At 40.8% G+C, this 72,089-nt stretch overlaps 2 protein-coding genes across 6 annotated transcripts; one reads left to right on the top strand and one right to left on the bottom strand.

Annotated features, from left to right (window-relative positions):
* The first annotated feature begins 21,217 nt into the window (after nt 1–21,217).
* Nucleotides 21,218–27,964, top strand: LOC103937153 (YTH domain-containing protein ECT3-like). Of its 4 annotated transcripts, none has more exons than XM_048571622.1 (9): nt 21,218–21,481; nt 21,618–21,704; nt 22,673–22,710; nt 22,816–22,990; nt 23,393–23,466; nt 23,561–23,926; nt 25,321–25,854; nt 26,299–26,511; nt 27,071–27,964. In XM_048571622.1, exons 1-9 carry the CDS (start codon nt 21,439–21,441, stop codon nt 27,485–27,487), a joined length of 1,947 nt encoding a protein of 648 aa, XP_048427579.1. In that variant the 5' UTR covers nt 21,218–21,438; the 3' UTR covers nt 27,488–27,964. The 4 variants fall into 4 exon arrangements, with proteins under 4 accessions (XP_048427579.1, XP_048427583.1, XP_048427585.1 ...); XM_048571626.1 differs by lacking the exon at nt 21,618–21,704 and adding an exon at nt 22,184–22,410 and having other exon boundaries at nt 21,220–21,481; XM_048571628.1 differs by lacking the exon at nt 21,618–21,704 and adding an exon at nt 22,180–22,410 and having other exon boundaries at nt 21,220–21,481.
* A 245-nt stretch (nt 27,965–28,209) lies between these two features.
* Nucleotides 28,210–35,337, bottom strand: LOC103937152 (glycogen synthase). 2 transcript variants are annotated; one of them, XM_009347061.3, is made up of 15 exons: nt 35,104–35,337; nt 34,497–34,973; nt 34,301–34,399; nt 34,127–34,179; nt 33,563–33,620; nt 33,270–33,352; nt 32,059–32,136; nt 31,100–31,179; nt 30,801–30,982; nt 30,281–30,355; nt 29,738–29,778; nt 29,465–29,570; nt 29,072–29,154; nt 28,864–28,937; nt 28,210–28,510 (listed from the first exon to the last, which is right to left on the bottom strand). In XM_009347061.3, exons 1-15 carry the CDS (start codon nt 35,299–35,301, stop codon nt 28,401–28,403), a joined length of 1,797 nt encoding a protein of 598 aa, XP_009345336.1. In that variant the 5' UTR covers nt 35,302–35,337; the 3' UTR covers nt 28,210–28,400. The 2 variants fall into 2 exon arrangements, with proteins under 2 accessions (XP_009345336.1, XP_009345338.1); XM_009347063.3 differs by lacking the exons at nt 29,465–29,570; nt 29,738–29,778.
* Between the last annotated feature and the right edge of the window lie 36,752 nt (nt 35,338–72,089).

Genomic DNA, 72,089 nt, shown 5'->3' with positions numbered 1-72,089 from the left:
AAGTGGCCGTGAACATTTATTTTACTAACTTACAAATCCAATTCAGGAAGATCTGTAAGTCGGATTCCTGATCCGTAAATTCCTATGATCTTTAAATATTACGTATTATAATGTATCCAATTTTGGTGACGATCCAACGGTCGGATCATCGATTCACATTTTTATCAAGTAACGTATCATAACGAATTTAGGTTCCAACGATCAATCTACGTCATTCAAATGACAAAACCGAATTCAAAACATTCGACATAGCCTAAAAATAGCATTGGCGGCTCACTGGCCACGCGCCGCCGCAGGTGGCGGTCGGCCGCCCCGACTCGCCGGAAAATCCAACTATTTCCAAAAATTACCAAAATTTACAGAAATAAAGATCTCAGTGAGTAGAGTAAACTTTATACCTGTGGCCAAGGCCACATTGGCTTGGAAGTACCTCAATTTCACCAAAACCGTGCGGAACCCTAGGTTGTGGGTGTGTTCAATCCGACTCCAAAACAACTCCGTCGTCCCAACCATTGCTTGGGCTTTGTTCTAGGCCTCAAGAGGATGCTATGGGTGGTAGAAATTGAAAGAAATTGCTTCGGGATTGGGTGATTTGAAGCCAAAACCTCCGCTCCCCTTCTTGCGAATTTCTCTATTTTCAAGGCCAAATCTCTCCAAATTTGAGATGGAATGGATAGAGGGAAGGTTATGGAAGAGTTCTCAAGAGGTTTATGAAAGCAATTCGTTGGAAAAATGGGTGAAAATCGTCGAAAATGGAGGTGTTGCCAACCGGGTTGAAAACGGGTTGCGGGTCAAGGAACCCTACTTCCCCTCCTTCTCTTTCTCCCTCCTTTCCCTCCTATTCTCTCCTCTGGTTGGTTAGTGTCCTCATCTCTCTTCTCCCCTCTTTCCCGATTGGGCAAATCGCCCAATCTCTTCTTCTTTCTTTTCTTTTTTTTTTTTTTTTCTTTTCTGTTCTTTCTTTCCTCCATTTCTGATTGGGCTTCACCTTGAATAACCAATTTCTGAATGGGGATTTAATTTAATTAACGCTAAACCTTGAATAACCAATTTCGAACGTCTGTAACTATACCGTTATAATCCGGACTCGCAAACGGCTTTCGCCTATATGTTCGTACCAACGAGTACAACGAGGATATGCTAAAAGAATAAGTCCCACATCTCTCAAGTCGATGGTCGACGGAAGTCAAAGTCCTTGCCTCTAGGGCAATTTCGTAAATTCACGCTTTTAAAATAAAATAAAAACGTAAAATTTGGAACGGGTTGTCACAGTTAATTTGTGCAGTTAACAATTAATTTGAGGCATTGTCATTCATGGTTTATAGGAATAATAATTGGAAATCGATTTGTATGCATATGTGTCAGGTGTGGAGAAGGACCCTCTAGCTAGCCTTTCACCCCTTAACTCACCTTAATTTCATGCAACCTTTACTTAGTTATGCAACTTATTAGTTTAAGTCAATTTTCGTCCAAACAAACCCCCCTTTAAATGACCTTCTCACAGTGCATACACTCACTCACATATATTTCTGGGTTATGTATTTCACTCCAATGATCACAGTAAAACATGACATCATATGCTTGCTTATCAACCTAACTCGATGTTAATTTCAAGTAATGTCTTGGATCAAAAGGTCTTTTATCGGGTTGTAATGTAGTTGACGATTAACTGGCTACAAAAGAAAAGGATATGAAAAATACAAAAATCTAAGAAACTTGTAGAGCACTCCCATTTTTTCCTCTTAGAGAGAAATTCAAATAACTTGAAAGCAATTCGAACATAAGCACAAATTAACATCGAGTTAGGTTGATAAGGTTTTCCTCCCAATAGTCACGTGACTATTGGGAGGATAAGGGCAAAGCTAATATGAATGCAATTCTTCTCTATGTTATCATCCGGCATAATATGCAATTCTTCTCAAATGATAAAAATGTATCACGTCATCCAATTGTACAAGTAACAACTCTTAATATGCCACTTAACAAATGATTTAATAATTAAAGCAAGAGATCAATGACAATGAAAACATTCTCCAAATTCACTTGACAAGCAATTAAAGAATTTTAATATGATTTTTTCCATCTCATTAATCTTGCCACAAAACACAATGAACATGCAGTTCCTTTCATTTAAATCAAACATATCAGGAAGATGTCATTCTTGGGGTAAAATAGGTAGAATAATTTGCGCTCATCAAATAATCCCAAACTTACATATTGCTAGTCCTCCAGCAAAAGAAAGAAACACATGAAAAAGTAATAGCATGGAAACGTTAGTGTGGATGCAAAATAATAACACCTAAGATTAAGGCCAAAAGCCTCACGTGCCCATGATGAATGGAGAGGCCTTTGGCCGAATAATCTCTGATGCCAAAGTTAGAATTTGAAAGAGAATGTGTTTAGGAATTTGTGGGTAGAGAATGGCCCAGCATTTTATTGGAAGAATGAGGCTATTTATAAGGGAGTGACCGGCCCTATTTGGAGAATAGGGGCTAGCCACATATGGTCAAATTGTGAGTGTAATTGCACATATTATGTGAAATAATATTTTGCAATTAACTTAGCAATTAATCCCAAATTGAATAGGAAAATTGGGAGTTACCTTTTGAGTGAGGATTTGATGAAGAGTGATGAGAGGGTTTTGAATAAATACCATTTTGATCACCTTTGACTCTTCCTTGATTGAGCCGTTATTGTCTGTTGCATGCATGTGGGAATCTCGGTGTGCCTCGAGGGTAATTTTGTCATTTTCACCCAAAAGTACATGTGTCACCTCCATAATTTTCTTGATTATTTTTGGCTCTACAAATGCCTCCACACCAGTTGAGCTGCTCGCATGAAAGGGCAGCAAGTGTAGAGATCTTCTCTTACTTTAAGAAACATAGGATTGTTTCCTTTTTTGATGTAGATTCCCACATTAATTGGAAATTAGATCCTTATAGGAAAGGGAAATAAATTACTTCTAAAGTCTATTTAAGTCTACCTTAAGTAGATGATTAAATCAACTTTAGAAAGCAATTTATTCTACCTTAGAAGAGAGAGAAAGCTAGAGGATATTTGTTCCCCCTCCCCTAGCAATCGTCTACACTTGCCCATGTACAAGACCATCTTTCGTTGCTTTCTTCGTCTTCTCGCCGCACCAAGGTAAGAAAATATTAATTTTTCTTGTCTTCTTAATTTTTTGGGAGCCTCGGGGCTTGAAATTTGGGTCAACGGGGGATGAGGATGTGTCAAAAATGGTTGGGAAACCATAACGTGGCTGCTATTGTGGGTGACTAAGTGCGGCAGTGGCTGGCTAGGCCAAGTATGGCTTGGCTTGGGCCGAGTTAATGGGGCGGTGGATCGGTCCAAAGAGGCGTGGGCCTCTTTCCTTGTTAGGCTTAGGCTCATATGTAGGTGAGAGAGAAAGAGGGAGGCGCGGGGGCGCTAGCCCCCCTCATTTTGGATTGGGCCGTAAGGCCTTTGGGCTGAGAAAGTGACTGGCGTGTTGGGCCAAGAGGGAGAAATGGAAGGCAGCGCGGGGTGGGCTCTCTTGGCTGTTACCTTTGGGCCATGAGGCCTGATCCCTTTTTTCTTCGTTCTTTGTTTTTTTTTTTTTTTTTTTTTTGTAGCCGTCTAGCGATTCTTCTTTGCGTCCTTGTAGAATTTCTTCAAGCATGTCTTTTTCAAGCCATAAAAGTGATGATGGTGTGCCGCCGTTGTATCGTCAAGGCAAGTCTTTGAGTAAAGTGGGCTACTTCAAGGCTGGTCACTTCAAAATTAGCTCCGATGAGTTGTTAAGAGATTTTCTTGAAGCATATAGGCACGTAATTTTGTCAGGGGTGAGCGTGAAGCATGCTAAGGAATGTAGCAGCTATGAGCCATATAGTGGGGCTTAAAGAGCCATCAAGTTTCACCCTTACTACTTCTTGTTAGGATTTACTTTTCCCATGCCGCGTTTCTTCTAAGAAGTGCTTTGCTCCATGAAGTGTGCCCCCGCTCAATGTTCTCCTAATGCGGTCCATGTGATGGTGGTATCCCTTAATCTAAGCCAATTCTTTGACTTGGATCTGACTGTCAACGAATTTTGGTACTTCTTTGACATATGCCACATTGATGGAGTTGGACAGCTGTGATCCTGCCGTAGGATCTTCAATCACTTGAGCTAGGGAGATCAAGACTGAGCCAATGAGACTTCAGAGATAAGTGGAGAGTGAGAGTCTGACTCTTCCCTTGAGCTGTGTGTCCCAACGATTTTCATTACTAGTAAGTAGATTGTTTAGTCTCTAGGCTGCTTTATGCTTTTGCTAAGCTACCATCTGATTTGTTGAATCTCCTCATTTGCTTATGTAGATTTGGAATTTGGCTCAACTCCCAAAACCACTCCAGATATGAAGAAAGTGCATGTTGCTTTGGGTATCCCTGCTGAGTACTGTGAATAGTGTTGGCTAGTTAGTTCTCTTCGCTGAGAAAAAGGTGGGCTGCCTTTGAGAGAGGAGATAAAACGGATCAAGGCAGAGGGATTACCTCGTACGATCGTTGTCGTGGAGCCTACTGTGACTAAAGGTAGAAAGATGAGATCTTCCTCACCTGCTCAAGAGATACCGGCTGAGAATAAACCGAAGACTTCCTTCGCTACTCGTGAGGGTCCGCTTACTGCCGATAGGCTTATGATTGACTTAACTTCTTCAAAGGGAAGAAAAACGGGGCTACTAGATCTAAGCCGGTGACGCCTGCCATGCCAAAGATGGCTAGTACGAGTACTAATAGGATTGCCCAACATAGAGGTTCCATCATGCCCCTAGTGCCGAAATATGTGCCAAGACATCCGTTAGGAGCTAAGTCTGGTTCACTTTTGCAATGGCTTGCTACTATGAAAAGCGATAAGGTAGACTCTATTGCTAAAGTTGCGTCAAGGCCCACTCTCTTTGCTGCTGAGAAAGAAGAGACTGCTCACGTGGGCAGTTATGAGAAATCCACCTAGCCTGCTTCTAGGGAGGTTACTGAGATTTATGCACTCTTGAAGCCAGATTTGCTTGAAGACATGGATGCGTGTGCCAAGCTTGTTAATGGCATAAAATGACACACCCCAACTGAGATCAGGGCATGCTGGCCGTCACGTGGAAGTGACGTAACCATGTGCACAGTGCGGAAGCTAAGAAATAATAATAAAAGTACAAATAATTACCAACCTAGCTATACACAAAGTAGATAATAAACATGTGCAAGCGTAAGTATGATAAATAAAATTTCAGAGCATAAAAGACCTAATGCAGTCTGGGAACAAACACTAAATAAACACACCCAAAGGTGGTCCTACACTGGTGATAATCTGTCAGATATGCCTTGAATTCCTCTGGGGACACCAACAGAGCTATCCAACCTAGAACCTGGAGGGGCGCAAAACAGAAAGCGTGAGTGGGCAAAAACAAAGCTTTTCAAAATCATTTCAATAACAAAAGTTCTAACCCCTCACCGTAAAACCTGTATACTTCCCAGAAAAATAGAATATATACACATAATATAGAAAACATGCTTAGAAAATATGCCATGTCGTATGCCTCTAAATAGAATACAAGTACTCAGGTAATGTCAATCACTGCCATGTAATCTGTCAACAGGAGTCACCTAACGTGGCCTGTACGGCTGAATCTAGAGCTCAAATCTCCAACTCACTAACTACACCTGCACACGAGTTGGAACCACCTAAAGTGGTCTGTACGATAGGACTAGGTGTAAATAAGTACGCTCAAGTGCTACGATCACGTGAAGACTAGGCGAATAATCGCGGGTCACCTACGAGTCGGAACCACCTAAAGTGATCTGTACGACAAGACTGTGCACCTAACTTGGATCCAAGATGAGCGTGTGGTGCAGGAGGTGAACATCACGTGAAGGACTGTGCCCAACTCTGGACGGGAGCACTAACACCAGAGGTGTAGGTTATGAGCTCTCTATGCATCTCATATCACTACTAAACACAAATATAAACCATAACTTACCTGGCACTTACCTGTGTGTCCGCAGTACCAAACACATATGTATATGCAACTACTAATGCATAATTAAATAGGCAAATGCAATGCATGGCATTTAAAACATATAAACATTTCATTTCATTTTCTGGGAAAATCATAAGTATATAGGTTTATACGGAAAACCAAAAGCCCACTCACTGGTATGTAGAAGGGTCGTAGCCCCCTTGTCTCGAGTGACTGCGCTCATCCTCGGGATAGGTTTCACCTATATGCGAAACAACTATAAAAACGTTAATTTTAAAGCACATAACCAACATTACGAAATAACTTCTCATACAATGCTCAAATGGGGTGTATAAATACACCAACATGATCTACTCAACGTCACGAACATCTCCATATTTTTAAAATAATTTTCTGACACCGCACGCGCCCCATGTGCCGACCAAGCCACACCCACACGCGGGCACTTGCCTGGCACACTGACGGCGTCAGTTAACGCCGTCAGGAATATTCTGTCAACTCTGACAGATTCCGTTAACGTCGTTAGGAATATTCCGTCCAAACTGACGGAATATTCCGTTGTCTTCTCCAGCCAAACTCTGGTGCCGTCGCCATCGCTGGAAAACCGGGAAAACTTCCAAACTTCATATCTCACTTGCACCCAAATTTCACGAAATTGGTACCAAAATGAAGCTTACAACTAGAGGAACAAATCCTTACCACTTTCAAGAACTAAAACCAACGAAATCTCACCGGGAAAACTCCACCAAAAATGGCCAAACCTGCAACTCATGATCTTGACGTCCAAAACCTTCAAACAAACCACCTAGCCTCCTAAGGACCTCACCAAGCTTCCTACAAGCCTAAAAATCCCAAAAACACAAGATTTTACGTGTGCATGAACAGTGATTAAATCAGGGATCTCGAGTTCGACTTGAAAACGAAGGTATCCTTACCTAAAATGGGTATGGTTGAACTCCTAACAACCTCATGAGCACAAATGTATAGTTTGTTTCCTCGATCTACCACAATTTCGAGTGGTTTGACCATGTCCGTACAAGGAAGAAAGGAAAGTGAGAGAGAGACAGTGATACGGGACAGGGAAAGCAGAGGAAAATGAGTGTGGTTGTGTGTGTGGTCCAAAATTAGTCAACCAAACCCCAAAATGACCACACAACGAAACAAACACACTAGGGGCAAAACTATCATTTTACCCCTACGGTACGAAAAGCCCGGAACGGGCTATCACATTAAAGGGTTGTTTGCCTAAATTCCTTTGTGAAGCATGCGACCGAATATAGGAGGATTGCTCTACTTACTATGATGCAGAAAACATCGATTCTGGCAGCCGAGTCCATGCTTCTTGACCAAGAGGATGCCAAGGCTGCTAAGGAGGTGGCAAAGACTATGGTAATTGAAGCTTATTCTTCTGCCACGAAGATCAATAAGTTTAAGTTTGAGCTCGTCGCTTTGAAGGGGTTTAATATCTCTACCCCCACTTCTCTGTAGCTTGAGACCGCTCGCTAAGAGATAGTTGACTTGAAGACTAGGCTTAATGCGATCCAAGTTAGGTATGAAAGTGCAGAGAACGAGATTGGATGTTACATACCTCAGATTCAAGATCTTAAGTGTGCCATTTCTAAGCTTCGTTTCGCTGCTTATGTAAAAGATAAAGAGTTGATTGCTGCTTATAATCAAGTGATCCACTTCAAGAAAATTGTCAATAGGCTTGAACCCCAAGTGTTGGAACTCCAAGGTGCACTGAAGATCAACAAAAATCTAAATAAGGAAGTGGATGAGCTGCAGCACGTCTGTGTTGGTCTGCTTGAGAAGAACGAGCAGTTGAATGGTGAGAAGGCTGGGCTCGAGGCTTCACTTGTTTAGAGTCAGGCCGATTTCTACAAGCTGGGTTACGTAGATCATCTCTTTGGTAGGTTGTCTGACTTTGAGTTTGCTGGGAAAGACTTCGAGACTTTCTCTATTTCTCTGGAAGACTTGCTTGCCTTTACTTTTGAGGCTTCCATTGGCGAAGTAGTCGAAGAAGTTAGTGCCCAGGCTAAGGCAGTCGAGGGTGAAGTGCTGGATAATGTCGCTGCTGAGAGCGTCACTGCTGCTAAAGGTGTGGCGACCGACTAGTCGTGGGATGTCCAAGCTGCTGAAGAGTAGTCTTTTAGGTAGCCTTTAGGATTTTCTTTGTTTTCCTTGTTGGTTTTTGCTTTGCTTGAACTCCTTTAGCCTTTGCTATTTGTTTATCAATTTTGCTAGAAAATTTAATAAACTTGCTTCCTTCACTTTTCTTCATCTTTGCTTTTTTTGTTTACGCCCAACCTTTGACCTTTAGACCAGCGGCAGGCATGCTGCTTTTCTATAAGCAGACAGGCCCATGTAGCCTATGCAGCTATAGGTGTTGGTGTAGAACTTTTGCAAAGTTGTTAGCCATAAGGTCGGTAGCTAGACGCCTTACTTACAGAAACAGACAAGTCAGCATGACCACTTGGTTGTTAACCTTGGCTGTCTTCAATCCTTTGAGTTGTATGGCCTGCATCACAACATACTAAAGATTTTTGGGTTATGAAATTCGCTAACCTTTTTTATCAAAAGTACGCGGTTGTATAGAATTTCGCAAGCAAAGGTCTGAAAGAACTCCTTGCCTTTTGTGTAAATAATTTCGTGGGTTGCGTAGCAAGTATCATAACACTTTAAGAATTAGCGTAGATCTGAACGATCATGTCGTGCTTGGTAGAGGTGAAGCTTATCGATTGTGTAGCATGTCAATAGTGGATAGAGCTTCGTATATACACACTAACTTGCTTAACCTTTCACAAAAATGTGTGGTTGTATAAGTTTAGCGTGGCTTATTGCTCGAAAGGCAAGTCGTATGCAGTCTTTTGGAAACCGTAGGCTACCTTAGTGCACTCGGTAGCAATTTTAAGGTTCCAAGGCAGCCATCCATAAGGCTTACTGCTTAATGTGCCTCATATGTCTCTGAGGCCCAGTTCTCCACGGATTAAGCCAAGAGACACAAAATCCTTTAGTTAGCTAAGCCTTAAAAAAGACCATTGTGGCAACTTCTAGGAATCCCAATGCAAGCCATCGTGCACCTAGTTACACCAGGGCAGCCCAACTCATCCACGTTTGGGTATTCAAAGTGTAAAGTTCATCCTCCAGCATTGGAGAGCAAACCTGTGTAAGTTTCGAGGAATTGGTTTACCCTCTCGCACTGGAAAGCATGGTTGGTCCCCAAGGGCGCGATCTTCTTTTCAAGTTCAGCAGTGATCAGTTGTTGTAAGCATGTAGCTAAGCCAAGTTGTAAATTACTTCTGAATTCCTCATTGAAAAACAAGTGAAATGTATGAAAACTTAGCTGTGAGGTAGGAACTGCATATTAATTGGATAGTCCTCGGCTTGCGATGTGGTGCCCGTCGAGCTGCTTGAGTCTTCGGGCTTTGATGTAGCAAGAGGTCACACATGGTACTTCCTTAGATTGTAGGCGTTCCACTGCTTTTCGATCTCTTTGTTGTTCATGGTGGCGAGGGTGTGACTACCATTGCCACCTACTCTGCTGATCTTGTATGGACCTTCCCAGATGGGATCCATCTTTTTAGAGCCTTCCCTACGGCAGTGATGAAGCTTGTTCTTAGGACTAGATCTCCAGCCTGGAACTACCGGATCTTAGCCCTTTTGTTGTACATGGAGAGGAGCTGCTGCTAGTAGGTTGCAATGCGGGTGATGACCTTCTCGTGTTTCTCCTCTGCCAGATCTAAGTTTGTGGCCATCTTTTTTCTGTTCTGCTTGATGCTTGGCAGTATAGTGTTATCACTTAGCACGATGACATTGGGAGGAATGATTGCCTTTGAACCAAATGCCAAAGAGAAAGGAGTATCACCGGTTGCTTGTCGTTTGGTTGTGCGATACACCTATAGACATCCGGGAAGTTCATTTGGCCATTTTCCTTTCTTGTCGAAGAGGGATTTCTTGAGGCAATCTAGAATCGTCTTGTTGGATGCTTCGACCTGCCCATTGCCTTGGGGATACCTTGGTGTTGACATGTGTTGCTTGATGCCATATTTCTAGAATAACTTCGCCAAATATTTGCCTACGAATTGTAGGCCATTGTTTGTGACCATGGATTGAGGGATGCCAAATGAGCAAATGATGCTCCTCTATATGAAGCGCTCTATGTCCGTCTGAGTTGTGGTTGTCATGGGCTCTACTTCCACCTATTTGGTGAAGTAGTCAATTGCCACGATTATCATGCTCTATGGCTAGGGCATGCTCGGTTGTCTCTAGGGCATCGTTGGGTCGCTCTGTTACGTCACCTAGGCTAGGCATGAATTCTACTATGAAGTAGACTTGGGCTTTTATTGATGTGCGGGGTCGATAAACAGAGTCATATTGGCCAAGTTCCAACGCCCATTTCATTACTCGTTAAGAAGTGTCTGGACCATGTAGGATTGATCGTAGAAGATACTGAGTCATGACAATGATTGTGTAAGCTTGAAAATATGGTATGAGCTTCCGAGACGCAACAGCTAGCGCCAAAATTAATTTCTCAATCTTTGGATATCTGGTTTCCACATCGAGAAGAGCTTTAGAAGTGTAGAATACCAGCAGTTGGGCCCCCAGCTCTTCTCGTATGAAGGCAAAGCTCATTGCTACTTCCGAGACTGCCAAGTAAATGTATAAGTCATCCACTGCTTCCGGCTTGGATAGTAATGGAGGTGATGTGAGATACTTCTTCAGGTCTTGGAAAGCTCTTTCACACTCATTATCCCATTTGTCTTTTTATGCCCTCTTAATTGCTTTGCAAAAAGGCTTGCATCAATCGGTGGACCGCGAGAAGAAGAAGTTGAGCGCGGCTGCTCGTCCAGTCAAGCTTTGGATCTTGTTCAAGGTAATTGGAGATTTCATCTCTAAGATTGCTCAGATTTGCTTGGGATGCTCTTCAATTCCTCGTTGGGTTACTAGGTACCCTAAGAATCTGCCTTAAGATACTCCGAATGTGCATTTGGCAGGATTGAGCTTCATCTTATACTTTCTAAGGATGTCGAAAGTTTTCGCCAAGTTGCCAATGTTGGTAAATGGCTCCCATGTTCTTGAGGCCAAAAGGCATGACCTTGTACCAGTAGGTGCCTCACTCGATCACGAACGCAGTTTTCTCCTTATTGGGCTCATGCATGGCTGTTTAGTTATAGTCGGAGTATGCGTCCAAGAAACTGAGCAGGTGGTTCCGGAAGTTGAATCTACTAGTAGATCGATTTGGGGAACTGGATATGGACCATTTGGGCATGTTCTGTTGAGGTCAGTGTAGTCTATACAAACCCTCCATATGCCCATCTCTTTATTCATTAATAGCACGGCGTTGGCAAGCCATGTTGAGTTTGCTACCTCTTTTATGAATCCAGCCTCCAATAGCTTGTCGATTTCTGCTTCGAAGATCGCCACTTATTCTAGTGCGAAATCTCTTCTTTTTTGGATCACCGGCTTGGCATCGAGGTTGATGTGCAGCTTGTGGCAAGTTATCTTGAGGTGGATGTTGGGCATGTCAAAAGCTGACCATGCAAAGAGGTCACGATTTTCCCTCAGGAAAGCCATGAGTTCCTGCTTTTCCTTCGAGCTCAAACGTAAGCCGATTCTAGTAATCTCTACAGGGGTAAATGTTTCTTTTTTCACTCCTTCAGTACTTGCAAAGTACATTGTAAAGATGTGGCCTGGTTAAACTTGATTTCTCCAACTCCTCCTCCCAAGATGCGGAATCGGATTTTTTGTTACTTGACGAAGGTTACGACGTCTAGCTTTATTAGCCAAGGTCGCCCTAGAATCCCATTGTAGGGAGACAAGTCGCTTACTATCGTGAACATCTACTTTGAGACAACTAGCGGTGTTTTCACGTCAAGTGTAATGTTGCCAATAGCGGTCGAGGTGTGTCCATTGAATCTGGTGAGTACCTTCGTTTGGTGTATGATTGTGCTTTCTAGGCCCATCTTCTGAATTATTGAGAGCTAAAGTAGGTTAACTACACTTCCATTATCAACCATCATTTGGTCAACTATAGCATGGGCTAGTTGGATAGATACCACTAGTGCGTCATCATGTGGGAAATCGACGCCTTCAGCATCCTGCTCGGTGAAGCCAACAATGGGTCCAGGTTGGACGTTGACTGCCTAGACCTGTGAGACTAGTAGAGCCTGTTGGATCTTCTTTTTCTTGGAGTTCTTGGTGGCCCCCAAGTGCTCGGATTCAGCAAAATGCCATTGATCCAAATTATCTTGGTTGGTGGCTCTTCATCGGCGTCTACGTTTCTCCTAGGATATGCAGCTGGCTTGTCTAAGTATCTGTCAACCTTGCCTTTTTTCATTAGCTTCTCTAGGTAGTTTTTCCAAGTATAGCAATCGTAAGTTGTGTGACCGGGACCTCGATGGAATGCGCAGTACTTGGTGTGGTCCAACTTGGAGGTATCTCCCTTTAATTGTTTTGGCAGCTTGAACCATGGCTCACTCTTAATGTCGCGGAGGATTTGGTGGATCGGGATCAAGAATTTAGAGTAGTTATTGGGTGTCGTGCCTTCTTTAGTAGTGGGTCAATTACTATGCTTAGCCTTCTGCTTGCTTTTGTTATTGTTCTGCTTCCCTTCCTCCTTCTTTTGAGCTAATGCTGATTCTCTTTGAGGCTGCCTGGGTGCCTTGTCTGCTCGCCGAGTCTCGTCCCAAAGTGCATGCTTCTCTGCCAAAGCGAAAGAGTCTGCCAGAGTTAGATCTTCTTTTATGATCAATTTTCCAAACAGCGAGTGGTCTGCTAGGAGTTCTTTCTGGAAGGCTGTACTAGTTATCAAGTCATCGCATCCGACTATCTTTGCCTTCTCTGCTTTGAACCTCTTCACATAGTCACAAAGCGACTTCCTTGGGTTCTTCTTGACGTTGAACAAATGGTCGGACTTCTTCTTAATTGAGTGGTAGGATGAATACTCTTTGGTGAAAACCAAAGAAAGCTCATCGAAACTCCGGATGGATTATGACGGTAAGGTGTGGAACTAATTTTGCACCTCGCCTTGTAAAGTGGTGGTGAATATCTTACACATGAAAGCGTCGTTGTTCCGATAAAGGGCCATTGTGCTTCAGTAGTGCTTTAGGTATCTCTCTAGGTCTCCATCCCTTTTGAAGAATGTGAAATGAGGCATGCTGAATTTGCGTAGAGGCTCTACCTACTCGATCTCATCTGTGAAGGGTGAGTTGCTTATGTTGGTCATGTCCCATCATAGTGCCTTGTTAGTGACCTCGTTGCGTTGGAAATCACATAATCACTCAGTCATGAGCTTCCCTACTTCTTCCTAAATTTTCCTTTGTTAGGGTAGATGAGCTCTCAGCTACCCCCGGTCGTGACCTGTTGGTCTAGGCTAATCTTCCAAGTGTTCAGCTCGTTTATGCCGCGGCTGCGGTGCATATGGTACGTTCCTAATAGGCGAGCGAATTTCTCACAGGCTGCTGGTTGAACTTGAGCCGAATTGAGTGACTGCTTCTCTGCTGCTTACTTCAATATGAGGTGAAGGATGCTCCTTGCGAGCTTAGCCGCAAATGAACACTTCACCTGGAAGGTTGCTCATGTCGATTATAGAAGTGTGGCCCTAACCGTGAATGTATGCTCATCCGTGGGCCTAACCGAGAATGCACGCTCCTCCGCATGCTAAGATGAGAGTATAAACTATCTCAAGGTTCTAGTCGAAAGTGTACACTGCCTGAACGCTCAGTCCGTGGCTGGTCGAGGGGCTAATTACAGGGACGTGCTAAAAAGGTTTGTCGCCTACCCTTGTCCTACTTCGGGACACCTCATCTGGGGCACGCTGCATCTCAGTACACTACAGGAACTGATTCACCAAGGTCGTCTGCTACGCAAGGGCATTTGTCAACTCTATGACTTGTTGAGACAAGTGTTGTTCGCCATTTGGGTTGGAAGAGCTTGGACGATATATGACTTGTTGAGACAAGTGTTGTTCGCCATTTGGGTTGGAAGAGTTTGGACGATATATGTTTCCTTGTAGTGGAAGTGTAATGGACTCTGGGTTAGAAGAGCTTAGACCGGTTTGGGCTACTATGAGGGCCACAAAAGTGGGCTGGATCTCGGATTGGGCCGCATGAGCGGGTCAGGTCACAAGAGCCGGTCTGGCCACTGGCGTGGGTTGTCCCGTGTGTGGGGTGCGTGGGCGCTAGGCTTGGTCTCGGCTTGGGAGCGGGCTAGGCTCGCACTCACCTTCGGCTTGCGAGTGCTGGGTCGCTTCTCCTGTTGCAGCTGCTTTGTTCAGGGCCTACTCAAGTTGGGCCGTGCTAACTCCCTTGTGGTGTAGGCCTGGGCTTGCTACTGCAAGATAGCGCAGGTCTGGGCTTGCGGCTGCATGGTGACGCCTTCACCGTGGGCTTAGGCTTCGCCAAAGGCCGCTGCAGTGGTTGCTACCGTGGTGGCTACCACGATGGTGGCCCGTGGGGGTGGTGCCGCTCCACTTGTCGTTGCATTAAGCCTTGTGGATCATCATGGTCCAAATCCTTGAACGTAGGAAGTTCTGTTCATTATGGTTTTTGAATTTCTAGTCATTGTACTTTTCTTTTACATTTATTCAAAGAACTTTATAAAAAAATTCCAGGAATAAGAACGTACAAAAAATCTACAAATGAACAAGAAATTAGAAACTTTGAATGCGAGAGTCTTCTTCGAGCGTGTGAATCAGGACTCTCAATGAAGGCACCAATTTGTGGATGCAAATGTCCGCTGCCTTCTCCTTTGATGAAAATGCACTTGCAAAATAATAACATCTAAGATTAAGGCCAAAAGCCTCATGCGCCCATGATGAATGAGGGGCTTTGGCTACAGAATCTCCGATGCCAAAGTTAGAATTTGAAATAGAATATGTTTAGGAATTTGTGGGAAGAGAATGGCCCAGCATTTTAGCGGGATAATGAGGCTATTTATAGGGGAGTGACTGGCCCTATTTGGAGAATAGGGGTCGGCCACATGTGGTCAAATTGTAAGTGTAATTGCAAGATATTATGTGAAATAATATCTTGCAAATAACTGAGCAATTAATCCCAAATTGAATAGGAAAATTGGGAGTTACATTTTAAGTGAGGATTTGACGAGGAGTGATGAGAGGGTTTTGAATAAATACCACTTTGATCACCTTTGACTCTTCCTTGATTGAAGCTTATTGTCTGTTGTATGCACGTAGGAATCCCGATGTGCCTCGAGGGTAATTTTGTCCTTTTAACCCAAAAGTACACGTGTCACCTCCATTATTTTCTTGATTATTTTTGGCTCCACATTTAGTTTCAATCAGTCATCTTTTTTTGTTCTTTTGCAAGCCTAGAGAAGGAGACCCAACACCCCTTCCTTGTGTTGATAACATTTCCTTCCTTTTTTATGTGAGGCCTAACACCTTGACAAAAGTTGATAGGCACAGAGCCTCCTTTATTCACTAGGCCCACAGAGCCTTATTTCTTATCTATGCTGCACTTGCCTTTTTTTTTCAATCCCCACACCCTAGCTTCTTAACACACCCTTTGTTGATGCTTCCCGCACCCCCTATCTTTTCCCTTTCATTTTTTTGCAGCCTTTGTAGCCTCCTTACTCTCCATAGCCACACCTTCATGCTTACTCAATTTTTCTTCATAGCCACAAACATCTCTTTCAATACATGAAGTCATTCCCTGTTCTCCCTCAAACTAGTCTCATAGTTTTTCAATTCCACCAATCTCAAAGGAATCGTTCTGCCCAAATCAGAGGTAGTAAGAGGGTCTTGATTTTGTGACAAGGAGCGAAAGGGTCATGAATTTTGACGACGTCGGGGTGCTTCTAAAGGCGATGCAGGGCGAAGGTTTCTCAAAGGATGCGAGCTCTTTGGCAGCATCAGTTTAGGTCTTGATTAGATGGTGATGGGGATGGGTGTTGAAGCTACAGATGTGCATGTGGTGGTTGGAGTGGAAGTGAGTTGCTGACTCTTCCCATTTTGAAGTTCAAAGGTTATAGAGGTTGAAGCTACGTTGATCTGCCGAAGGTTGTAAATGGCGATGTAATGTTGCTTCGATTTGTGGGTTTGAAATTCATCTCGCATATTCGGGAGGCAATAGTTTAAATTTGGAGTTGTAGTTTGTTGCTTGGATATGTATGCTTAAAAAATGTTGCATTATTGTTTTTGTTAATGAGCTAACTCAAACAGGGCAGGCCAAGACTTAGCTTTCATTGCTGCTTTTGTTGACGAGGACTATATAGCTAAATAATAATATTGTGGTTTTGAATAATAATGATGATGATGGGTACTGTAGTTGAATTTTTTTTGTTTTTTAATAATCTTTTTAGCTTATTGTTAAGGCTTCAAGTTTGTTGTTGAAGTGTTTTTTTTTTCTTATCTATATAGCTTGAGTGACCTAATGTGGGAAAAACTACATAAATAGGTTTTGCTTTCACACTCTTAAGCAAGTGTATGGGAGGCTTTGTTGAGTTTGGTAGTAGGCAAAGGTGTGTGAAGCTTCACACTTGCTTCGACCTTTCATAAACATGTGAAGCTTCCCCCTTCATGGTTGTTTAAAGCTCCACCCTCATAACATGTGAGGCTCCCCTCTTCATTAGTGTGTGAAGCTTCACCCACCCTTCGTAAACATGTGAAGCATCCCCTCTTCATGGGTGTGTGAAGCTCCACCCTTGACATGTGAAGCTTCCCCATTCATTGGGTGTGTGAAACTTTGCACTTACATAGTTTGATTTTTTTTTTTTTTTTTGAAAGGTACACAGTTTGATTTTATACCAAGGTAGTAGAAGCTAATCATGAGACCCATAAATTGATTTTTCTTCCACTCTTGAGCAAGAGTCTTCAAGGCTCACCATATGTTGCAGTAGTTGAAGGTTCTGACAAACCATATAATGGGATTTTGCGGTTTATTCTCGGGTTTTGCTTCCATATAATGTGATTTTGCTTCAGATGTTGATGGAAATAATCTTGTAAAGTTTTGGCCTTTGTATACCTTGTGTAGCTTTCTAGGTTAGTAAAGCTTCAAACTTGTCGATGAGACTTGTATACAATATTAGGTTGAAGCATTGCATATGCACTAAAGCCCTTGTTGGCTTTGTAATAATACGTTGTTCTTGACTATAACCCTTGTTAGGCTTAAGTTTCCCCTACTTAGGTTGAGTTTGGCTTGTTTATGCCCTTTTTGAGTTGTAAGACTTGAGGGTTTTTTATTATTTGTGAATGCTAAGAGTTCACAACTACGATTTGTATAGTTCCTCACCTAGTTGGTGGGATGGATGGCGAGTTTCCATGGCAAAAATGTTTATTGAAGTACTAGTTGTACCCTTCATCACCCTATTGGTGATATGAAGATGAGTTCTTTCATCACCTGGTTAGTGTTAAGAGTGACGAGTTGCCAAAACTCAAAATTGTTTATTCGAGTACTGGTTGTACGCTTCATCACTTGGTTGGTAATACGAAAGGTGAGTTCCTTCATCACCTGGTTGGTGGTAAGAGTGGCAAGTTGTCGAAGCTCATTGTAGCACATGTTTGTGTTATGCTAAACCCCTGAGTAAGAATATAGAGTTACATCAGAGTTAGACCAAGTGTTTCAACATTGGAAATTAAAAAGTTGGACGAAGTTGTCTGAATTGCCTTTTCATTACGTATTTGCCGAATGGCTTGTGTTACAAAAGATCTTGAACAGTTGAAAGTCAAGACATTTGTATGTGTGTTCTCACTTATAATAGCCATTTCTTCAGTACCCAGTTCCCCCACTTTGAAAGGCAAGGTTTGAGCTTAGAGCCATAATAGTTGAGGTATGTTCACCCCTAGTTGTCTTGATATGAAGCTTTATCCCTCTTGTTTTAATGAGCTTGCCAAGAGTGAAAATTCTTCCTCTTGCCAAAGGACGAATAAGTTTGTGATTTAGCAGGTTGCTAAGTGGGGCAGGAGGGGATGCAATGGGTGCCTATATGGTCAAAACCTTTTCACTTGGTAGAATTTGACTTCCGCTCTCCACTTCTTGATACAGGTTAGTCATAGGGGGATTCCCTTGGTATGTCCTTGCTTTGGCAAAGGCAAGATTGTAAACTTATGTCATCATCTCGGAGTAAGTCTTCCAAGTGTTAACATTGATCATGTACTTGAAGAAGCATTCACGCATGCCTATTATGAAGGCCCTGAGTGCTCTTTTGTCATTTGCCTCAACGCAACCAGAGTATATGTGGACTCGTCTAACTTCTGACTAATGGTGTATAAATCATTAGTGGAGTGTAAACGATCAGCTTGGAAGATATGTTAAGCCATGAAGAGTCTCCATAACTCAGCAAAGGAATCCATCGTATCAAGTTGAAGAAGACAATACCAATTGATAGCTCCGCCAGAGAAAGTGGAGGGGAAAATGAAACATCATTCTTCGTCACTTAGTCTTTAATATGCCATGGTTGATTCAAAGAGGTAGATGTCCTCATTTGGATTTCCCTCTAAGTTTACAATTGCAAGCTAGCTTCTATTTTGTTTTGCCTTTTAGAAAGGGGACAAAGATCCTCCTTGTCAGATAGTCGAGCCTTGGCTAATTCCAATCAAGTAGCTTAGCCTAACACTTGGCTTTTAACTTGTTTACTTCTTCAAAGAACTGCATGATAAGGGGGTCCTGAGTCAACAAGTTCGTGGACTAGTAGTAGCTTCACTTTACAACTTCTTATATGCAGAAAAGAGGTTGTCCAAGAATAGGTTGTTCTATTATCGGTTGTTCGATCCTTTGTACTCTCTCCTATATAGTCAGTCAGTGGGGAATCGTGGACAATGCCAACAAATAAAGGGCTAAGGGCGAAAGCCCGATCCAGCAATATCGCGTGAATAAGAGGCAATTTAATTGAGAGTTGCTCTTCCCCTCCTCAGTACTGGCAATTTATTCTTTGTACGAACTGGTCATCCTTTAATTTGCCTTATCCTCGGAGGGAACAAATGTTTGGTCTTAAGCATCCAAGTCAGTGTCATAAAAGAGTGGACATATAAGCAAGTAAACCCGGCCTAGGACTAAACTACCGATACAGAATAGGGGGCTTCAAGCAGCCGTACTTATATATAGATATAATATATGGAGAGATCACCCTTATTGTGATCAGTTCCCGAAGTGAGTCAATGAGCAGGAATTCCTTTTAGTGGATCCCTTCCCAAAGTCAGTACAATGCCCCTCTTATCCCTCTCCTGTCTGTGAAGAATCAAAACCTTCCCTGGAGACTGGTCCCATCTAAGGCATCTTACTTATAGTAAGTAGAAGGGGACATCTTTTTGCACAATAGATTATATTACCAAATCCGTTGGTTTACCCTACTTGGGATAAAAACCTGCGCACTATCTGCTATATAGGCATTCATTGGTGGATCTCCTCTGAAGTCAGGCACAATTGGATTCCTCTTTCATAAGTTTCCATCATCTCTTGAAAGTAAGGAAGCTCAATTAAAGGCATGTGACCTTTCCTTGAATTGAACATATTGGCTGCCAAGATATTCCTATTAAAAGTCCCATGATTCTCTTGTGCCCTCTTTTCCCTCCAAGGCTTGTTGTTTCTTCCTTACATTGGTAGCTAGCCTAGGTTGTGGTAGGGAACCAAGTCCTTCGATTACCCCTGGTTCATTGATTTTTAAGCCTATGTGGATGGGTTTTTCTCGGCAATGCCTCAAGCAGTCTCGACATTCACAATAAACAATTCTTGATCCTTCTATTCCTTATGCAAGGAGATGTCTTCCTCCACTTCTCTTACTTTGATTTGAAGCAACTGGGTTGAGAGAAGTCTCGTGTTGATCAACATCTTGGTGAGAAGGCTGTTCCTCATTGAGAACACCCATATTCAGGACAAGTGAACCTTCGTGTTGGTGGTACCTATGTGGTAATCCACAGTCATAGGGGTGATAGGCTCATGAGCCTGAGTATATCTAGCCTTGTGAAGCATCACAAAAAGCTTCACAATGTTCTTAGAGGATCTCATTCCCTATCACTAATTTGTTGTTTTGAGCTTTTATCTCTTTGACTTTAGCTTGAAGGGCAACTTTCTTTCTTTCCCTTGCCTCACGCTAGGCATGTTATGGATTCTCTCACTCCCCATGTTGGAAAGGGATGCTTGATCCAAGCAGAGTGTACAAAAGATGGAATCAACTTGACGAAGATGGCGAGAGTATGAATCAATGTCGTTCCCATAGACAGCACTAAATGTTGATTCACAAAATCGGATTAAATTTGAAACAACGTAAAATGTCAAGGTGTGACCTGCATGTCATTGCTTAGGTTACCAAGTGTAGGTAATATTTAAAGAGATAGAGAGAGAGAATCAAACACAAGATATAAGTGGTTCACCCTAAGTTGAGCTATGTACACGAGGGTAGAGGATTTCTCATTAATAGTGAAGAGTTTACACAATATATATGTTTAATCAGAATCATCATTAGGGATTAATTGTAGGAGAATGGCCACCTTTTATTGTTGAGGGGACTTTAGGAGCTTTATTTGTTGACACGTGTCGCGTTTTGATTGGCCTCTTGATTGTAGAGAAACTCCTGTGCTTCGAAGTGGTACCTCAACATGAATCCTTCAATGGGTCCTTGAAGGTATGAAGTTGACTAGTGCTCAATAGTTTCGGGGTTGGTGAAGTATGGTACAAACAAGCACCTTTACATCTCATCCTAGGTCTTTGCCGCTGACTGTAGGCCACCACGTGGCTTGATTGACATCTGGGTAGGCATGTTTCTGGAGACTTTTATCTTAAAGCTGTCAGCCTATCCATGTGCTCTTGGCAGTCAGAAAGCCCTTTACATATCCTAGTCGGGCTGAGCTTATAGGCGGTCGGCTTTAATGCTCGGGAGTATCCTCTTCTAACCCCCTTGGGCTTGGCTTCTTTCCCAGCTTGCATCATTATGTGGGCCTAAAAGTGCCCAAAATTGACAACCTTTCTAATTTTACCTTCTTGAATTAAGTTTGAATTCTCTTCATAAAAACTCATAATATCAAAAATTCAAAAACAACTGACAAAAAATTAAAAACTCAAAAACGACATTTACAACATAAATAAGTATGTGAGGCAGTAAATATAAGAATGATTTTTACTCACCTTTTTTTTTATTCTGCGCATTTTTTATTTAATCGTAATTTGGGCTGGAACAATGATTAAAATTATGTGGAGAAGAATAATAGTATGCGAAAATTACTTTCCCCTCCAAATATAATTAGCCTGTGATTATTTCATCAACCAAGTTACCAATTATTCCCAAAAATTTAAAAGGAAACCGCCTTAATCAGAAAGCCAAATTAATAAAAATTTGATTAATTACAGCACCCAAATCCAAACGTAATCCTCTCCTCTTCTCTCCTGATACAAAACCTAAAACCCTCTATTCTTATTTTCCCCCTCTCTCTCTCTCTCTCTCCTGCAACATTTCCTCATTGTTTCTATCGCTTCTCTTGTCATAGATCTCTATCTTTCTTTGAAATATGGACAAGCATCAGGGCGGCCAAGATCAAATCGTCTCCACTGGTATCCCTTGTTTCTCTAGTTTTTGTTTTTGTTTTTGGGCAGAAATGTTTGATGTTTTTGTGTCTACTTTGTGTTTGTTTGTTTATTGCTATTCAATAAGAATATGTGAGTCGGTGTTATTTTTTTTTTTTTGTAGATTTTGGTAATTCCCAGATTGTGAATTGTTTGATTTACTGGCAATTATTTGTTGGTCCGCTGCCGAGTAAAGCTTTAAGCATTCAAGGTGCGGAATGCATTATGTTTCTGGTCGCACTCATGTCGAAAACATTATGCTGTTCCTTGTGTTTCAGTTGAATTCTTGGTCCCCAAATCCTAAGATAGGGTTTTTTGCTTCTTGATGATGTTTTTGTGTCAACTGGGTATTGTAAAGCCCATTGGTATCCATTATTTGGTTTTGTAAAACTCACTTACGAATACACACTGCTCATAAAGTTTTTACTTGGTTCAGTTCAATAATGCAGCATGTCCATGAGTTATAATTTTTAAGTATGATGCAAGCAACTGTTTGAAGTAGTAAGATGGGCCCTCTTCATTGTCCACAGTTGGTGTATTATTGCAGGATCGTCTAGGTTAGAGTTCGCAGAATCACTTGATTAAAACACATGTGTGATCATGTTCAGATTTGCAGCTCCTTCCTCTTTTCGAATTGATCGATATTGCTGAGTTGCGAATGTTGCTTGACCTTGTATTCTTTTAAGCTAGATTGACGATTGACTAAAGCTACCTTAGAAAGGAGAGAGGCAGCCACTCAGCATTGATGAGTGAAGGTGCAAGAGAGAGGAAAGGGTTATTGTTGGACATGTGAAGCTACCTAAAGAGAAGAGGGTAGGGGCAACCAATGTGTGAAAGAGGATCGGAATCTTTGGAAGTGTGTAGGAACGTTAAAATCCAAATGTCACATTGTGAAAGTAGAACACCTTTGCTAGCTGGTATCTGAACTCTCTAGCACCCTTTCCTTTCAAGCCTTTTCTGCATGGGCAAGTTCTGCCAATGGGTTCGAATAGTCTGCAATGAACGTGATTTTTCTCCTATCCTTTGTGAGGGTTGGGGGTTGGATGTGTGCAGGGGAAGACCTTGTTTCTATTTATAATATTTATCTCTGTTGCATACACCTTCTGTTTCCAGCTTTTTGGAATGTCTGTGCTTCTATTGTTCTTCTGAGATACTGAACATCTGCAATTCTGGGTGCAGGAGGGAGACCTGTAAAGTCAGATATCTTGAAAGAGCAGGTAATTGGTTGTGTACTCACTAAGAATGTTGTTTCTGTTCATTTAGTCCTTTGTATACAAAGGCTTTGGTAGCTGTATTTTATTAATTTTGTAATTTATATTCAGCCACTGTTGCCCAAAGATGAAAGACTAGTTTCGGTGAATCATTCTCCAGCTGCAGTCATCATAGGGCCTTCAGGTGATGCTACAGAACAGCCCAAGTCTTCAGATGTTAGTGGAGAACGAAGCACCCCCCATCCGCTTAATTTGTATTCATCTCATGAAGGGGACATTTATGGTGGTGAGTTTGTTCACCCTTGTCTGCTGTCTCTGGTATAGGAGGATCAGGATGGTCTAAATAGTAGTGGTTTGAAGTTAGCTATAGTCTGATTCCCATAAACGCTCAAGTGTTGTGACATTGCCCTCACACATTAAGCCATTTTAAATTTCTAAACTTTTGGTTTCTTTCTCCGGTAGTTCGTGAGTGGTCTGATATTAGCTATAGTTTGATTCCTGTGAACTCTTAAGCATTGTTTCTTTATCCGGGATTTCATGAACTATGTGTTAAATGTCATGGTTCTATTTGGTGTTGACCCATAATAAAGAAAAGCTTTTGGTAATAATGACAATGTTCTGCTACTCTTCTCATAATTTATAATTAAAATTGTAAGAGATCAGATTTTAAAATTCCATCTGGTTTCAGGTTATGGCAGTAACACTGGTGCTTGGGATGGATATTCTCCATATAATACTGATGGAATGCATGTTTTATCACCAGTGAGTATAATATTCGCTTGCGCAATTCTTCTGAATCTCTGATTTCCTTTTGAGCCAAACTTACCTTTGGTTCTTTTTTTGTTGTTGTTTTTAGGTCATCTACAATGATAGTCCTTCTCTTCTGTTTCACTCTGGTTATGGCTTCAATCACGAAATTGCATATGGACAGTATTCACCAGTCGCTGGTCCTTTGCCTTCTGTAATGGTAGATGGCCAACTTTATTCTACACAACAGGTCCCTTTCTCTCCATCTTATTACCCCCAGCCATCTGAGTTGATGAGACCAGAAAGTAGTAGCACTGACAACATAGGTTATGGGCCAGGACCAGGTTACATGGTAAATTATAGATCATTTAGCGGAGATCTGTCTGGACATCTTGGTTCTAGTCCTTTAGCATCTCCAACAATTTATCCTCCACCAATGGGCATTCTTGGGTCATACGAACACAATGCGGGGCAGGTTTGTTTTCTTTTAACTTCACTAGTTTAATTCCTTGATAAAGAGATGTTCCTAGACTGGAAGAATTGTTACAGTGTTGCTAGTACTTTTGTTAGAACTCTAAATACGGATACGACTTCAGTCATATTTATATGTCCAGTATTGGAGGCATGTTTTTGTGTTCTGGTCAGCATTGTAGTTATAATTCCCCAATGTGCTTGGTGATCAGAATACAACTTTTGTGTTTATAAGAGGCATATAGTACCATTGCACCCACATTGGTGGTACACAATTCATATGTTCTTGGTGCAATTCAAGATTTTGGAGATAATTGTTGAGAATATCACATTTAAGAATGGGAAAAATGGAACAAACTCCGGAAATTGAAAACAAATAACCAAGATAAATAACACTAGGAATTTACGTGGTTCGGCAATATGTGCCTACGTCCACAGGACAGCAACAACAATCTTTCACTATATCAATAATGAGTACAACCAATAATCTTGCCCAATCTCTAGAACTAGGAATTGATGAAAAACCTGAAAGAACAAGAAGAAGAAATACACTATCTCTTTTCTTTTCTCCCGCACACACTTCACAATATTCTCTCACTCTAATCCCTTGAGTGGTATACAGTTTATTGTTTTGCTCCCTTCTCAAAACTAGTACAATGGTCCCTTTATATAGACATAATAAAGGTCTTCTTCAATAAGGATTACTAATCCTAATTGGAATCTAGTTATGAATCCTTCTCCAATTGAGCAACTAACTCCAATTGGGAAAACAACTCCAATTGGGAAAACAATTTAATCCTCTAAGACTAGTTTCTTATAGACGTAGGACAACTTATCATGGGCTGGAAAAAACCCAACAATAATGGCATTAATTGTATTACATTCTGTTAGTCTTGTTTTTTCCCCTTTTCTTTTGGGGGGGAATTTTGGTAGTTTTTTGTCATCCTTAGACATCATGTGGACTCTTTTCTTCCTAGAAATGTGGTGGAGGTTGAAACACATGTCGTGGTAAGAAAAAAGATTTATGGGTCAAAGGGTCATTGCAATTGGTGTATGGTTGCTCTTGAAAGGGCCTTAGTAACTCATGCTACTAGTTGATTAGACAGATGCTGCCCATCCATGGGTCAATTCTTAAATAGTTGAAATGTTAAGGTTGATTCTTACTATCACGTCATTAAGTCTCATAAGATTTGGCACATTTTCTCTAATTGTATCTCAGTTTAGGCTTTTGAACTAAAATAAATTGTTTGGACTCTGTTGATTATTTTTATTTACTCTAATGTTTATGCATATAATTGTAGAATTTTCTTTTTAAACTTGAACCATGGCCATGCCAAGTTGCCAAGTTGATGCATTTTTTATGGGATGATTAAGAGATGATCTATGATTTACTTTCAGATTTCTCAACAACAGAGACCAATGCATGGATATGGATTGGTTTCAAGTTCCTTTGGTGGACGCTATCCTCAGGGTAGTTCTTACCAGAGCTCAAACTATGGTAGTGCTTCATATTCGTTTGGTAATGACCGGAACCGACTAAATGTTGACAAGACCAGAAGAAGAGAGAGGGACTGGGACTCAATTTCCGTCAATAATAATTCACATGATATATTCAATGACCGCAACAGAGGACCAAGGGCTTCACAGATGAAGGCAAAGAGTACTTCCGACCAGAGTTCTTCATCTAGTGTTAGGAAAATGGATCTATCTTCTTCTGGATTTAACCTTGATTCATTGAACCAGCTAGATTTTGTCACAGATTACAAGGATGCAAAATTCTTTATCATTAAGTCTTTCAGTGAGGACAACATTCACAAAAGTATTAAATACAATGTTTGGGCTAGCACGCCTCATGGAAACAAGAAACTTGATGCTGCTTATCATGAGGCAAAGAAGATAAAATGCATCTGCCCAGTCTTCCTATTCTTTTCGGTATGTTTCTTTGATCTGTCCTTATCTTCCTAACTGTTTGAGCAACTGGGCTGAGGAGGTCCTAGTTGAAAGTGGGTGGGTATATGATTGGTATCAGCATCACAAAGCATTAGGTAGAATGATTGGGTATTGATGCTGATAAGAGCCAGATGATAACTGAAGTTTTAATGTGGCAGTCTATCTTTGAGATTCAGTAATATAAACCAGGCAAATTCCCTTGTATGTCATTCGTAGGCCCTAATAACTGTTTGCCAAAGGCTTTTTTGGTTTCAATTGGTCATTTTTCTTTGTTCAGCATTTCTTTTCTTTAAAATACTATAGATGCTTACAAGAAATTTGTTGTCTGTGCTAAAGTTATTCTATATTTGTTGTGATACGATCTAAACTATATGTTCTTTAGTTTTGTCAGTCCTCTTAGATTTTGTTGGTTACAACTGACTACAGGTTAATGCTAGCGGACAGTTTTGTGGGGTAGCTGAAATGGTTGGACCTGTAGATTTTGAGAAGGATGCTGATTACTGGCAGCAAGATAGGTGGAGTGGGCAATTTCCAGTTCAGTGGCATATTGTTAAGGATGTTCCTAACATCCGGTTCCGTCACATTCTACTTGAAAATAATGATAATAAGCCCGTCACGCACAGCCGAGATTGTCAAGAGGTAGCATATCTCTCTCAATCTCTGTTATTTTCATTAAAAAAGATTCCATTTTTATTTAGAAACTAGAACAATTCTCCAGTTTAGATTTGGTTTTTGTTGCCACTGTGACCCTAGGGAAAGCCCTTTGTGTAAATGTTCATGGTTTTTGAGATAGCTTTATTTTAGGAGTTACCTTGCCCTCTCAAAACCTTCCAAGTTGGGTGGGTCATATTGGGTATATCTTGTTCAAATATGAAACAAGCCAAGTTTGAATTGGAGTTGAGAGGGCTTATTTGAACCCATTTTGAATCTAGATGAGAGCACTCTTAACTAATGGATCAACCATAAAAAATCACTTTCCAAACTATTTTTTGTTTATATCTCTATGGGTTTACATGTGGTCTAAAATCTCTGTTGTATGAAGTGATTGAAACGTTAATCTTGTGTAGTATACAGTTGACATGCAATGCATTCAATCTATTTCCTTTTACTTCTGTCTTTAACTTAAGTTTGGCTCTAATGCGGATTGAGAGTTTGCATCTGCCTTACATTTTATTTCCTGATGGTGAAACATTTTCAGGTGAATCTCAAACAAGGTATTGAGCTATTGAAAATTTTCAACGATTTTGATGCACGGACATCTATTATAGATGACTTTGAATTTTATGATGAGCGGGAAAAATCCTTGAAGGAAAGGAAAGTTAAACAAGAAGCTAGTTCGACTACAGATGCTTCTGATTCAGTTGGCATTGATCACGCCCTGCAGTTGAAAGGAAGTAACGGCAAAGAAGTAGCAAAAACCGAGCGTGACATTAGCTCTAAAACAGAAGCTGCTTCAGCAATCCTTGAACATGATTCCTCTATGGACCAAATATCTGATAGCTTATCTCAAGTATTGCAGTTGGAAGAGGGTGACAAAGAATTAGCACTGCCATCCGAAAGTAGTAATGATGGAGAAGACAGCGAGTCGGTTGACAGGAAGGCAACAGGTGTATGAACCTACTAGTGCTTAGGCATTTTAGGCATGCATACAGCGACAACATACTACTAGGTGTACCTTTGTGATTTTTAAGAGTAGTTCACTCATTGACAAAGCACGAGGTGGTAATTTCGTCATCTCAAGCAGTCAGGATGCCAGCTGACTCCGTTTTATGACCTTTTTTTCCCTTTCCTTGATGATCGGTTGTCCAGAACAATTAGGTGGTACTCGAGTGGGGCGTGCTTGGCAGGAAGGCTGTTTAGTTTTGTATCTGAAGCTCGGTTTTCCTTAATTGTAGGGTTAGAATTAGATTGTTGGTTTTGGCGATGCGGAGGTAGTTTGTTGAATGCAATGCAGGTTGTGGGTATTTGTATAACCCCCCGCCCCGCACCACCCCGACCCCACAAAAACCCATTTGGGTTGGACTTGAGAGGTTGATCAATCAATAAACGAATGAATGGAGGAATGAATGAATTCAGAAAACGCATTTACTTTTGCAGAAGATTTTCTTTTCTTTTTTCATTCTATTCCGGGTCGTGATTCGTGAATGAATGAAATCACAAACTAAAGACGTTTGATAATTTTTGTGCATATGATATGATGGATACGTTTGATTTGGCCTGGTATGCAATGCATGACGGCTTGGTTTGGTTCGGTTCATGGAATGGATTCTTTGGGAATCAATTTAGCTTCCATCCGTTCATTTCAGGAACCATTTATGTTAGCAGACCAAGACGAAATGAGTCATTGAGGTGTACACTACTACTCAATTAAGAGAAAAGTAGAAAAAACATAATCAAACTGCATTCTGCACACCGAGCATAACACCAACCATAAAGGTTCAAGGATCCAGTTCCAGTACTCGGAATTTGTGCCCGCCACGGGCAAACAAGCTTCTCTAGCCAGCTGCTGCACATGATGATCAACATTCTCATGCTCTAACTGATTCATAAATCTCAATGTACTTGCCAGCTGCGTTGTTCCAGCCATTATCAATTTCCATAACCTTCTTAACAATGCCATTCCATTCATCTCCTCCTTCTGCACCACCAATTATAATTCAATAACAGCCAGACGAGAATAATTACAAACTAGTACATAAATCGGAACCCAACATTTTCTTCTCATCTTACGCCGCATTTCATAAATCGGATTCTACAACATACTTGTTCTCTTGCAATGCCATGATGAGTGCACTGTGCACAACATAGGTTGGGCAAAAAACATGTGAAAGTAGAGAAAAGTAGAATTTTCCAATTTGTATCTTGTTGGTCCTCAACTACAGTAAAAACTAAGCAAGATCTAATACAAGCAGCACTTACTGTTTAGTAGCATGCAAATCACACGAGTGAGTAACAAGAAAACTAAGCAGGTTCTATATGAGGAGAACTTACTGTTTCTGTAGCAAGCAAATGCACGACCTAGAGCCCCATTCAGGGATCCTTCGTCAATTCCTTCAAAAACAAACCTAACAAAAAAAGAGTTGCAGCATTGATTGCAACACTTCTACCAATAATACTTGGAGCAAAATAATTTTTCACCCTAGTAATATCTACTAGAACCTCCAAGTATGCACTTTTTAACTATTGAAAAATAAGTTACCCATTGGCCATGTCATGATTTGGTTCATCATCCATGTCAAAGACTGTGTCTGCAAGACCGCCGGTCTTTCTAACTACTGGGACCTGAAACAATCGGTTGAACCCAAGTGAGACTTTAAATAACTTTGTTTCTATACTTTTATTGTGTATTTACATTTTACTGCAATGTGAATAAAATCATCTTCCGACAAACACGACACTAGCCAAATAACCAAACATAGAAAAAATGGTGTAGCAAGAAAGTATATGCACACAGTAATGAATGCTGATCATGTCATATTTTTTATGCACAATTCTGATCAAGCTCTGGAGTACTTCAGTAAAGTTGTTAGTATAGCCATTACTATAGACAACATAAAATGGCAGGATTTTAAAGTCCAGCAGAAATACATACTGCCCCATAACGCATTCCAATCATTTGGGCAAGTCCACATGGCTCGTACATGGAAGGAACTAAAATAAAGTCTGCAGCAGCATACAGCAAGTGGGATAGCTCCTCACTGCATAGCAAAGTAAATCAGAAACAACAAAATTTAGCAAGCAGAAACATCAGAATGCTGGGAGGAGCTATCACAGTTGCTGTATGCTGGGAGGAACTAGAATAAAGTCAACAGCAGCATACAGCAGGAAAGCAAAACTTATATCATGGTGTTTCAAGATTAATTACCTATACATCAATAATATCCGAATGCTGGGACCTTGGTTATGCTACAAAAATGATATCAAATATGGACATCTGTTAGCTTGCTTTGACTCAGAAGGTAGGGGAAGAAACAAAGAAAAGAAGATTGTAAAGCAGGAATTGGCTCATTAAAGTTAGTGTCCTATTTTTTTAGGATTGTATTAGGAAATAATTAAGCTTCCTTGTACAATTAGACTGGAAACCCTAGATGATAATTGGAAATGGAAAGAAAGTGTATTTTCCTATTTCATATAGCATAGGAAAGAAAGTGTACTTTCCTATTCCATATAAAATAGGAAATAAAGCCTATGACAAAAGCCTCCGACATCAAAGGATTTAAATAAAACAAGTTGAACATTGTTATGATTTAAATTAAGGTACAAGAGATTATTATAACAGAAAAGGGATGTATGGAGCATTCACATAAGGTTCTTAACACATAGATACCAAGAAAATGAAAAAAAAAAAAAAAAAAAAAAAAAAAAAAAAAAAGAGAAATTAAAAAGAAAGAAGCCTCAAATCCCTTACCAATTTTGCAAGACCTTCAAATTCACTTTCAACCCGAGAATCAGGAGCTTTTCCCAGTATAACCATTTGTCCACCCTAATGAGTCCAGTATTTGGAGGAATGAGAAACTCATGGAAAGCACATTCTGAACTTTTATCAAAGACTATAGTGAGTCAGGAAACAAGAATAGAATCTAAAGAAAAAAACTTTGGAGAAAAGACAAATAGTTGCCAATATTTTCACAACTAAATAAATAATTGCTTCGACAATGGACATCTTTTCAGAAACCAACCTTGTACCAGTTTACATAACACTGGTAGTTTTCACAAGGTCTCACTCTCATATACATGTCAAAATGTCTGACAAGAAAAAATCTTCTTGGTGTGTGTCTATATATATACAGAGCCTTTCTATAAGAAGGATGTCCAATACGAAAAAGTGCACTCATCATTCCTAGGCACCAACACATTCCTGCTCAGCTATCCACATAGTCCAGGCAAAACTTAGAACACAAAAAGATGTAACGTAGTAACAAACTTACAAGTTCCTCAACTTGCTTAATTGCATGAGTAATCAAATGAAGACCCTTTTGTGCAACTAAACGAGTGATACATACAACCAAGGGAACCTTGAGTGCAGTATCTGGCACATGGTCACCTGAGGCCAAACCAAGTCCCCTTTGGACATAGTATTTGCATAACTTCTTGCCCTCAGGGTTTTGAGCTGCAAGAAACAGTACAAGTGATAATGAAAATAAAAACTACTGTGGAATGGGTTCAATTCTTAGTAACAGCGTTTCCAACTTGCAAATCTAATACAAGCATACTCATAAGTCCTTACCATGAAACTTTGAAGGCAAGAAAACATCAGTAGAAGGGTCCCACATCGCAGTGTCTATTCCATTTACTATACCAAAGTACCTATAAATTTACATATTTAAATATCAACAAATGCAAAGACAAGAAGAGATTTTCACTTTCTTTAAAGTCAAGAAGAGGTTTTAACTCATAATCAGAGAGCAGAGTAAACATCAAGCTGAATATATATAGGCACACAATATGCAGCAAGTAACAAGCATGAGAGTTTCCTGCGTGGGAAACCATACTTCAAACAAATTCATGCAAAAAGCATTATTTGTCCGCAATGGATTTTAAAATAACTGAGGTAGGTGTTACAAAGACCACCAGGGAGTGATGTTATTCACAAATCAAGATTTGGAAAATCCCACACATGATTGAGGTCTGGAAGATCCCAACACATAATTACGTAAAACAGAATTACGCTTACCATGTGTAGAAACTTAGTATTAATTGTGGAAATCACATGCTATATGACCTCATTGATATTAGATCTATTTGCTACATAAAAAGAACAACAACATGATGAAAGGATCGCGAATAGTACAAACTATAATCCCCAAGTTCTATTTGGATCATTTGATTGTTATGTATAATTCAAATACTCAACAAGGAGTGAGCTATTTCTAAGAAGCCACTCTGCCTATCTCTAAATGTTCTTGAAAGTCAATATACATTTGATCATGATTAAAACATGAGAGTGTAATGTTATTGCAGTTTTTAAAGGAGACAAAATGCATGAAAAAATATAACTAAAGGCAACTGGTAATTGCCACTTGCAGAGCTTCTATTGCAACAGCAGTTCGATAATGGTTGATACAGTTCCCTTATGTCTTATTCAGCCACAGAGCAACATATAAAAGTTTACATTTTTTATCCAACCTCAAAGTTTATGAAAAATGTAAAACAATTTATGTTCATTATCACAGTTAAGGAACTTACTTATCACGGTTTCTTATCAAAGTACTTGAAAGCCATCCAGAGCAGAGTGTTTCCTTGAGATATGTTGGAGAAACTGTACTGAAAGTGAAAGAAAGAATCACTTGTTCACACAACAGATACAAGGGGTGAGCTTGTGTGTGCTCATGCTCACACGGGCACAATGAGAAATATAAGATTACACTAAAGGAAGAGATGGTGTTGCCCTTCAAAATACACCTAGAAAGAAAAGAAAATCCACCACTAGAGTAATCAATATATTTTACATGTGGACTTAATATGAAATTTGATCAAGTCAAGGTCAATCACTTGGTATAGACCTTTTTCCTATTTTGATGAAGGCATCTGCATCTGCCAGCGAAAAAGGAGTAGATAGACATTGATGCTATACTCTATCCCACAGGACAAAGTCTGGTCTAATGTTGCACCACTAGTTAGAGATGTGTGAAGGGGCAACCTTGATTTGATAATAAAGATAAACTGTGAATGTGACTACCATGGGAAAACCAGGCACAACTATAAGATGTTCAAGGACTCATCCTCACCGAGTACCAATATTTTTGGTATCGGTACAGTATTCAAAGGAAGAGATGCACATTCTTGAATGGTTATGAGAGTAAAGCTTTCCATTAAATATAAAATAAGTAAAAGATAGTGAACAAGTAATTCACTTCCACTTCTGCACAAACTATACATGAAAATTGCAGAATCAAACTCTATCCTAGAGAGATCTGGAAACAGAAAACCAGAATTTCAAGAACCTACGAAGCAGCTGCTTTCCACTTTAATCAAATAACATAGAAAGATAGCTCTTCTAAACCCTGAAGCTACAGATGCCCACAAGAAGCCGAAAAACGAATTCTATCCCATAGATACTCCACCTCCTCACCAAGCACACTCTCACAAACCGTAATACTCCTTTCCCCGCATATAAGCAAGAAGTTTGTGAACATAGCACCTCTCCCCAGAACCACACCACTCCTTCTCTTTCCACCAACAGAGACAACTTTTTACCGCTTTGAAAAAAATGCAACCTTTTTGTTATATCATTTGGAGAACTGCAGTTAGATAGCTCAAGGAATTAAATTAAAAAGTAACAAAATGGTGAATTTCTTAGCTGGTGGTTGGCTATGGTTATTGTCTGCGATATGAGCAAATAAAGAAAGAAAATAGAGATATATTCAATTACAAAATCAACAAGCAAGACCGCTTACACTACTGCATTGCTGTAGACAATTCCACCTTTCAATAAGCTTAACCTCTCAGGATTATGGCCAACAGTTCGATCATCAATTGCCTAAACCATATTGATAGGCGTAAGAGACATGGTAGTTTCGTCTGTTAAAGCGTGTAACATTTAAAAATTCAACAAACTGATTTGATAAGGTTCCGATAAATACACATGTATACATGACATTCATGTATGTCATGTATGCACTTCTTTTTTTTTCCAAAAACAAATATCTTAAAGGGACCTAAGAACCAATCAAATTCATGTAAAGCTCACTTTTTCAAAGTTAGCATACAAAGATCCATCAAGACCGCACATGCTCAGTTGCTCTTGTCTGCCATATGAAGAAAAATAATGCTTATGACGAGGTTTAGAAAAATAAATTTGCATGATAATGAAACAGCTATTTTTGAAGTCATTTTGATCATAAAATGCACAAAAATTAAAAAAGACAAGCAAAACAAGTATTTCTCTGTTTGATAGATGGTTTATAAAATGTGAGTGAAAGTGTTTAATTACAAATAACTCATTTAAATCGCAGCCAAAATAGAAGACCTGACTCTTGCTCATCTCCAGATTCCGGTATTTTACGCAAAACTGAGGCTGAGAGTTCACGCCTACTAGGATTTTATCAGTACAAGGACATGAACAAAGTGGATGTAAAACTTTGGAATAAAAGGTTTAACTCTAAATAATTGAGACATTCAGTCAGGTAAAAAGCAATCAAAGGATATCCAACAAAGAAAGATTGGTCAAATGGTGATGGAAAAAGTAGCATGCAAAAGGAGCAATGTAGAAGCATTTACTTACCTTTTCTCCATAAGAAATATTTTTTCTTACCTACATTCACCATAGTGCTCCATGTTATGGATTGTCAATACTACTCTCGGTTTCTACAAATTAGAGAATTACACAAGATCATATTGATATTATTCACAAAAATCAACTATTTTACTACATTGTTATCCATCAGGCATATGAAGCTGAGGCAGTGGCAATAACAGAAGTAGATACCTTAAGTGAGAGATAATGATACATATCCCAATAAAGTAACGGCAAAGCACCTGTCTGCCATTCATGGACATGAATAATATCAGGTTGTGTTCCAGTCGCCTGCAATGACGTATCGTATACTCTTGTCAGATACTGGAAGAACAAATTGTGAAGATAATATTGGAAGAACAGAGTTACCGAGTTTTCAAGTAATAACCTGCATCCATTCAAGGCAAGCACGACTAAAGAAGAGATATGCTTCGAGCTCATTGTAGGAACCCCCATAGACATGATGGCCCTTAAAGAAGTGATGTGATGGGTCAATAAGTATAACTGGGATTCCTGAAACTATCCCAGTGTATGCATTAGTGGGAATCCAGTTTCCATGGTGAAAAGAGTTATATGTTGCGACTAACGTGAGGTCATTGATCTGGTGCTTCTGGATACACTCGTAGAAAGGAAGCATTACATGTACAGTGTGGCCGCGCAATAAAGAAGCTCGAGCAAGTCCAGTGACAACATCAGCAAGACCACCAACTTTGGCAATGGGTGCCATTTCAGCGGTGACATGAACTAGGTGCATGAGTTTGGAATCTTTAATTACTTGGGAGGGAGGTTCCAAGTTGACATCCCAAGAAGGGAAGGGCTTCTTCCAAAAGGGGATATCATCATCAGGAGAAGGCCAAGCGAATTCCTATAAAAAGCCCAATATGATGCATGAATCATTAATAATGGATGAGGTCTTGTCCTAGGCAATTACGCTAACCATAAACCCTAAACCCTAATAGATAATGGATAGATGGAGAAATGAGCAGAACCCGTACCTGTGGAATGCGGAATTGACAAGAGCAAGACTGCTTCTGCTTCTGCTTCTGCCTCTGCCTCCGCCACCTCCATCTGGTGCTCGTCAGAGGAGGATGACATACGCTGCTTCTTCTTGTTTCAAAACAAGAAGACCAGTCTCCCGCAATCGCAATTGCTGTCGTCTCCATTTTTGGTTTCAGAGACCCAATCGAGATCATATGCACTCACTCGCTCGACTGTGACAAGTTCCTAATTTCCTATTTTCATTTTTAACTCTCTCTCTCCCCAGTCCCCACCTCTTCCCCCACTATTCTATTCATAACACGTGTCCTTCTTTCATTAATACATCTGTTAAAAAATTATTAATATAAATTATAAATTACATATATCAATCATATCAATTATGTCACTCACCTCAATTGTAACCAAGGCCAACCCTAAGGGTCTGCGAGCGACCGTTATGGGCCCTGTTTTTCTGGGCTCCGGATTCTAAAATCTCTTTTAATATTCTATATATGAACAAGGTGGGAAATAATTTGTTGATGTTTTCCTAGCATGGTTGTCAAGCCCTAGTAGTGCACAGGTTCGACTCCCTACTTTCTCATATTTGTTATTTTTGAATTTTTTTTTCTTCAGCCATGTTTCTTTCATACAGGACATGTGCGGGGTAACTATTTTGGGATTTTTGAGCTAAACTATTTTTTTCTATTTTTAAATATTTGTAGTTTAATTTCTTTCATTATAAAATATAATTTTTGCTAATAAATTTGTGGTTAGGAATATCAAAATAAATTAAAATTCTTAAATCTGATATAATCTTTAAAAGCCCCCCTTTCTTATACGATATCATTTAATAGAATACATTTCATAATTAGAATCGTTTATTGTTTTGGTCACCGTCTAAAAGTCATCGATTTTTTATTACATTTGAAGACTATTTAGTCATCCATATCAAAAAGGAAATTATAGTACAACTACACCTACCGTTAGATTAAGTTGGTTTAATTGTTTAAAATTTAACTAATCTAATGACAATCAACAGGAGAGGGGGAATGAGAATCATCCTCACAAGATACTACTAATATCATAACCAGTGTTTCGTTTAACACATAATTTTTTTTTCTTGAGATGAGCTCTAGATGATGAGAAGAGCATGAATGGTTTTGACTATAGTATTTGTACGGTGATATGATAGTTACATAGTCATCACACCATGCTTTTTGTATTTAAAAAGTAAGGAGATTCAAACCAGAAACATAGAGAACGCAAATAGGTACATGACCACCACACTATGCTTCATTTTCTTTATTTTATTATTATTTTTTTGCATTATATCAATTTATACACAATAAAAAATATAAAATATAAAAGAAAATGTAGCAACCAAAAATTTAGACCATGCAAGGTCCTCTGTTTGAGTCTCGCACAGGGCCTCTAAAATCTCAAGACCAGCCCTGATTGTAACACGTGATATGATGTAGTTCCACTAGGTTTGTTTAATAAAGGAGTACAACTTACAGGACACCTATATGGGGCCATGTGGCATCCCATGCTAATAAATTAAGGACATGGGGGCAAAAACTCGTACACATATCTTTATTTTATTAGCACAAAACTACACATATCTATTTGTTAATAAAAAAAAAACAAAAAAACATAAACGGTTGTCAAATCAAGGGGTGGTGAGTTAAAATGTGGAAACATGTAAAATGTATAGCAGCATCCCAGTAACAGAAATTACATCCATAACAATAGAATAGCCAGTCTTATTCTTGTGGTTATAGCCAAACAAACAAGTAACTCACAAGTGGCCCTTACCACAATGGTGGAAATGTGTTGAGTTTTTGCATGGCGGCGTGGATTCAAGCCCCATCGGTGACTAATCTAACATCTAATCTAACAAAATTTATCGTTTGAAAAAACAAAAAAAAAAAAAAAAAGAAAAAAAAGTAACCCTCCTTAACTCTTGTATAACAAACATATTGATTCATTCAACCCCTCTACGATCAGTATTCCATTATATTATACATACACGAGTTCGAATCAACAAGTAGCCCATATAAACAAAACAGTTCGCTGACATTCGATCAAATACTGCCTCGATTTCTTTTAGTTACAACATCAAACCCACATAAAGGGAGAAAAGGTAAGGGAAAACAAACACAAGTGAATACATTCGTTGATTCTCCAGGGAACTCCCCCACTGCTCAAACTGTTCATGTATTTTAACACTCAAGAAACTATAGACTGAAACTTCTGATAGTGGAGCAGCCCCGTGATTTCTCAAAACCGGACATCCATGTAATAAGGCTGCGTAGAACAACAGACAAAGGACGTAACCTTTTTGTACAATCTGTTGTTGGTGTAAGTCAAAGTTTTAGGTGGATTAGGAATTTATTTATCTTTCCTAGTTTGGTTGTAGCTCTTTTTAATATTCCTTGTATCACAAGGAGAATAATTGTGTATATATATTTCCTCTATCGGGAAAAGAATAACAATAAAACCCTACATTGTAGTTTTATCTTGGCATCAAAGCAGGTTTCGGCCTGTCTCTTTCCCCCAATCTTTTTTTTCCCTAGCTATCAACTATGGAGCAAAAAATAATTTCAAAAATTCTGGAGGCGACACGTGGACTTTCAGCCAAGAAAGACAAGATTGCCTTTATTAAATGAGCATGACATATTTAAATTCCCTACGCGTAGCTCAACATCCCTGGACATGCAGGCACTGGACTACAACTGTTCAGAGCTATTCTACACATGGAAAAAGTCAAAGATATTTTGTGACATCCCGTCCCGGAAATATCGAAACGTACATGTGATTTGACCGTTTTACCCCTAGTTTGTCTTGTTATGTTTTTGGTTGTTTTGTGTGGTGTGGACATGTGTTGGGCCACACACACACCCACACTGACTTACTCTCCCTCTCCCTCTGACATTTCTCTCTCTCTCCCCCCGAGCTCCCTTCCTTCTTTCTTCTTCTTCCTCCGAGTGTACGGACAAACCCAAAACCCTCCAAATCTGTGCAGATCGAGGGAACCAAGTGCACCATCAAGTTCCTGAGGCTGAGAGGAGTCCAGTGGTGCCATTTTCAGGTAAGAACCTCGACGTTTTCACGTCGATTTCACAAGGTCCGTTTTGGTCACTGTTCATGCAAGAGTAATTTAATGAGTTTTTGGACATTTGAAGCTTATAGTTGTGTTTGTGAGGTTCCCAGAAGCTTAGGAGTGCTTCGTTGGACAAATTTGGACGTCGGGAAAGCTTGGTTCGAAGTTGGCCGAGTTTTGGAGTTTTGGACAGGTATAATCTTGTAGTTTTAGGCCTTAAAACTTGTAGGATCGTGTTCTACTAGCTTTAAGGTTGATTTTGGTGCAAGAAACGTGAAAAAAGGTGGAAAAACGAGCGAGATATGGCGAGTTGCAGGTTTTCCGGCGCCGGCGCCGGCGAGGGGGACTGGCTGGGGAAGAAAGGGGAATATTCCGTTGAGTTTAACAGAATATTCCTAACGGACGTTGACGGCGTCAGTTTAGGGTTAATGGAATATTCCGTCAGTTCAACGGAATATTCCGTCAGTTCAACGGAATATTCCTGACGGCGTCACTTGATGCCGTCAGTGTGCCTGGCACGTGGCCGCGCGTGGGGGCGCGTGGGTCCGTGCCTGTCTTGGCGCGTGAGGGCGCGTGGGAAGTCCAAAAATTATTTTAAAGATATGGGTGTGATCGTGGGGTTGTGTAGATCACGTTGGTATTTTCATTTGTCCATTTTGAGCAATGTATGAGAAGTTATTTTGAACGGACGGTTATGTGCTTTAAAGTTAACGTTTTTATAGTTAATTCGCATATAGGTGACACGTATCCCGAGGACGAGCGTGCACATTCGAGGCAGGGGGGCAACGACCCTTCCACATACCAGTGAGTGGGCTTTTGTTTTCCGTATATACCTATATACATATTATTTCCCAGAATTTAGTATGAATGCTTCGTTATATGCCATTCCTTTTATGTAATTAGTGGTTATGCATGATTAGTAGCATATACGTTTAATTATATATTCGTTTATGCATATGTCATATATATATATATGTTGGTGCTGTGGAGGCATAGGTAAGTGCCAGGTAAGCATTATTTAACGATTGCATTAAATAATGGTTAAAGATGCTTAGAGAGCTCATAACCTGCACCTCCGGTGTTAGTGCTCCCGCCCAGAGTAGGGCACAGTCCTTCACGTGTTGTTCACCTCCCGCACCACACGCTCAGCTTGAATCTAAGTTAGGTACACAGTCCTGTCGTACAGACCACTATCGGTGGTTCTGACTCGTAGGTGACCCGCGATTATTCACACAGCCTTCACGTGATCATAGCACTAGAGCGTTCATATGTATTACACCCAGGCCTGTCGTACAGACCACTTTAGGTGGTTCCGACTCATGGGCAGGTTCAGTTGTTTAGTGATTAAGTTTGAGATTTGAGCTCTGATGCGAGATTTATACGCACACAAATTAAACCCTCTTTTTGACAATTGTAATATAGATATAAGTAGGGATCGTTCTTAACCGGGGATTAGGAGGGATTGCAAATCACTTGGAAACTGACTCAAAAACGTAAAATAAAGTTTAAAACACTAAACTAAACTCAAAGAATGCGAAACTAAACGCTTAAAACACTAAAACAAACCAAAAGACTCAAACATCACCCAAAACACTCAAAACTGCCTTAAAATCACTTTCTGGGCAGTTTTGAGCACTTTGGTGAATTTGGACGAATTTGTGTAACAAATTGAATCAAAACACTTATAAACACAAACTAAGACACTTTCTAACTAATTTGGACAATACAAAGACTCAAAGGACTCAAAACAAGTTCAAAAGACTCAAAACTGCCTAAAAACACTAACTAGGCAGTTTCTGACCTTAAACACAAATTTGGACGAATTTAAGATTATAGGTTGATTCAAAACACTTTAAAACACAAATTAAACAGATTCTAAACACTATAGAACAAGAAAGTAAAGGGGGGTTTTGTTTTGACGAAAATTGAAATAACAAAACAAAGTAACAAACTAGGCAGATTGTAAAACGAATTCCTTGAAAACAAGATGATGGATGGATTAGCTAAGGGGTTCATCTCCACACATGTTACACTTGCATAATAAAAAAGATTTCCAATTGCATTTCAATAAACCATGAATTCTCAACGCCCCGGGTTAATTGAGTCCGCTTAAATTAACCGTCAAGTTTTCCTTAAGTTAATGAATTGGATGATTGCATACGACAACCCAAAGCATTCCTCACAAGTTCCCTACATGAATTGCATAATAGGGATACAAGCAAGAATCATTAAGCATCATGAAAACTATAAGTGTTGACGAGGCATTCGTTACTATGATTGCATGAAACTTATGCCAAGAATTTGTTTAACGCGATTGTTTATAAGCAACCTCCACTACTTGTGAATATAAGTTCATAACTATTACGTGAAACTCACTTATATTCTAGCGTCATATTCATGCATGAAAATTAAGTGTGCACTCTCAATAAACATACATAAATAAGTTATCAATCAAATAGTTAAACAAATTGAATCCACAACTTATGAAACGCAATTAGAAGTAATCAAATCAAAATGCAAGCATAAACATATATTTCGAATCCCCCCCCCCAGCCAAGGGGGGGTTTAGTTCCTCATGATACAAAACAAAGAGAATCAAAGAAACACCTAAACATTCCAACAACTCAAACTTGAATTGTATGAACGTTTAGGCCCTCTTCTCTTCCATTCCTCATTCGTACAAAACAAAGAGTATTGAAATTAAACATTGAAATCAAAGAAACACCTAAACATTCCAACAACTCAAACTTGAATTGTATGAACGTTTAGGCCCTCTTATCTTCCTCTTCGTTGTAGCACAAGGTCTAAGGATAGTTTGATGGTGTGAATGGTTTGGGGAGTGGTGAAAATGGAAGGAGGAGGCCACGGCACAAGGGAATGGTTGGTGTTTGTGACTGAAATGTGTATGGAAGAATGAGATGAATTGAATGAATGCAATGCATGGTTTTATAGGGAGAGAAGGGATGGGAGAACATGTGAATGGCAGCTAGGAATGATTAAAGAAGGGAATGCATGTGTAATGACAACTAGATTGGTTGGTGAAAATCTGAAAATGGATGGGAGAGGGAACATGACAGCTAGGTAAAGTGAATGTGGCTGCATGTTTGAATGATTAAATGATGCATGTGGGTTGCAAATGCATGTGCAATGATTCTTTGGTGCTGAAAATGCATGTGTAAGCATGTGTTGGCTGAATTAAAGAATGTGAGGGAATGATGAAAGGGGAAACATGACAGCTAGGTTGAATTATGAAGAGTGAATGCATGTGGCTGATTTATGTGAATGATTATGGGTGATTATGATAAGTGATAAGTGGTGATGATAAGTGTATGATATGTGATTATGATAAGTGATAAGTGGTGATGATAAGTAATGATTTATGATAAGTGATAAGTGGTGATGATAAGTAATGATTTATGATAAGTGATAAGTGGTGATGATAAGTAATGATATGTGGGAGTGTGGCTGAAATGAAGGAGTGGAATGTTGGAATGTTATGCACGGCTAAGGATATAGGAAAGGTTTAAATGTCCTAAAACTAAAGGGAACAAGGTTCCAACACTTTGGTCTTCAATTAGGTCTTCAATTTCGTCCAACACTTTGGCTCCAAGCATAGGCTATCCATCCTTAGCCCAAAAGTGCTCCAAAAGTCTCCAAAATGCATCTTTTTGCTCCTTTAGCCCTTTGGACCTACAAACACACGAAAATAGCTTAAAGTACTAAAATAACTAAAGAAACATAACGTAAATGCACGAGAACAAGCCATTTAAGTCGCATGAATATGCTCCTATCAAGCTCTACATTCAGCCGTACAGGTCACTTAGGGGACTCCGGCTGTCAGATTATTATGCTATTGATGTGATTTATACCTGAGCACTTGCATGTTATTATGAGGTTTCGAGATGGCATACCTGTGAGCATGATTGGCATACCTTTGAGCATGACTTGGCATATCTACGTATATGTGTTTATTTTCTGGGAAGTATACAGGTTTTACGGCGAGGGGTTAGAATGTATTTTATGAAATGATTTTCAAAGATTTGGTTTTTGCCCACTCACGCTTTTGTTTTGCGCCCCTCCAGGTTCTAGTAGCTTAGCGGATTTGGTGGTTTTCCCGGAGGACGTCCCGGCATTCTGACAGACACTCACCTACGTAGGGTCACCTTCGGGTGCACTAATGTTGTATTATTTCTTTTGGACTGCTGTAGGCTTAAAGCTCTGAATTCAGCGTCTTACTTTTGCTAGCACATACTTTATCACATTATATTTGCTAGTTTTAAATTATTCGTACTTTTACATTACTGTTTTTAGCTTCCGCACTGTGCACATGGCTACGTCACTTCCACGTGACGGCCAGCATGCCCTGATCTCGGTTGGGGTGTGTCATATTTAATGATAGGATTATCCCTAAGTTTATCATTAATACGTTCTCAATTGAAGACAAACTCTATAAAGTAAGTAATCCTAACCACATTTATCTGGGATATCTTCACAATTATTCCAAGATATTATTAACACAATATCTTGGGAATATCCTCACCAAATCCTACCCTAAAAGCCAGCCATACTCCCTATAAATACCCCAATTCTCCACCAAAATAGGTGAAGCTTTTCTATACACAGAAAACCCAAACACTCACTCTTTTTAGAAAGATTAATTTAGGCATCGAAGATCAATTTGCCAAATCAACGCCCCCCCCCCAACTCATCGTGGGTGCGCTAGGCTTTTGGTCTTTGATCAAATGTGTTGATTGTTTTGCAGGTGCATTTTTGTTAAAGCGAAGGACGACAAAAATTTACATTCACAAGTTTGTGCTTTCATTAAGAGTTTGATTCAAACGTTTGAAGAAGACCCTCGCTTTCAAGTTTCAAAATTTTCATTTATACATAAATTTTCCACACGTTCCTATTCTTAGAATTTATAAATTCTTTGAAATAGCCTGGGGAAGAAATATGATAACGAATAATTCCAAAACCACAACGAACAATGCTTCTTACGTACCAAGGTGATGGCAATCGTGGCTGCTACGGCATCTGCAGCCCACACTGCAGTCCAACAAAGTTTGATGATCTGGAGATGGCTTGAAAGCCTGAACAAGCATCAGCCCAAAATGGGCCATGGCGCTAGCCCATACGGAGACAAAGAGTGTAGGATCTAGGAAGCCACTTGGAGGCCCAAGGCGTTGACCTCAGGTGCGCAGCAGACGAGCTTCAAAGGCCCAGACAAGAGACATCTCCAGCACATCAGGACTTCCCGTGCGCGAGCCCAGCGGGCCGCGCCAATTAGCAAACTACGAGGGCCTCTCCACGTGCAAGCCCAGGAGTTCCGGCTTGCAGCTACACAGGCCAAGCTACAGAGCCCAATCCAAGTGCAGTGTAAAAGCAGCAGTAGTTTGCTCAAGCCCTAGCGCACGAGCCCATTTCGTACTAAGCCATGCTCACCCGATCCCAAAAATTGTTGCAGTAGTGCTCAATTGGAGAACCAAAGAGGTAGGCCCGAGCGGCTCATTTTGTAGGAGCCTAATCCGCGCGACCCAACCACAGTTAACACGGGTCAAACCAACCCGAACCCACGCCCTTTGCGCCAAGCCAGTCTACTAGTGACCTAAAAAAATTTTGACAACCATTTCTAGCCGTTTTCCGGCGTTTCAGACCCTTTTTCGATGTTTTAGACCTGTTTTTGTGTTTTTAACATGTTTTATGCAAATTTGGCTCATTGAAGCTCTAATTGCACGCCCGATGTCCACTACACTTTCACCATTTACGAAGATGCACTTCAAACAAGCTGCTTAACTCCAAATGGTGATCCACACATATCCCGGCAGACTACAGACTTGACAAGCACCCTCACATAGTCTTGTAACAAGTGAGCTATCACTAACCCTCTCTCTATGGTCGGCCTTGGGTGTTTAGTTAGGGTAATTGCTTATTTTTTGTTTTAGTTGTTACACAACTTAAACCTTGTATGCCTTGTGGACCAAAACTCATTTGAGTCCCTAAACCCGAAACTAACTTAAGGCCACAAACCTTTCATCTTTGATTAATTAACTTTTGATTAATCATTTCTATATACAATTAAACTATTTGATTGTTCTTACTCATCTTCGTTATATCCTTCAATCAATACCTTACATAGTGTGTGATCCATTAGGTTCTTTTTAGTGAGACAATGGGCGATGAGAACTTTTACTAATCGATTGTAAATTGAATCTTACTTTTAATTCTTTCTTTAGTGATTGTACATCTTCAGGGCTTCCACAAATCATGCGTGACACCTAGCAATATGTCATGGCTACCTAGACTAATTAGAAGAGATTGAAGAACCTATTTAGTTTGGGATTACAATAAAATACGGTCTTTCTCTAATTTGATACTCTTGGTCACATGGTTTGTTTGATAATTTATTCTTGTCCATTGTCTAATGTGATTCTCTTGTCTATATGATTACATTGAATGTGATTTCGATTGACTTCCTAAATCTCATTTATTATTTGCCCAGAGATCCTTAATCATATTTGTTTGCATCGAAAAAGATCAACCCGTGCTATCGAGGCCATTGATTGAGCATAGTTCCAGACTGTTGGATGAAAAAGTGAAGATAATTTTGTTATTGTTAAAATATATTATTATGGTTTTATTGTAATAATTATCTATTAATAATGAATTGTTTTGACATTTTCTTATCATAGATGAGTTGGATGCGAACAAAGAATCTTCAACCTAAAAAGCAATGTAATTCAAAGTGATTGTGGATGCATGGTATGTGGGCATACGTTTTGGTTCCACTAGAAAGGTTTTGGAAACCAAGGGATATAGATCAGCATTTGGGAATGATTAGCAGCACATGGCATGCTATAATCATTATCATTTTGGTTAATATTGTTTGTTTGCCCAAGGTCACTTGGAAACTACTAATAGGATTGGGTTTTTGGGTTGTTATTATCCATTTAAAAGTGGGTGATAATGATGATGGATAAATGTTATTATGCACGTGGCTTGGAATGGATCAAGATGGTCTGATGAGATGCATGCATGAGATGAAATTTTGATAAGAAGCCTAGATGGGGTAGGATTTTGGTGGTGATGTGATAAGTGCAGATAGGCTTTTATTTTGTTTGAAAAGTCATGGATAGCCATCTGGAAGGTAGGCTTTAGCACATGCCACGAATCAGTCTTCATTTCACAAGTATGAGTTTCAGTTGGACCCTGCGAAATTATTAGGCCGTGCCAAGCAGAAAATATGAAGTATGTTATAATTACAAGGTGTTCTGTAACAGAGAAAGCCCCTCCAATTCAACACACAACTGCCTTGCGCAAACCTCTCAAACACCTTGAGATTTTTATTTTCTTTTTTTTCCGGCCAACACATCTTCAGTCTCGATAAATAATACTGTGAAAGCAACCATCAACATCTTTAGTTTGGATGAACAGCACTAGAGCCGTAGAATTAGTTGACTGATGAGTACCTTCAGTTTGGATAAACAACACTACTTAGAGATCGACTGATTACCTATCCAAGTCTCGGTCAACAAGGATTTGAGTCTTTGTTGGAAGAGGTCATCTCATCAGCCTTCTCGGCAAAGTGAAGTGTTACTAGGCTTGGCACATTGAAAGTCAAGTTTATTTTATGATTGGATATTCACAAGTACATTTTAGAGTTTGGCATTCCGACGACCGAACCACATTTACAATCAAGACATTTATCTCTTTTGAGTATTTGTGTCCGTATAGTCTGGTACCAGTTTAGCGTACTTATATTCTCACAAATTTAATTACTGAGGTCGAACCTGGCATCGAAGATTCGTGAACTTCAAAGAAACTAGAAGCCTTGTCTTCAGGCTCTAGAACCCAAAGGCCGAGATGAGTTCCTTCCTCGGCCACAATCACAAGATGCAGAAGTCAGCAGCACACCCAACGCCACATCAACATTCATTTTACTCTCCGGCCGAACTCAGCCGACGAGTTGGCATGCCTCGCATTCGACCGAATGACGTAGTTAGCTTATTAATTACTCAGCCTGCACACCACGTAGGCTTAGTAGTTTTTAGGGTCGACAATATCATAGAGTATTCTCCGTTAATGGTTTGAAGGTTAGAGATCCCTTGTTGTACATTCAATACTCACATGACTAAGTAGCTTAGCCCAAACTATATTATGGACACCCTCAAATGTAAAGCCTTTAACATAGCCAAAGACTAAAGACTTAAACCACAAGAACTATTTTTCATTAACGTAACCATGAGTTCTCATGTGACATGAGTATGAGAACTTTTTACTGATCGCATTCAGTGGACTCATTCTCTATTGAGCACCTAAATACTTGTTTTGGTGTCATTCACACTAGTGACTTGAGATCGATCACTTTCCTGTGAAAGAAGACATGCTTCTATTGATCTATCAGGATCGTCAATGCCCAATTGCCAATCCTATGATCAGGAATGTTTAGGATAGCTGTATGAAAGAGAAAGGTCTCATGAATCTAACTTCTTTATATCACAATCTCTTAATTACACATTTCTTGGACTTATCATTCAAGCGTATAACATTTAATGGGATAGCTTTAACAATAATTTTTTCCCTTACATTAAACTAGATTAGTTTAATATGTGAAATGTTTGTGAAGTATCATCTTATGATTGCCTTTAGGGTACATTTCCAACACCATCCACCCTTGGAATTTGAGCATAGGATGGACGAGTGGTATTGACTCTACGGTTATTTTTAGAATTTATAAATTCTGGAAATGCATGTCTTCTAGGGTGAAGCACTTGGACAAGTGAAGCAGTTTTCCATCAAGAATAAATTTATTTTTCAATTTCAATATAATTATTTGTAATTTTATTAATAAAATAAATTTGTTTAATATCATGATATTAATATAATTAAAATTAATTAATTAAATTTAAACATATTTAATATGTTTTTTAGAAAAATAAGCATTGACTGACAACATAAATTCTCGGGTTAAGGTTTTAAATTTTTAATTTTTTGTGCTAATAAAGCTTGCGTGACGGCATATTTATTGAGAAAAATTAAGGATTAATTTTTTTTTTTTAATTTACATTTTTCCTGAGAAAAATATTCGTCAGGAAATAATTTTTCATTGGGTTTCTTTGGTCAACGCAGGCATGCCTAATGAAAATTTGTCGGCATGTTTGTCGAAGAAGGTATAGTTGCCCGACGGATACTAATGGTCGTCAGGTAAAATATCAAGCGACGAACTTTGCCCGACGGATATTCGTCGCCCAAAATCTTAGACAAACTCCTTTTTTATGAGACGAATGTTTTTCATTTGGCAAGTGATGTTTTAAGTGAAATTAAAATAGGTGGAGAGCCCACGATTTTAAGCACTTAAATGTGTGATTAGTGTTAAGAAGCCTTCCCATTACATACATGACAAACCCCGCACGAGATCAGGGCATGCTGGCCGTCACGTGGAAGGGACGTAACCATGTGCACAGTGCGGAAGCTAATAAAATAATAATATAAATAGTACGAATAAATAAAAACTAGCTTTACACAAAGTAATAACAAACAAGTGCAAGCGTAAGAACCCTAAGTTCAGAGCCTGGAAGCCTAAAGCAGTCCAAAAGGAAACGACACAACAAAAGCACACCCGAAGGTGGTCCTACACTAGTGGTGGTCTGTCAGATATGCCAGGGAAATCCTCAGGAAAGCCACCAAACGTGCTAGCCAACTAGAACCTGGAGGGGCGCAAAACAAAAGCGTGAGTGGGCAAAAACAAAGCTTTTCCAAAAACCAATTGATAGGAGCATATTCATGCGACTTAATTAGCTTCTTCTCGTGCATTTATGTTGCGTTTATTTAGCTATTGTAGTGTTTAAGGCCACTTTTGTGTATTTTCAGATTAAAAGGCCAAAGGGTGCAAGAAGATGCAAATTGGAGTCTTTTGGAGCGAATGAGGAATGAATGAGTTGAAGACTTGAAGAAACGATGAATTCCTACTCCAACGATGAATTCTTACCAAAATGAGGAATCCTACTCAAACAAGGTTTCCTACTTGAAGTAGGAAAGTTAACCCTAAGTTTCCCGTTTTGGTAACCTTTCCTAAACTTAAACGTCCGTATTTTCTAGCCACTTTGACGGCCTTATAGGCACTTTAGGACACAAAACCAAGGCCCTAGCCCTATTTCCCTAATTACCCTAGCCGCACCTTTATATTTATGTTTTAACTTCCTATTTTCGTAAGCCTTTGATTTAATTTTAAATAAGCTAGGATTAGTTTTCTGAAATCATACATTTCCCTAATAACCCTAGCCGCAAAACCCCATCCTTTTTCTCACATCATGCAGCCACAAAACCTATTTTACAATTAAGCCGTGCCTCCTATTTTATTTCATCCTAATATTCAGCCCATATCCCATTTATTCTAATCAGCCGCATGCAACCATTTGTTTCATATATTTTTCTATTCAACCATATAACCCTAATTTCCTAGAAGCCGCATTGAGCCATTTTTTATCCCATTCAACAAAACAGCCGCAACCATTCTCCCATTATTCCAAACCTGCCGCAGCCAATTCCCACACCATTCCACACCATTCCACACCATCCTACACCTTCTACCACCATTGCCGCACCCCTAAACCATCCTAAACCCATCTATACCCCAGAAATTCACCCAAAATCATCCAAAAACCATCTCTGCCGCAGCAAGGAGAAGAGGAAAGAGGAGCTTCGACGCGCACCAATTCACGTGGATTCGTTGGGCGTTCTAGGTGTAATCAATCCTTTGTGCTTTATGTTTAAATTCAATTTTCTTTTTCTTTTTGTGAACATGAGAGGCTAAATCCCCCTAGTTAGCTAGGGGGTGATTCGAAACCATGTTTATGCTTGCAATATGAATTGATTACTTTTGGTTGGAATTTCATGAATGGTGAATTCAATTTGTTTAACTGCTTGATCGATAACTTATTTATGTATGTTGATTGAGAGTGCACGCTTAATTTTCATGCATGAATTTGACGCTAGAATATAAGTGAATTTCACCTAATAGTTATGAACTTATTTTCACAAGTAGTGGAGGTTGCTTATAAACAATCGCGTTAAATAAATTCTTGGCATAAGTTTCATGCAATCATAGTAACGAATGCCTCGTCAACACTTATAGTTTTCATGATGCTTAATGATCTTTGATTGTATCTTTATTGTGCTTTTCACGTAAAGGACTTTTGGAGAATGTTTTGAATTGCGTTGCGCTAACCCATCCAATTCATTAACTTAAGGAAGACTTGACGGTTAATTTAAGCGGACCTAATTAACCCGGAGTGTTGAGTTTCATAATTCATCGAAAGACCAACTGAAAATCAAATTGTATGCAAGTGTGACATGTGTGGAGAAGAACCTTCTAGCTAGCATTCATTCCATATTTCATCACATTCATATTTAAATTTTGCCTTTAAATTACTATTTGTGTATTTAATTTATTTTCGTCAAAATCTCAATCCCCCTTTACCTTAGTGTCCAATTTAGTTAGAAAGTGTCTTAGTTTGTGTTTATAAGCGTTTTGTATTCTTTGAGTCTTTTGATTTGTTTTAGTGTTTTTATTGTTAGTTTTGCATTCTTTGAGTCTAGTTTAGTGTTTCAAACTTTATTTTACGTTTTTGAGTCAGTTTCCAAGTGATTTTGCAATCCCTCCTAATCCCCGGTTAAGAACGATCCCTACTTATTTATATACTACAATTGTCACAAGAGGGTTTTAATTTGTGTGCTTACTTAGTTAGCATCACCAATTTAATAAATAAGTTCTAACCCCTCGCCGTAAAACCTGTATACTTCCCAGAAAATAGAATATATATATATATATATATATATATATATATATATAAGTAATGCTCAGGGATATGCTATGCCAAAACCTCAAAGTAAAATGCAAGTGCTCAGATAATGTCATATCAATGTCATATAATCTGTCAGCCGGAGTCACCTAACGTGACCTATACGGCTGAATCTAGAGCTCAAATCTCTATCTCACTAGCTAGACCTGCACACGAGTCGGAACCACCTAAGTGGTCTGTACGACAGGCCTGGGTGTAATATATAAATACGCTCAAGTGCTACGATCACGTGAAGGCTGGGCGAATAATCATGGGTCACCTATGAGTCGGAACCACCTAAAGTGGTCTGTACGACAAGCCTGTGCACCTAACTTGGATCCAAGATGAGCGTGTGGTGCGGGAGGTGAACATCACGTGAAGGACTGTGCCCGACTATAGGCGAGAGCACTAACACCAGGGGTGCAGGTTATGAGCTCTCTAAGCATCTCGAAACACTACTAAACATAACATAAGTCATACTCACCTGGCACTTACCTGTGCGTCCACAACACCCACATACATATATATACATATGCACTAATAATGTATAAACAAATGGCAATATAAAGCATGGCATATAAATGAATAAATGTTTCAAACCAATTTCTGGGAAAAGTATAAGTATATAGGTATATACGGAAAACCAAAAGCCCACTCACTGGTAAGTAGAAGGGTCGTAACCCCTTTGCCTCGAGTGACCACGCTCATCCTCGGGATAGGTCTCACCTTTATGCGAAACAACTATAAAAACGTTAATTTTAAAGCACATAACCAACTTTAAGAAATAACTTCTCATACAATGCTTAAATGGGGTGTATGAATACACCAACGTGATCTACTCAACCTCAGGAACATCCCCCTATTTTTAGAAAAAAATTTCACCGCCGCATGCGCCGGCCACATGCCTGGCACGCTGACGGCGTCAGTTAACATCGTCAGGAATATTCCGTTATCTTTAACGGTTTCCGTCAACGGCGTTAGGAATATTTCTTCAGTCTTGACGGAATATTCCGTCGTCTTCTCCGGCGAGGCTCCGGCGCCGGAAAATCGGGAAAACTTTAAATCGTCCTATCTTCTTCGTTTTTCAACCAAATTTCACAAAATTGGTACCAAATTGAAGCTTACAATGAGAGGAACAAGTTCATACCACTTTCAAGTGCTAAAATCCACGAAATCTCACTGGGAAAACACCACCAACTCCGGCCAACCTCGAAACTCATGATCCCGACGTCCAAAACCTTCAAACGAACCACCTCGAGCCTCCTAGGGACCTCACCAAGCTTCCTGAAATGGGTATGGATGGACTCCTACGGACCTCATGAGCATGGATATGTACTTTGTTCCTTCGATCTGTGAAGATTTGGTGTGTTTGTGTGTGTGTCCGTACAATGGAGGGGGAAATGGGAAGGGAAATAGCACGGGACAGGTGCAGGGACAGGGAAAGGGTGAAGGTAGTGTGTGGGGGAAAGTGTGTGGTGCAAAACCAGCCACACCAACTCGAAAAAAACAACCACACAACGAAATTTCACACTAGGGGCAAAATCATCTTTTCACATGTACGTTTTTAAAATTTCCGGAACGGGCTGTCACATGCATGCACAACTTTTTTATTATGTAAAGTGGGAGCGTATTTAACCATTAGGCATGATGGACAACATACTTTGATACTAATGTTAAAATTTTAGAATCCAATACATTTGTGATTGGCAATGAGTGGAAACATTTTTATCTAGAATGTGAATATGAACCGAAAACCAATTCACTATATGTAGAGAAAGCACATAATCATTTAAATTCTAAGGAATAAAAAAAAAATTGAAAAATTAGATTTATGTCCAACGGATCACACCCACCAACAAAATGTATTTTGTTTTGGTTTGACTTGTAATCATATATGAAATAGCGGACCAATAAATTTAGTAACACTTTTTCTCTAAGATCCATTGTGGGAAAGGGATAATCTAGAACCTAAAGTTGTAAATTATATTCTTTAGGAACATGTTAAACCAATTCGGGTATCTGGTTTACAAAGTGGAAAATATGCTCACAAGAAGACAAATGAAATAATAGGTGGACAAAAGCATCCATTTCCTTGGTATTATAAAAGGGGGCGCTCTTGGGTAAAATTTTGCAACCAAAACTAGTGCATTTGGTTACCTCTAACTAGCTTTCATGCACACATTCATGCTCGTGCAAAATGTTTTTTTTGAATCACGGTGCACTACTTACGACTTAGACATTTTAAATGTATTTATATATGTGAATGGTTTTAATAGCTTTTTATTTTCTTTTTTATCACCGGCTCAACGCGCCACTTAAGTGACACACCTCGACTGAGATCAGGGCATGCTGGCGTCACATGGAAGTGACGTAACCATGTGCACAGTGTGGAAGCTAAGAAATAATAATAAAAGCACGAATAAAAACAAACCTTGCTATACACAAAGTAAATAACATACATGTGCAAGCGTAAGTGTGAGAAACAAAGTTCAGAGCATGGAAGACCTAGTGCAGTCCGGGAGAAACAACATTAAATAAACACACCCAAAGGTGGTCCTACACTGGTGATAATCTGTCAGATAAGCCGAGAAATCCCCTGGGGAGCCACCAAAAGCGCTAGCCAAACTAGAACCTGGAGGGGCGCAAAACAGAAAGCGTGAGTGGGCAAAAACAAAGCTTTTCAAAAATCATTTCATAAACAAAGTTCTAACCCCTTGCCGTAAAACCTGTATACTTCCCAGAAAAATAGAATATACACATATGTATATAAATCATGCTCAAAAATATGCTATGCCAAATGCCTCGAAATAAAATGCAAGTACTTAGGTAATGCTAAACAATGCCATGTAATCTGTCAGCCAGAGTCACCTAACGTGACCAGTACGGCTGAATCTAGAGCTTAAATCTCCAACTCACTAACTACACCTGCACACGAGTCGGAACCACCTAAAGTGGTATGTACAACAAGACTGGGTGTATAATAAGTACGCTCAAGTGCTACGATCACGTGAAGACTGGGTGAATGATTGCAGGTCACCTATGAGTTGGAACCACCTAAAGTTGTCTGTACGACAGGATTGTGCACCTAACTTGGATCCAAGATGAGCATGTGGTGCGGGAGGTGAACATCACGTGAAGGACTATGCCCAACTCTGGGCGGGAGCACTAACACAGGGGGTGCAGGTTATGAGCTCTTTATGCATCTCGAATCACTACTAAATATAAACATAAACCATAACTTACCTGGCACTTACCTGTGCGTCTGCAACACCAAACATATATATATATATATATATATATATATGCAACTAATAATGCATAATTAAACGGGCAAACATAATGCATGGCATATAAAACATATAAACGTTTCATTTCACTTTCTGGGAAAATACAAGTATATAGGTATATACGGAAAACCAAAAGCCCACTCACTGGTATGTAGAAGGGTCGTAACCCCCTTGCCTCGAGTGACCGTGCTCGTCCTCGAGATAGGTCTCACCTATATGCGAAACAACTATAAAAACATAAATTTTAAAGCACATAACCAACATTACGAAATAACTTCTCATACAATGCTCAAATGGGGTGTATGAATACACCAACGTGATCTACTCAGCCTCACGAACATCCCCATATTTTTAAAATAATTTTCCGACACCGCACACTCCCCCACGCGCCGCCAACACGCAGGCACGTGCCTGGCACACTGACGGCGTTAGTTAACGTCGACAGGAATATTCCGTTAAGTCTAATTGATTCCGTTAATGCAGTTAGGAATATTTCGTCCAAACTGACGGAATATTCCGTCATCTTCTCCGGCCAACCTCCAGCGCCGGCGATGGGAAAAAATTTAAAACTTGATATCTCCTTCGTTTTTCATCCAAAGTCCACAAAATTGGTACCAAAATAAAGCTTACAACAAGAGGAACAAATGCTTACCACTTTCAAGCACTAAAACCACCGGAAATTCGCCGGGAAAACACCACCAACTCCTGCCAAACCTGCAACTCATGATCCCGATGTCCAAAACCTTCAAACGGACCACCCCGAGCCTCCTAAAAACCTCACCAAGCTTCCTACAAACTTGAAATTCCCAAAAACACAAGAATTAACGTGTGCATGAATAGTGACCAAATCGGGGATCTCGGGTTCGACGTGAAAACGAAGGTATCCTTACCTGAAATGGGTATGGTGAACTCCTAAGGACCTCACGAGCATAAAAATGTAGTTTGTTTCCTCGATCCGTGATGATTCCAAGGGTTTTGGGTGTTGTTCGTACGAAGAAGATAGGAAAGGGGGAGAGAGAGGGTCTCGGGACAGGGGAGAGAGAGGGTCTCGGGACAGGGTAGAGAGAGAGAAATGAGTGTGGGTGTGTGTGTGGTCCAAAATCAACCAACCAAAACCCAAAAATGACCACACAACGAAACAAACATACTAGGGGCAAAACTGTCATTTCACCCCTACGGTACGAAAAGTCCGGGATGGGTTGTCACAACCTACCCACCTTAATAAAATTTCATCCCGAAATTCATAACAACCACTCACAACAACCATTAGCGATCAAAGAACAACCGAGGATACAAATCTCTCATTCGATCTTCAGTTTCCCAAGTAGCCTCTTCCACGGAATAATTCCTCCACAAAACTTTCACCAAATTCACCATCTTGTTCCTTAGAACCTTTTCCTTCCAATCCAGAATCGTCACTGGTTCCTCATCATAAGTCAAATCCGGATTAATTTCCAAGGCTTGAGGAGGTATCACATGAGACGAATCCGCAACATAATGTCGAAGCATGGATACGTGAAAAACGTTATGTACTTTAGCTAGCTCAGAAGGCAACTCAAGTCTGTAAGCTACCTCACCAACTCGCTCAGTGATCATGTACGGTCCGATATACCTGGGACTCAGCTTACCTTTCTTTCCAAACCGTAGAACGCCTCTCCACAGTGAAAGCTTCAGAAATACCCAATCGCCAACCTCATACACTCTGTCAGTAGCATGCCGATCTGCTAAACTTTTTTGCCGATCCTGGGCCGCCTTTAGGTTAGACTTGATTACCTGAACATTTTGAGTAGTTTCCTCAACAATCTCCGGGCCCACCAAAACTCTTTCTCCGACCTCTGACCAACATAAGGGTGTGCGACAAGATCTACCATACAACGCCTCAAATGGTGCCATGCCGATTCTCAACAGAATCTTATAGAACTCCTGGTAGGTGTCATAAGGGGTAGTGGTCGCCATCAAACGCCACTTCTTCTTAGTGCCCAAACGGAAACGACGAAGCATCTCTGCCGAATTGCCAGTAACATCCAGATGATAGCGAGACAGATCAGTAAACCTCCGGTAATACTCGTTTACTGTCAACTTCCCCTGTCTCAACTTAGTAAATTCCTGCTTTTTGTGATCAATATACTCAAGAGGCACAAACCTTCTCCTGAACAGCTTTCTGAACACCTTCCAATCAGTCCTCTTCTCTAGGGATAAATGACGAACCTCCTGCTCCCACCAGGATGCCGAATCCTTACCCAAAAACCACGATGTCGTCTCAACCCACTTCTCAACAGGGAGATTCCCCTCATTATGCAGTACACAAAAGGTCTTCTCAATATGTTCTAGCCACCGCTCCGCTCCCTCAAAGCCCTCGTGGCCCTCAAATTTATCCAACTTCAGATTGTGCATAGTCTCCAGAGGAGTCCTCTGGGAAGGGTGGAGCACCAACTGGATAGCTGTAGCGATAGCTTCCCCCAGCTGAGCTACATCGGGGAAACTAGGCTCAGCAGAGCGACGTGGTTCCCTACGAGGTGACATAATTCTGATAGAAGACACCAAAACCATTTGAATACTCACAAAAGTACAGGACTGCCAAACCTATTCTCTGATACCAAACTGACACACCCCGACTGAGATCAGGGCATACTGGCCGTCATGTGGAAGTGACGTACCCATGTGCACAGTGCGGAAGCTAAGAAATAATAATAAAAGTACGAATAAAAACAAACCTTGCTATACACAAAGTAAATAACATACATGTGCAAGCGTAAGTGTGAGAAACAAAGTTCAGAGCATGGAAGACCTAGTGCAGTACGGGAGAAACAACATTAAATAAACACACCTAAAGGTGGTCCTACACTGGTAATAATCTATCAGATAAGCTAAGAAATCCCCTGGGGAGCCACCAAAAGCGCTAGCCAAACTAGAACCTGGAGGGGCATAAAATAGAAAGCGTGAGTGGGCAAAAACAAAGCTTTTCAAAAATCATTTCATAAACAAAGTTCTAACCCCTCACCGTAAAACCTGTATACTTCCCAGAAAAATAGACACACACACAGATATATATATATATATATATATATAAATCATGCTCAGAAATATGCCATGCCAAATGCCTCGAAATGAAATGCAAGTACTCAAGTAATGCCAAACAATGCCATGTAATCTGTCAGCCGGAGTAACCTAACGTGACCTGTATGGCTGAATCTAGAGCTTAAATCTCCAACTTACTAACTACACCTGTACACGAGTCGGAACCACCAAAAGTGGTTTATACGACAGGACTGGGTGTATAATAACTACGCTCAAGTGCTACGATCACGTGAAGACAGGGCGAATGATCGCGGGTCACCTAAGAGTTGGAACCACCTAAAGTGGTCTGTACAACAGGACTGTGCACCTAACTTGGATCCAAGATGAGTGTGTGGTGCGGGAGGTGAACATCACGTGAAGGACTGTGCCCAAGTCTGGGCGGGAGCACTAACACCGGGGGTGCAGGTTATGAGCTCTCTATGCATCTCGAATCACTACTAAATATAAACATAAACCATAACTTACCTGGCACTTACCTGTGCGTCCGCAACACCAAACATATATATATATATATGTATATATACAACTAATAATGCATAATTAAACGGGCAAACATAATGCATGGCATATAAAACATACAAACGTTTCACTTCACTTTCTGGGAAAAACACAAGTATTTAGGTATATACGGAAAACCAAAAGCCCACTCACCGGTATGTAGAAGGGTCGTAACCCCCTTGCCTCGAGTGACCGCGCTCGTCCTCGGGATAGGTCTCACCTATATGCGAAACAACTATAAAAACGTAAATTTTAAAGCACATAACCAACATTACGAAATAACTTCTCATACAATGCTCAAATGGGGTGTATGAATACACCAATGTGATCTACTCAACCTCATGAACATTCCCATATTTTTAAAATAATTTTCTGACACTGCACGCACCCCCACGCGCCGGCCAAGGCACGGTCACACGTGCCGCCAACGTACAGGCCTGTGCCTGGCACACTGACGGCGTCAGTTAATGCCATCAGGAATATTCCGTCCAAACTGAAGGAATATTCCGTCATCTTCTCCGGCCAACCTCCGGCGCCGGAAAACCGGGAAAAATTTAAAACTTGATATCTCCTTCGTTTTTCATCCAAATTCCACAAAATTGGTACAAAAATCAAGCTTACAACAAGAGGAAAAAATCCTTGCCACTTTCAAGCACTAAAACCACTAGAAATTCATTGGGAAAACACCACCAACTCCGGCCAAACCTGCAACTCACGATCCCGACGTCCAAAACCTTCAAACAGACCACCTCGAGCCTCCTAAGAACCTCACCAAGCTTCCTACAAGCTTGAAACTCCCAAAAACACAAGAATTAACGTGTGCATGAACAGTGACCAAATCGGGGATCTCGAGTTCGACATGAAAACGAAGGTATCCTTACCTGAAATGGGTCTGGTTGAACTCTTAAGGACCTCACGAGCACAAAAATGTAGTTTGTTTCCTCGATCCGTGACGATTCCAAGGGTTTTGGGTGTTGTCCGTACGAAGAAGATAGGAAAGGGAGAGAGAGAGGGTCTCGGGACAGGGTAGAGAGAGAGAAATGAGTGTGGTTGTGTGTGTGGTCCAAAATCAACCAACCAAAACACAAAAATGACCACACAACGAAACAAACATACTAGGGACAAAACCGTCATTTCACCCCTACGATACGAAAAGTCCGGGACAGGTTGTCACATTAAGATGTTTTGAATGTGCTTAAAAGTAGAGAAAATATATTTAATAAACAATTGATTGTGTGATGATTCAATACAACAATTGCAACTTTACATAATAAGTCATAGCTCTTATAAATTCAAAGAGTTGTACAGTTGGACTAAATGAATAATATTAGACCATGATAGAAGAAACTTGTGGATATTCCACGTAATAGTGAGATACTAACTATAAATAAATAAATAAATCTTTTTATGACAAAACTACCAAATTACCCTTGCATTATTTTTGGCTGCTTTTGAATTTTTTTTGTTTGGGGGCATTTTTGTCCCGTTATTTTTTTGGTGAAGCCGTCACCCTAACAGGGGGCTTCAAGCTTTATATATGGACTAGCCTTTGTGCACGTGTGCAAAAGACATTTTTTGAATCACGACATGCTACGCATGACTTACACATTTTAAATGTATTATATGCGTGAATTGCTTCAATACTTTTTTTTTATGACAAAAAGAAAGTCAAATATTTGGACTAAATGAATAATATAAGACCAAGCTAGAAGAAACCCCTCATAAACCAATCAAAGCAGCAGAATCCACATAATAAAATCGGCATTTCAATTTCCATCTACATTATATTGAATTTACATTAAAAATAGAGAAAATAATATTTAATAAACAATTGATTGAATCACATTATTGCTAGCCCATTGTGAGGCTAAGCCCACCCCCTTAGTGTAGACAGTGTTCTAAAAATCGGTCTAGGCGGCGCTTAGGTGCTAGGCAATGGAGCGCCGCGATTGGGGCCAAATCGCCCGGCTGAATCGGGTAGAAGTTAGGCACTGCCTAGACGCTCTATAGGCAGTCTAGGCAACCTAGACGGCGACCTAGGTGGTAGTTTAGTTTTATTTTTTCTGACAAATCGATTCTTTGATCTTCGGTTGTTGTTTGACACACCCCGAACGAGATCAGGGTGTGCTGGCTGTCACGTGGAAGTGATGTAGCCATGTGCACAGTGCGGAAGCTAATAAATTAGTAACGTAAAAGTACGAATAAATAAAAACTAGCATACATAAGTTAAAAGTAATAAGTGCTAGCGTAAGTGAGACATAAGTTCAGAGCAGAATGCCTAAAGCAGTCCAAACTAAAATGACGCTACAACAGTACACCCGAAGGTGGACCTACGCTGGTGATCGTCTGTCAGAAATGTCGGGAAAGCTCTCTGGGAAACCACCAAAACCATTAAACAGCTAGAACCTGGAGGGGCGCAAAACAAAAGTGTGAGTGGGCAAAAACAAAGCTTCCATTTCAAAAACAATATTCTAACCCCTCGCCGTAAAACCTGTATACTTCCCAGAAAATAAACATATGTACGTATATATAGATATGCCAATCATGCTCAATAATATGCCATGTCGGAACCTCAAAATGAAATGCAAGTGCTCAGGTATAAATCATATCAATAACGTATAACTGGTAGCCGGAGTCACCTAAAGTGACCTATACGGCTGCATCTAGAGCTCAAATCTCAATCACAATAACTAAACTTGCCCACGAGTCGGAACCACCTAAAGTGGTCTGTACGACAGGCCTGGGTGTAATACATATAAACGCTCTAGTGCTACGATCACGTGAAGGCTGTGCGAATAATCGCGGGTCACCTACGAGTCGGAACCACATAAAGTGGTCTGTACGACAGGGCTGTGCACCTAACTTGGATCCAAGCTGAGCGAGTGGTGCGGGAGGTGAACATCACGTGAAGGACTGTGCCCTACTCTGGGCGGGAGCACTAACACCGGGGGTGCAGGTTATGAGCTCTCTAAGTATCTCTAATCACCATTTAAAAGTAAACATGAATAATACTTACCTGGCACTTACCTGTGCGTCCACAGCACCAAATATACATATGTATATAAATATATACGCCCAATAATGCAACTAATAATGCATAAATGACGATAATATAATGCATGGCATATAACTAATAAACATTTAATTCAATTTCTGGGAAAATATAAGTATATAGGTATATACGGAAAACCAAAAGCCCACTCACTGATAAGTGGAAGGGTCGTAGTCCCCCTGCCTCGAGTGACCACGCTCGTTCTCGGGATACGTCTCACCTATATGCGAAAATACTATAAAAACGTTAATTTTAAAGCACATAACCTTCCTTTCGTAATAACTTCTCATACATTGCTCAAATTGGACAATTGAATATACCAACGTGCTCTACACAACCTCAGGATCACACCCAAAATTTTAGAAACATTTTCCACCGCCGCACGCGCCCCCACGCGCCGGCCAAGGCACGGCCACACGCGCCGGCCATGCGCAGGCACGTGCCTGGCACGCTAACGGCGTCAACCGACGCCGTTAGGAATATTCCGTTAGTTCTAACGGATTCCGTTAACGGCGTCAGGAATATTCCGTCAGACTTGACGGAATATTCCGTCTCCTTCCCCGGCAAGACTCCGACGACGTCGCCGGCGCCGAAAAACTGGAAAATTTTCAAACTTCGATATCTCGTTCGTTTTTCGTCTAAATTTCATGAAATTACTACCAAATTGAAGCTTAGACCTAGGAGAACACAAATATACAACTTTTAAGGGACAAAAACCACGAAATCTCACCTGTCCAAACCACCCAACTCTGGCCAACTTCGAAACCAACGATCTCGATGTCCAATTTCTTCAAACGAACTACTCCGAGCCTCCTTGGGACCTCACCAAGCTATCTACAAGCTTCATTTTCCCTAAAACGTGAAAAATTACGTTCGCATGAATAGTACCCAAATCGGACCTACGTCGAATCGACATGAAAACGTTGATATTCTTACCTGAAACTGGTATGGTTGGGTTCCTACAAGCTCCACGAGCTCAAATATGGGTTTAGTTTCTTCGATCTGTGGGTGATTAGTGTGCTTGTGTGTGTGTCCGTACGTTTATGGTGAAAAGGGAAGGGAAATGGGGCTCGGGAAATCACAGGGAGAGGGACAGGGACAGGTGGGAAGTGTGGGAGTGTGTGTGTGGCTTCACACATGCCAACAAAGCTCACAACAACAATTAAACGTAAAGAAATCGAACTAGGGGCAATTTTGTCTTTTCACACGTACGTTAAAATGTTTTTGGGACGGGCTGTCACAACCTACCCACCTTAATAGAATTTCGTCCCGAAATTCAAAACAACCTAATAACAACCCCTAGTGGTCAAGGAATAATCGAGGATACAAATCCCTCATCCGTTCTTCTGTTTCCCAAGTAGCTTCCTCGACCGAATGATTCCTCCACAAAACTTTCACTAAGTTCACCGTCTTGTTCCTCAGAACCTTTTCCTTCCAATCTAGTATCGTCACTGGTTCCTCGTCATAAGTCAAGTCTGGATTAATTTCGAAGGGTTGCGGAGGTATCACGTGAGGCGGATCAGCAACATAATGTCGAAGCATAGACACGTGAAAAACGTTATGCACTCTAGCCAACTCCGGAGGCAACTCCAACCTGTAAGCTACCTCACCCACTCGCTCCGTGACCATGTAAGGTCCAATGTACCTGGGACTCAACTTGCCTTTCTTCCCAAACCTCACAACACCTCTCCATGGTGAAAGCTTCAGAAATACCCAATCTCTGACCTCATACGCTCTGTCCGTAGCATGCCGATCTGCTAAACTCTTCTGCCTGTCCTGGGCTGCTTTCAGGTTAGACTTAATTACCTGAACATTCTGAGTAGTCTCCTCAACAATCTCCGGACCCACTAAGACTTTTTCTCCAACCTTTGACCAACACAACGGTGTGCGACAAGCTCTACCATACAATGCCTCAAATGGTGCCATGCCAATACTCGAATGAAAGCTATTATTATAGGCAAATTCCATCAAATCCAACCGCTAGTGCCAAGCATCACCAAACTGCAACACCGAAGCTAGCAACATATCCTCCAAAGTCTGAATGGTCCTCTCTGACTGTCCGTCTGTCTGAGGATGATACGCCGTACTGTAAAGTAGTCTCGTACCCAAAGCTTCTTGAAAAGCCACCCAAAACTTGGATGTAAATCGTGGATCACAATCCGAGACAATATCACAGGAACACCATGGTACTTCACAATTTTCGAAATGAACAACTCTGCTAATCGGCCCAAAGAATACTTCTCCCTCACTGGAATGAAATGTGCTGACTTAGTGAGCCGATCAACGATCACCCAAATGCCATCAAAACCATTATGTGTACACGGAAGCTTGTACACAAAATCCATGGTGATATTTTCCCATTTCCACTCTGGAACGGGAAGTGGCCGCAACAACCCAAACGGCTTCTTCCTTTCTGCTTTAACTTGCTGACAAACAGCACACCTACTCACATACTCAGCTATCTCCCTCTTCATACCCGGCCAATAATAAAATGGTCGAATGGTATGATACATTTTAGTAGCTCCTGGATGCATGGCATAAGCCGAGACATGTGCTTCATCGAGAATTTCTTTCTTTAAATCCAAATTATTTGGCACGAACATTCTTCCCTCTTGCATCAACATGCCATCCGAATCACGAACTCTGAGGTCTCTCCTCCTCCCTCGATCACGAGCTTGAATTAATTCCTGAATCTCCCCATCAGCCACCTGGGCTTCACGTACCCGATCCACTAAAATTGGCCTAACTTGAAAATTAGCAAGTAAAGCCACATCTCGACCTTCTGCTTCTAATCTCACTCCCGTAGAACGCAAGTCCGCCAAAAGAGGAATACGACTCGCGTACAACGCATTAATGCGGCCCTGAGACTTCCTGCTAAGTGCATCAGCTACTACATTTGCACGACCAGGGTGATAATCAATCGTACAGTCGTAATCGCTGAGCAACTCCATGAAGGAAGATTTGTGAAAAACATGTTCATTTAAGCAACATCAATAGCATGCAATTAACAATTAAAGGCGGAATCATGCTTGTATGCACTTAAAACAAAACATTTACCCATGAAATTCAAAGCCTAGTAGATAGGTGAATCAAGACTCAACTCAAAACAAAGTGAGTTGAGAAATCAATACCTTTGTAGATTCCTCTTTGCATAAGCAAAGGCTAATCACCCAAAGAGAGGGCCTTCATTCCTTGCATCTTGGATCCATGGATTTGGATGGATGAAAAGGTTTCTCCAAGTTCCCAAAATTGAGAACCTCTAAGTCTCCACACCAAGGTATATTGTAGAAGAAATGAGTGACCTAAAGGAAGTAAGATTGCTAGCTATTCCCCTCTAGATTGGCCGGCCTCTTTGAGAGCAAAGGGAGGTTTTTGTGTTCTCATCTTTACTCCCTAGAAAACCCTTAGGATGAAATGGCTATAAAGATGTCTTTATACCACCTCACAATGGAGTGGCAAACTTGCAATTAAGCCAAGTTCACTACCCTCCTCTAAATGGCCGGCCTAAGGGGATTTATTGGGCTATTTGGGCCTTTGTGAATCATTATTCATTAAGTTGTCATACAACTTAAGTCAATGGACTTGACGTTCGAAGCCCATTGGGCCTTAAGGTCCAAAACTATCCCGAGGTCTTCAACGAACTTATTCGTTTGATTAATAATCATATTAATTAATCCTTGCCATAAATAATTAAACCATTTAATTATTCTTACTCATCTCCGTTGAATCTTCAATCTCTACCTTACACGGTGTACGATCCATTAGGTTCCTTTTAGCGAGGCAGTGGGCGATTCAAACTCTTTCAAATCGATTGTGAATTGAAACTTACTTTCAATTCTCCCGTTAGTGATAATACACTTTTAGGGCTTCCACAAACCATGAGTGACACCTAGCAGCATATCATGGTTACCCAAGCTAATCAGAAGAGGTGGAGAACCTATTCAGTTTAGGATTACAAATGCAATACGGTCTTTCTCTAATACAATACTCTTGACCACATTGTTTGGTTTGATAGTTTATTCATGTCTACTATCCAATGTGAATCTTGTACTTATATGATTACCTTGAATGTGATCTGGAACGCATTCCAACATCTCATTCATACTCTGGCCAGAGATTCTAAATCATATCATAGAGTATTCTCCCTCAAACAGTTTGAAGGTTAGAGATCCCTTGTTGCGCATTCACTTGCCTCCATGGCTAAGTGGCTTAACCCCAACGATGCCGTGGACACCCTGATAGAGTGACGTTGACATAATCAAAGATTAAGGACCTAACCACAAGACAACTGTGATGCCTCAGGTCAAAAGACTAATTTGCATTATCCCAACCATGAGTTCTCATGTGACATGAATATGAGAACTCTTCGTTGATCGTGTTCAGTGAACTCATTCTCTATTGAGCACCTACGTACTTGTCTTGATGTCACACACACCAATGACTCGAGACTAGTCACTCTCCCTGAGAGAAGACATAGCACGTACTGATCTTAACGGACTGTCAATGCCCAATTGACAATCCTATGATCAGGAACGTTTAGGATGTGTCAACGAAAGAATGGTCTCATGAATCTAACTTCTTTAGATCGCATTCTTCCAATCACATATTCCTTGGACTTATCGTTTAAGCATATAACATTTATATTAGACGGCTCAAACAATAATCTTTGCCCTTTATATTTAAACTACATTAGTTTGAAATGAACTACATTAGTTTGAAATGAACTACATTAGTTTGAAATGTCCGTAAAGTATCATCATATGATTGGTTTTAGGGCACATTTCCAACACTCCATCCACCTCCGTTGACGAAGATTAAGTTCCTTCTGAGTAAAAAGATACTGAAGACTCTTGTGATCTGTAAAGATCCTACATTTCTCTCCATAAAGGTAGTGTATCCACAACTTCAGCGCAAAGATGATAGCAGCCAACTCCAAATCATGTGTAGGGTAATTCAACTCATGAGGTTTCAACTGTCGCGAAGCATAAGCAATCACCCTACCATGCTGCATCAACACACATCCCAGACCATTCAACGAAGCATCGCTATAAACCTCGAAATCACCACTATCGTTTGGGAGTGCCAAAACTGGTGCATGAGTGAGACAATGCTTCAACTGCTGGAAACTTTGCTCACACTTATCATCCCACTCAAATTTAACATCCTTCCTCGTTAACCTCGTCAATGGTAAAGAAATCACCGAAAAATCCTTAACAAACTGTCGATAATAACCTGCCAAACCAAGGAAACTCCTCACCTCAGTGACGGTTTGCGGTTGCTCCCAATTCTCCACAGGTGCTACCTTCTGAGGGTCCACCAAAATACCCTGAGCAGAAATGACGTGCCCCAGAAACGCAACTTGGTCTAACCAAAACTGGCACTTGCTAAACTTAGCATATAATTGGTGTTCCCTCAACCTCTTCAACACCAAGGTAAGATGTCGAACATGCTCCGCCTTAGACTTAGAGTACACCAGAATGTCGTTAATGAAAACAATAACAAACCTATCCAAATATGGCTGGAATACTCGATTCATCAAATCCATGAAAGCAGCTGGTGCGTTCGTCAACCCAAATGGCATAACCAGAAACTCATAATGACCATAATGAGTCCTAAACGCCATCTTAGGAACATCATCCCTACTAATCTTCAGCTGATAATATACAGACCTCAAGTCAATCTTGGAGAATACACAAGCACCTCGAATCTGATCAACAAATCATCGATACGTGGCAACGGATAACGGTTTTTAATCGTCACCCGATTCAATTGCCGATAATCAATACATAGCCTCAAAGTTCCGTCTTTCTTCCTCACAAACAATACTGGAGCTCCCCACGGTGAAGTACTAGGCTGAATGAAACCCTTATCCACTAATTCCTGCAACTAAACTTTCAATTCCCTTAACTCAGCAGGAGCCATACGATAAGGAGTCAAGGAAATAGGATTAGCACATGGAAGCAACTCAATAGTAAACCCCATGTCTCGATCTGGTGGTAAACCAGGCAAATCCTCAGGGAAAACATCGGGAAAGTGTCTGACTACTCTCACATCCTCAACTCTACTAGGAGGAGCCTCATCCAATACCACATGAGCTAAGTACCCCTGGCAACCTTTAGACAACAACCTTTTCGCTCTCACAGCAGAGATAACGCCATGTCTCACCCCACTCTGCTCACCCACGAAAGTAACCACAGGTAGTCCAGGACGATGGAACGTAACTATTTTCCCGTAGCAATCAATATTGGCACTATAAAAATGCAACCAATCTGTGCCCAGAATCACATCAAAGTCGACAATATTTAACGGGATAAGATCAGCTGGCATAACAACACCCTCAACTATCACTGGACATCCTGGGTACACACGATCTACAATACATCTCTCCTCTCTAGGCATAGCAAACTCTAAATCATACCCTAGAAGTGTGGGGCGAGGTTGCGTCACTTGAGCAAATGTATGAGAAATCACAGAATGTGTAGCACCATAATCAACTAATACTCTAGCAAAATAACCAAGTATATTCAACGTACCCATGATCAAATCCGGATTGTTCTGAGCATCCTGCAGCGAGATATTATGAATACGCCCCTGGGTCTGCTGTCGTCCACCGCGACCTCTGCTCGACTGACCACCGCGACTCTGAGTACCACGCCCCTGACTAGGCGGACCAGACTGCCTCGAAGACCCCGCACTACTCGAAGCAATCTCTCCCTGCTGAAACTGTCCTCCCTGAAACCACTGAGAACCGCCTGCTGGAGCTGGAGGATACAGCATATAGCCACTAGAGTACTGAGGATAACCACCCTGAGAATATGGGTCCTGGGGATACTGATACTGTCCCGGGGCATAAGGAACAGCATCACCCTGATAGTGATAGGCACCACCTCGACCTGCCTGCCCATAACTACTCAGACCTTGAATCTGCTGGATAGGTGCAGGTGGCGGCAAGAAAGTCTGTTGCGGCTTCTGCTGCTGACTCTGGGGACAATTCACAGCTCGATGTCCCATCTGCCCACAAGTAAAAGAACCACTGCTGCCACGCCTACACTCACCAAAGTGCCGATTATTACACCTGCGGCAAAGTGGGGCCCTACCTCGGCCACCATCACCCTGTCTCTGGCCTCGAGCACCACCAGCAAACCTATCTCCACGTCCCTGACCAGTGGCGCTGAAACCACCACTAGAAGAGCTAGAACTAGTACCACCCCTCTTGAAATTTTGAGTCTGAAGAGGCCCGAGCGATGCTTGACCTTTACCCTTAACATCTTTCTTCTGATTACTGTTCTTCTCTTCCTCATCACTCTCGCTCGACATGTTTTCAGAGTCCTCAACTCTCAGTAGAACCTCATAAAAATCCTGGTAAGTATCACAATGAGTAGTCGTCGCCATCGAACGTCATTTCTTCTTAGTACCTAAGCGAAAACGACGAAGCATCTCCGCTGGATTACCAGCAATCTCCGGATGGTAGCGAGACAAGTCAGTGAACTTCCGATAGTACTCATTCGCTGTCATCTTCCTCTGTTTCAACTCAGTAAATTCTTGCTTCTTACGATCGATGTACTCAGAGGGCACAAATCTTCTCTTGAATAAATTAATGAAAACATTCCAATCCGTCTTCTGAGCTGGAGTCAAACGACGAAGTTCCTGCTCCCACCAGGCTGCAGACTCCGAACCCAGAAACCACGAGGTTGTCTCTACCCACTTCTCGACTGGAAGATTCCCCTGATTATTCAGAACACGAAAAGTCTTCTCAATATGCTATAACCATCGCTCTGCACCCTCATGACCTTCATTACCCTCAAACTTATCCAACTTCAAATTATACATAGTCTCTAGAGGGGTCCTCTGGGGAGGGCGGATCGCCGACTGAATAGCTGTAGCAATAGCTTCCCCCAGCTGAGCAATATCGGGGAAACTAGGCTCATCAGAGCGACGTGGTTCCCGACGAGGCGGCATAGTTCTGACAGAAGGCACCAAAACCATTAGAATACTCACAAAGACACAGGATTGCCAAACCTAAGCTCTGATACCAAACTGACACACCCCGACCTAGATCAGGGCGTGCTGGCCGTCACGTGGAAGTGACGTAGCCAAGTGCACAGTGCGGAAGCTAATAAAGTAGTAATGTAAAAGTACGAATAATTAAAAACTAGCATACATAAGTTAGAAGTAATAAGTGCTAGCGCAAGTGAGACACTAGTTCAGAGCAGAAAGTCTAAAGCAGTCCAAATTAAAATAGCGTTACAATAGTGCACCCGAAGGTGGACATACGCTGGTGATCGTCTGTCAGAAATGCCGAAAAAGCCCTCTTGGAAACCACCAACTTGATAGCTAGCTAGAACCTGGAGGGGCGCAAAACAAAAGCGTGAGTGGGCAAAAACAAAGCTTTTCGAAAACCATTTCAAAAACAATATTCTAACCCCTCGCCGTAAAACCTGTATACTTCCCAGAAAATAAACATATGTACGTATATATAGATATGCCAATCATGCTCAATAATATGCCATGTCGGAACCTCAAAATGAAATGCAAGTGCTCAGGTATAAATCATATCAATAACGTATAACTGGTAGCCGGAGTCACCTAAAGTGACCTATACGGCTGCATCTAGAGCTCAAATCTCAATCACAATAACTAAACCTGCCCACGAGTCGGAACCACCTAAAGTGGTCTGTACGACAGGCCTGGGTGTAATACATATAAACGCTCTAGTGCTACGATCATGTGAAGGCTGTGCGAATAATCGCGGGTCACCTACGAGTCGGAACCACCTAAAGTGGTCTGTACGACAAGACTGTGCACCTAACTTGGATCCAAGCTGAGCGTGTGGTGCGGGAGGTGAACAACACGTGAAGGACTGTGCCCTACTCTGGGCGGGAGCACTAACACCGGGGGTGCAGGTTATGAGCTCTCTAAGCATCTCTAATCACTATTTAATGCAAATATTAAATAACGCTTACCTGGCACTTACCTGTGCATCCACAGCACTAATATATATATAAACATATAACTGAATATGTATGAATAAACATATATGCAGTTAATCATGCATAATAACCAATAATATAAAAAGGAACGGCATATTACTAATAAGCATTTATATTAATTTTTGGGAATTATATGTATATAGGTATATACGGAAACCAAAAGCCCACTCACTGATAAGTGGAAGGGTCGTAGCCCCCCTGCCTCGAGTGACCACGCGCGTCCTCGGGATACATCTCACCTATAAGCGAAAATACTATAAAAACGTTAATTTTAAAGCACATAACCTTCATTTCGTAATAACTTCTCATACATTGCTCAAAATGGACAATTGAATATACCAACGTGCTCTACACAACCTCAGGATCACACCCAAATTTTTAGAAAATTTTTCCACCGCCGAACGCGCCCCCACGCGCAGCCAAGGCACGGCCACACGCGCCGGCCATGCGCAGGCACGTGCCTGGCACGCTGACGGTGTCAACTGACGCCGTTAGGAATGTTCCGTCAGTTTTGACAGATTCCGTTAACGGCGTCAGGAATATTCCGTCAGAATTGACGGAATATTCCGTCACCTTCTCGGCGAGCCTCCGGCGCCTTCGCCGGCGCCGGAAAATCGCGAAACCTGCAACCTTCGATTTCTCTCTCGTTTCTCAACCAATTTTTGTGATTTTTGTACCAAAATGACGCCTAAGACTAGGGGAACACGACCAAACAACTTTTAAGGGTCAAAAACTACGAGATCTTACCTGTCACCAAACTCCAAGTCCGGCCAACTCCGAATATGGCGATTCCGACGTCCAAATTCTCCAAACGACCCACTCCGAGACTCCTTGGGACCTCACCAAGCTACCTACGAGCTCCATTTTCCTTAAAACGTGAGTATTTACGTTTGCATGAATAGTATCCAAAACGGACCTCGTCGAAATGACGTGAAAACGGTGATAATCTTACCTGAAAATGGTACAGCTGCACTCCCACAAGCCTCACGAGCTCGAAAATGTACTTGGTTCCTTCGATCTGTGAAGGTTTGAGTGAGTTGTGTGTGTGTCCGTACGTGTTCGAAGAGAAAGGGAAAGAATGGGAGCACGGGAGAGAGACAGGGAAAGGGACAGGGGAGCTGGGAGAGTGACAGTGTGAGTGTGTGGCCCAACACATGCCAACACCACCCAAAACAACCAATAATGTAACGAAAACAAGCTAGGGGTAAAAGTGTCTTTTCACACGTACGTTTTCGATAATTTCGGGACGGGATGTCACAAATAGGCATAGTAAAATCAGTACAAAACTTTACAGGCATTGCAAGTGAAGGAGAAGTTATTCAGTAGAAAGATAGAAAATTGAGAAAACAGTAACAAACATTTATTGAGACATATACTATCAAAGAATAAAACAATTGACAGATCCACCACATATATACTACAAAGAACAATAGTTCAATAAAGTATGGTATTCCAAAATATTTTCAGTAAACCATGATAATCATACAATGTAAATCCAATTTATTTATAAAATGTTACCATTAAATCATGTTTTCCATGTATGCATTTCTACTATTAAAACATGCATTTTAGAAGGCGTCCAGTCACAGATGCTCCGTTGTCAAAGAGCCGTATGAAATAGGAAGGACGAAATCGTCGCTAATAATTGCACCAAAGCACATAAAGGGTCCAATTAATAAAACTATACTCAAACTATTGAATTTCGGAAAACGGATGTCATAAACAGATTCAGGACGTCGAAAAATATATAGGGGGACCTCGGGTACCCCCACGCGCCTCCGTAAGCGCCACCACAAGCCACTGGAAAAGTCACCAAAAAATTCACCGGCATCGGCAGGCACACACGCACGGCTGGGGTTTGGACTTGGGTTAGGGATGGGTTTAGGTGGATTGGGCTTTGGGTTAATAGGTTAATAGGTCTAAAGATTGGGCCTAGGTTAGGGCCAAGTTACAAGGCCCATGGGTTTGGGTCACAAGGGTCACGAGTTAGGCTGGAGGCCCGTGGGTTTTGGGCTTTAAGGGCCAAGGTCTGGGTTAAGGTTCATGGCCCAAAGACATGGGCCAGTTTTTAACTCGGGTTTTGGGCTTGGCCAAATGGGTCTGTTCAATTGATTGGCCCAGTAACTAGGTTGGGCTTGCAAAGGTTTCACAAAGGCCCATGGTTTGGGCTGGTTTAGATCGTGGGTCGAGCTAGCTCAATTGAGTTCATAGGTTGCCCAGCCAGAGCTAAATGAAAAAGGAAGACAGAACTGGGAAATTTTCCCTAGCTTCGATCAAGGCCAACTCTTAAACATTTTCAACATACAAATACCCAAAATGAAGCTAGAGAGACAAGGATTCGATTCATACCAATTTTGTGGCCGGCAAGTGTTCGGAAAATCTCTGCAACTCACGGCCCAATCATCGGGAAATCGAGGGAGGTCTCACGGAGCTATTTTTTGTCCTAAACCCGTCCAAAACACACAACGTGCTCAAATTTCGAAAAACGAACAGTTCCACCACATTTAGAAGCCTAGAAATTGAAGGAAGAGCAAGAATCTCATCTAAGATAAAAAGCTAGAGGATCAAAGCTCACGGGTTCGATGGCAGTTCACTGGCCATCGCTCTAACGATGCATACCAAGGTATAGATAGGTTCCTCTTGCCTCAGAGATGCCAAATATATGGTTTTCAAGTTTGGTGGATGAGAGAGTGAAGGTGAGAGCAAGGATAAAGCTCTCGGCTTAGAGAAAGAGAGTGTGTGTTTGAGACTTTTCAAGGAATGGGAAGTTAGGTCACGTGGAAAAAGAGAGAAGGAGATGAGAGTAGGGAGAAAAGGAGAGAAAGGGTTCGGGGAGAAGAGAGAGAAAGAGATGGGGTGCTGCCATGTGGCAGGCAGTGAGATGAGAAGAATATGAAAAGTAGATCCAGATTAGGTAGAAAGTGGGGTAAAAATGTAAATTCATAATTCCAGTAAATGAAAATACAATTATTTAGGATGGGGTTTAACAATCAACCCCCCTTAAAAGAATTTCGTCCTTGAAATTACAAACTTAACTAAAAAGATATGGGCATGGTTTCTCCACAACACCTTTACCAATGGGATGACTTTGTTCCTCAGAGTTTTATCCTGTCGGTCAATGATAGCCACTGGTTCCTCGACATAACTAGCATCCTGAT

Source organism: the organism of the source record quoted next, unplaced genomic scaffold (genome assembly GCF_019419815.1).
Source record: "Pyrus x bretschneideri cultivar Hongxiangsu unplaced genomic scaffold, Pyrus_bretschneideri_v1 Contig107, whole genome shotgun sequence".
NCBI lineage: Eukaryota > Viridiplantae > Streptophyta > Magnoliopsida > Rosales > Rosaceae > Pyrus > Pyrus x bretschneideri.
Note: the sequence above shows the minus strand (reverse complement) of the source record. Positions and strands in the feature narration are given on the sequence as shown.

What these genes read in the sequence shown, in the direction of transcription:
- LOC103937153 (XM_048571622.1), top strand. Translation starts at nt 21,439, where the DNA reads ATGGACAAGCATCAGGGCGGCCAAGATCAAATCGTCTCCACTG. An exon ending in TAAAGCTTTAAGCATTCAAG is followed by an intron (nt 21,705 to 22,672) that starts GTGCGGAATGCA and finishes TTCTGGGTGCAG; the next exon opens with GAGGGAGACCTGTAAAGTCA. An exon ending in ACGAACACAATGCGGGGCAG is followed by an intron (nt 23,927 to 25,320) that starts GTTTGTTTTCTT and finishes ATTTACTTTCAG; the next exon opens with ATTTCTCAACAACAGAGACC.
- LOC103937152 (XM_009347061.3), bottom strand. Translation starts at nt 35,301, where the DNA reads ATGATCTCGATTGGGTCTCTGAAACCAAAAATGGAGACGACAGCAATT. An exon ending in CTTGCCTTGAATGGATGCAG is followed by an intron (nt 34,400 to 34,496) that starts GTTATTACTTGA and finishes ACGTCATTGCAG; the next exon opens with GCGACTGGAACACAACCTGA. An exon ending in CTTGCCTTCAAAGTTTCATG is followed by an intron (nt 30,983 to 31,099) that starts GTAAGGACTTAT and finishes TGTTTCTTGCAG; the next exon opens with CTCAAAACCCTGAGGGCAAG.